This window comes from Staurois parvus, unplaced genomic scaffold (genome assembly GCF_062004578.1).
Source record: "Staurois parvus isolate SC_StPar_1 unplaced genomic scaffold, SC_StPar_1.0 ptg000017l, whole genome shotgun sequence".
Lineage (NCBI taxonomy): Eukaryota > Metazoa > Chordata > Amphibia > Anura > Ranidae > Staurois > Staurois parvus.
This window is the reverse complement of record NW_028317813.1, coordinates 185769-257857: the sequence shown is the minus strand read 5'-3', so window position 1 is coordinate 257857 and position 72089 is coordinate 185769. Positions and strand designations below refer to the sequence as shown.

The window sequence follows — 72089 nt, the reverse complement described above, 5'->3', positions numbered from 1 at the left end:
GTTGCCCTTTACTGAAATAGAGTACAGGACAGAGCGCTAAGTCAATACTCTTGCATATTTTTTTCCATTCCTGATAGTATCGCCACCTTGTCGTGGTGGAATGGCTTGCGTGCCCAAATGATCCTTGGAGCTCTGCCAGCTGGAACCTTTGTTTCTGGTGGGGGCACCCCAGCTTGACTGGTCTTGTGGTGATGGGCCAGACCAATAGCGATACTGCCGTCCTCCAAGAGGGGTTGAACATCACAACCTCTGAGGGATTTTAATAGCTGAGTTGTGTTGGAGGACACTCAGTTTAGTTTTTGCATGATGATTATGACTTCATTGTATATGTGTATTTATCCAGAACAAGTTTGTTTCTGATTTTATAAAGGGTAAAATGTGTGACGGGCTAAAAGAGAATCCATCTGCATGGCACAGACATGTCGCTAATTAGTGACAATGCAATCTTGCAATGTCACAAGGGCGACTCTGCTGGTGGTGAGTTGTCATCATCATCAACTATTACCTTGTGACATGAGCTTTAGGGTTGTTGTAATATGTCAGATGTGAGACTCTTCACTGCTGCCTGTGCAGATTGCTCAAGCATTACGACTGCAAAAGAAAAAAGAGGGTATACCCATTTACTGCATGCAGTAAACAGTACCTGTTTGCCTTAATCATCAATGTGTGTAATGATGTAGGTAGGTGCAGGTTTGATTTTAGAGCATCAGGAAAAAACTACCAGTGATGGTATCAATCTTTCCAAGCATAACTTCTTTCCAGTTGCCCTTTACTGAAATAGAGTACAGTACAGAGAGTTAAGTCAATACTCTTGCATATTTTTTTCCATTCCTGATAGTATCGCCACCTTGTCGTGGTGGAATGGCTTGCGTGCCCAAATGCTCCTTGGAGCTCTGCCAGCTGGAACCTTTGTTTCTGGTGGGGGCACCCCAGCTTGACTGGTTTTGTGGTGATGGGCCAGACCAAGAGCGATACCGCCGTCCTCCAAGAGAGGTTGAACATCACAACCTCTGGGGGATTTTAATAGCTGAGTTGTGTTGGAGGACACTCAGATTGGTTTTTGCATGATGATCATGACTTCAATGTATATGTGTATTTGTCCAGAACAAGTTTTTTTCTGATTTTTTAAAGGGTAAAATGTGTGACGGGCTAAAAGAGAATCCATCTGCATGGCACAGACATGTCGCTAATTAGTGACGATGCAATCTTGCAATGTCACAAGGGCGACTCTGCTGGTGGTGAGTTGTCATCATCATCAACTATTACCTTGTGACATGAGCTTTAGGGTTGTTGTAATATGTCAGATGTGAGACTCTTGACTGCTGCCTGTGCAGATTGCTCAAGCATTACGACTGCAAAAGGAAAAAGAGGGTATACCCATGTACTGCATGCAGAAAACAGTACCTGTTTGCCTTAATCATTAATGTGTATAATGATGTAGGTAGGTGCAGGTTTGATTTTAGAGCATCAGGAAAAAAACTACCAGTAATGGTATCAATCTTTCCAAGCATAACTTCTTTACAGTTGCCCTTTACTGAAATAGAGTACAGGATAGAGAGTTAAGTCAATACTCTTTCATATTTTTTTCCATTCCTGATAGTATCGCCACCTTGTCGTGGTGGAATGGCTTGCGTGCCCAAATGACCCTTGGAGTTCTGCCAGCTGGAACCTTTGTTTCTGGTGGGGGACCCCAGCTTTACTGGTCTTGTGGTGATGGGCCAGACCAAGAGCGATACCGCCGTCCTCCAAGAGAGGTTGAACATCACAACCTCTGGGGGATTTTAATAGCTGAGTTGTGTTGGAGGACACTCAGATTGGTTTTTGCATGATGATCATGACTTCAATGTATATGTGTATTTGTCCAGAACAAGTTTGTTTCTGCTTTTATAAAGGGTAAAATGTGTGACGGGCTAAAAGAGAATCCATCTGCATGGCACAGACATGTCTCTAATTAGTGACAATGCAATCTTGCAATGTCACAAGGGCGACTCTGCTGGTGGTGAGTTGTCATCATCATCAACTATTACCTTGTGACATGAGCTTTAGGGTTGTTGTAATATGTCAGATGTGAGACTCTTCACTGCTGCCTGTGCAGATTACTCAAGCATTACGACTGCAAAAGGAAAAAGAGGGTATACCCATTTACTGCATGCAGAAAACAGTACCTGTTTGCCTTAATCATCAATGTGTGTAATGATGAAGGTAGGTGCAGGTTTGATTTTAGAGCATCAGGAAAAAAACTACCAGTGATGGTATCAATCTTTCCAAGCATAACTTCTTTACAGTTGCCCTTTACTGAAATAGAGTACAGTACAGAGAGTTAAGTCAATACTCTTGCATATTTTTTTCCATTCCTGATAGTATCGCCACCTTGTCGTGGTGGAATGGCTTGCGTGTCCAAATGACCCTTGGAGCTCTGCCAGCTGGAACCTTTGTTTCTGGTGGGGGACCCCAGCTTTACTGGTCTTGTGGTGATGGGCCAGACCAAAAGCGATACCGCCGTCCTCCAAGAGGGGTTGAACATCACAACCTCTGGGGGATTTTAATAGCTGAGTTGTGTTGGAGGACACTCAGATTGGTTTTTGCATGATGATCATGACTTCGATGTATATGTGTATTTGTCCAGAACAAGTTTTTCTGATTTTATAAAGGGTAAAATGTGTGACGGGCTAAAAGAGAATCCATCTGCATGGCACAGACATGTCGCTAATTAGTGACAATGCAATCTTGCAATGTCACAAGGGCGACTCTGCTGGTGGTGAGTTGTCATCATCATCAACTATTACCTTGTGACATGAGCTTTAGGGTTGTTGTAATATGTCAGATGTGAGACTCTTCACTGCTGCCTGTGCAGATTGCTCAAGCATTATGACTGCAAAAGGAAAAAGAGGGTATACCCATTTACTGCATGCAGAAAACAGTTCCTGTTTGCCTTAATCATCAATGTGTGTAATGATGAAGGTAGGTGCAGGTTTGATTTTAGAGCATCAGGAAAAAAACTACCAGTGATGGTATCAATCTTTCCAAGCATAACTTCTTTACAGTTGCCCTTTACTGAAATAGAGTACAGTACAGAGAGTTAAGGCAATACTCTTGCATATTTTTTTCCATTCCTGATAGTATCGCCACCTTGTCGTGGTGGAATGGCTTGCGTGCCCAAATGACCCTTGGAGCTCTGCCAGCTGGAACCTTTGTTTCTGGTGGGGGACCCCAGCTTTACTGGTCTTGTGGTGATGGGCCAGACCAAGAGCGATACCGCCGTCCTCCAAGAGGGGTTGAACATCACAACCTCTGGGGGATTTTAATAGCTGAGTTGTGTTGGAGGACACTCAGATTGGTTTTTGCATGATGATCATGACTTCAATGCATATGTGTATTTGTCCAGAACAAGTTTGTTTCTGATTTTATAAAGGGTAAAATGTGTGACGGGCTAAAAGAGAATCCATCTGCATGGCACAGACATGTCGCTAATTAGTGACAATGCAATCTTGCAATGTCACAAGGGCGACTCTGCTGGTGGTGAGTTGTCATCATCATCAACTATTACCTTGTGACATGAGCTTTAGGGTTGTTGTAATATGTCAGATGTGAGACTCTTCACTGCTGCCTGTGCAGATTGCTCAAGCATTACGACTGCAAAAGGAAAAAGAGGGTATACCCATTTACTGCATGCAGAAAACAGTACCTGTTTGCCTTAATCATTAATGTGTGTAATGATGTAGGTAGGTGCAGGTTTGATTTTAGAGCATCAGGAAAAAAACTACCAGTGATGGTATCAATCTTTCCAAGCATAACTTCTTTACAGTTGCCCTTTACTGAAATAGAGTACAGTACAAACAGTTAAGTCAATACTCTTGCATATTTTTTTCCATTCCTGATAGTATCGCCACCTTGTCGTGGTGGAATGGCTTGCGTGCCCAAATGACCCTTGGAGCTCTGCCAGCTGGAACCTTTGTTTCTGGTGGGGGACCCCAGCTTAACTGGTCTTGTGGTGATGGGCCAGACCAAGAGCGATACTGCCGTCCTCCAAGAGGGGTTGAACATCACAACCTCTGGGGGATTTTAATAGCTGAGTTGTGTTGGAGGACACTCAGTTTGGTTTTTGCATGATGATTATGACTTCAATGTATATGTGTATTTGTCCAGAACAAGTTTGTTTCTGCTTTTATAAAGGGTAAAATGTGTGACGGGCTAAAAGAGAATCCATCTGCATGGCACAGACATGTCTCTAATTAGTGACAATGCAATCTTGCAATGTCACAAGGGCGACTCTGCTGGTGGTGAGTTGTCATCATCATCAACTATTACCTTGTGACATGAGCTTTAGGGTTGTTGTAATATGTCAGATGTGAGACTCTTCACTGCTGCCTGTGCAGATTGCTCAAGCATTACGACTGCAAAAGGAAAAAGAGGGTATACCCATTTACTGCATGCAGAAAATAGTTCCTGTTTGCCTTAATCATCAATGTATGTAATGATGTAGGTGCAGGTTTGATTTTAGAGCATCAGGAAAAAAAACTACCAGTGATGGTATCAATCTTTCCAAGCATAACTTCTTTACAGTTGCCCTTTACTGAAATAGAGTACAGTACAGAGAGTTAAGTCAATACTCTTGCATATTTTTTTCCATTCCTGATAGTATCGCCACCTTGTCGTGGTGGAATGGCTTGCGTGCCCAAATGACCCTTGGAGCTCTGCCAGCTGGAACCTTTTTTTCTTGTGGGGGCACCCCAGCTTGACTGGTCTTGTGGTGATGGGCCAGACCAAGAGCGATACTGCCGTCCTCCAAGAGGGGTTGAACATCACAACCTCTGGGGGATTTTAATAGCTGAGTTGTGTTGGAGGACACTCAGTTTGGTTTTTGCATAATGATTATGACTTCAATGTATATGTGTATTTGTCCAGAACAAGTTTGTTTCTGCTTTTATAAAGGGTAAAATGTGTGACGGGCTAAAAGAGGATCCATCTGCATGGCACAGACATGTCGCTAATTAGTGACAATGCAATCTTGCAATGTCACAAGGGCGACTCTGCTGGTGGTGAGTTGTCATCATCATCAACTATTACCTTGTGACATGAGATTTAGGGTTGTTGTAATATGTCAGATGTGAGACTCTTCACTGCTGCCTGTGCAGATTGCTCAAGCATTACGACTGCAAAAGGAAAAAGAGGGTATACCCATTTACTGCATGCAGAAAACAGTACCTGTTTGCCTTAATCATCAATGTGTGTAATGATGTAGGTGCAGGTTTGAATTTAGAGCATCAGGAAAAAAACTACCAGTAATGGTATCAATCTTTCCAAGCATAACTTCTTTACAGTTGCCCTTTACTGATATAGAGTACAGGACAGAGAGTTAAGTCAATACTCTTGCATATTTTTTTCCATCCCTAATAGTATCGCCACCTTGTCGTGGTGGAATGGCTTGCGTGCCCAAATGACCCTTGGAGCTCTGCCAGCTGGAACCTTTGTTTCTGGTGGGGGCACCCCAGCTTGACTGGTCTTGTGGTGATGGGCCAGACCAAGAGCGATACCGCCGTCCTCCAAGATGGGTTGAACATCACAACCTCTGGGGGATTTTAATAGCTGAGTTGTGTTGGAGGACACTCAGTTGGGTTTTTGCATGATGATTATGACTTCAATATATACAGTATGTGTATTTGTCCATAACAAGTTTGTTTCTGATTTTCTAAAGGGTAAAATGTGTGACGGGCTAAAAGAGAATCCATCTGCATGGCAGAGACATGTCGCAAATTAGTTGGCAATGCAATCTTGCAATGTCACAAGGGCAACTCTGCTGGTGGTGAGTTGTCATCATCATCAACTATTACCTTGTGACATGAGGTTTAGGGTTGTTGTAATATGTCAGATGTGAGACTCTTCACTGCTGCCTGTGCAGATTGCACAAGCATTTCGACTGCAAAAGGAAAAAGAGGGTATACCCATTTACTGCATGCAGAAAACAGTACCTGTTTGCCTTAATCATCAATGTGTGTAATGATGTAGGTAGGTGCAGGTTTGATTTTAGAGCATTAGGGGAAAAACTACCAGTGATGGTATGTTTCTTTCCAAGCATAACTTCTTTACAGTTGCCCCTTACTGAAATAGAGTACAGTACAGAGAGTTAAGTCAATACTCTTGCATATTTTTTTCCATTGCTAATAGTATCGCCACCTTGTCGTGGTGGAATGGCTTGCGTGCCCAAATGATCCTTGGAGCTCTGCCAGCTGGAACCTTTGTTTCTGGTGGGGCACCCCAGCTTGACTGGTCTTGTGGTGATTGGCCAGACCAAGAGCGATACCGCCGTCCTCCAAGAGGGGTTGAACATCACAACCTCTGGGGGATTTTAATAGCTGAGTTGTATTGGAGGACACTCAGTTGGGTTTTTGCATGATGATTATGACTTCATTGTATATGTGTATTTGTCCAGAACAAGTTTGTTTGAGATTTTATAAAGTTTAGAATGTGTGACGGGCTAAAACAGAATCCATCTGCTTGGCACAGACTGGTACCTCTGCACCCTGTCTGTGGCTCATCTCTGCATCCCTTTTGTGGCTCACCTCTGCACTCTGTCTGTTGCTCACCTCTGCAACCTGTCTGTGGGTCATCTCTGCACCCTTTCTGTGGCTCATCTGTGCACCCTGTCTGTGGCTCACCTCTGCAACCTGTCTGTGGCTCATCTCTGCACCCTTTCTGTTGCTCACCTCTGCACCCTCTCTGTGGCTCATCTCTGCACCCTCTCTGTGGCTCATCTCTGCACCCTGTCTGTGACTCATCTCTGCACCCTGTCTGTGGCTCACCTCTGCACCCTGTCTGTGGCTCACCTCTGCACCCTGTTTGTGGCTCATCTCTGCACCCTGTTTGTGGCTCACCTGTGCACTTTCTCTGTGGCTCATCTCTGCATCATCTGTGGCTCATCTCTGCACCTTGTCTGTTGCTCATCTCTGCACTGTCTGTGGCTCATCTCTGCACTGTCTGTGGCTCACCTCTGCACCCTGTCTGTGGCTCATCTCTGCACTGTCTGTGGCTCACCTCTGCACCATGTCTGTGGCTCACCTGTGCACTCTGTCTGTGGCTCATCTCTGCACCGAGTTTGTGGCTCATGTCTGCACCCTGTCTGTGGCTCACCTCTGCACCATGTCTGTGGCTCATCTCTGCACCCTGTCTGTTGCTCACCTGTCAATTCACCTCTGCAACACCTGACTGCAGCTCACAACTGTCATCAACCAGCCCTCTCTATATTGACCCTCATCCACAACTGCCTGCAGCTCACCTCTGCACCCCCTGTCCATACCTGTACATTAAAAAGTAAGACCTACCCCAAAAATAAGACCTTAGTGTGTGTGTTTGAGCCAAAAAAAATATAAGACAGTGTTTTATTAACCTGTGACCGAAGACTGTCATTGCACTGTATGGGCTCAGAAGTTGCAGCTATCTGGACACAGCTGTCAATCCCAACCATGGGAATCATTAGATTCTTGCCACTGGGGTTCACACCGTGAATAAATGCCTGTATGAATGCAGTAACTTAAAGTGGTTGTAAATACCCAGTAAAGTGACTGACCTCAGCTGATGCATGGTGATAATGCAAATCTTTCTGCATAAGTTGCACCTGTTTATCTATAGTCTTCTCTTTTCTACAGACATTCAAAGTACAGAATTTATACAGCTTGTCTGAGATTCCAGGGGCAGGAAGCTGAAGTTTCACTTTGTAGAAGTGAAAGTTGATTGGAGAGAAGGGGCACATTCCCCTTCACACAGCACATAGGAACGAAGCTGAGACTGTCAGGCTGTATGCTGGACACCCCTCCCCTGTCTCCTTTTTCCTCTTGGTGTGAGGAAGACTTGTTAGAAGTGACTCATGCTGATAGCAGAGCAACAAGGCAGCAAAGAGAAATGACACTTAGTGCTCTGGATTGAGACAAGTACACACTATAAAGGGATATGTTTTGTTCATATTTCATGTCAGAGGATTACAGCCACTTTAAGCTGGCCATAAACTAGCCTACAGATTCCTCCATCAGGTTTAGCTTTGGTGTCCTAGATTTAACTCCATGGCGCCGAGTGCATGTAAATATGCAGGTTCTCAGCGGCTGGACCTTGGCGCCGAGGAGCCGCATATTTGCGTACCCAGTGCAAACAAAAGATGTGCTGAGAGCGCGTGCCCTGCATGCTCATGGCACATTTACTGGCGCCTCACAGAAAGGTTCCAATTGCTACTTGCTGTCGGGAGCTTTCCAATCATGTGACCTCCATGACAACCAATCTCGGTGCTCACATGACCCTAAACCCTGCCCCTCCTCCCAGTGTCACGTACCCCTTAAAGAGCCTGCAGGTGCCAAGGGTTTAAACTGGCCATACACTGTGAGGTCCCTTTCACACGGGTGTTCTGTATGTCCGTTTTTCGGACACCCATGTATTTCTGTGGACTAGCGCATGTAAACGGATGATCATCTGTTTACATCCGTTAATGTCCGGATCCATTAACATCCGTTTCTCTGAACAGAAGAAAACCCTGTTTTTCTTTTGTAAAAAAAAAAATGGAACAGGCGAAAAACGGATTTAAACGGACAAAAACAGATGTAAACTGATGAAAAACTGATGTGAACTGCTGAAAAACTGATCCGTCTTTTCTTGGAAAAAAACGTGACAAAACTGATGAAAAAAACGGCACGCACGTGGGAAGAGGCCTTCGTTATTTTTTGTTCAGCCTACAGATTCCTTCATATTCATGCCTAACATGGAATGGCACCCCCATTCATTGCTCAGTAGAGCACAACACACTGCAGTGCATCACAATGTATGTACTGTGCATTATGGTTCACTACGTTTTGTTTTTTAAAGTGTCATGCATGCTTTTTCATCCATTGTGGTGCATTGACAGCCCATTCATAATGAATGGCTAGGGTTACTACAGTATTTTACAGCTTCCACAGAGGCTTATCAGATGCCACATATGCATTCTCACATTGTGTCTAGCTGCCTCAATATAAGCATGCAAAATACACTCACTGGCCACTTTATTAGGTACACCTGTTCAATTGCTTGGTAACACAAATTGTTAATCAGCCAAGCACATGGCAGCAACTCAATGCATTTAGGCATCTAGATGTGGTGAAGACAACTTGCTGAAGTTCAAACTGAGTATGAGATTGAGGAAGAAATGGGATTTAAGTGACTTTGACCGTGGCATGGTTGTTGGTGCCGAACGGGCTGTTCTGAGTATTTCAAAAACTGCTGATCTGCTGGGATTTTCACATGCAAACATCTCTAGGATATACGAAGAATGGCCCGAACAAGAAAATATCCAGTGAGTGGCAGTTGTGTGGGCAAAAATGCTTTGTTGATGTCAGAGGTCAGAGGAGAATGAGCGGACTGGTTCGAGATGATAGAAAGGCAACAGTAACTCATGTCAATTTGGACCAAAATCAATCAGGAATGTTTCCAACACCTTGTTGAATCTATGCCAGGAAGAATTAAGGCAGTTCTGAAGGCAAATAGGGATCCAAAACGGTACTAGCAAGGTGTACCTAATAAAGTGGCTGGTGAGTGTATATCATCCATTTATCATTCAGCTTTAATGCATGCAATAACTCACAGGTGCAAATATTAAAGTTATATTAACAACATCTTTTAAATCTTTTTGAGTCACTCCTGGTTTCTCTTTGGTAAGAGCTAGACCACAACTCTTAATGCATTTTTACACCTGCTTAGGTTTCCCCCCCAACCGCAAACTAGGCTTTAGGACTTTTGCAAACTACCTATATTGAGATAACACGTGGTAAAAGTGGATGTTATCACAGTGTACCTTTTGGTTACTGATGAGTACAGTCATCTGCTGGTTCATTATATCTTATGTGTCATTGAACTACGAGTTTCTGGTTTATTCCCTTGCAGCCACTATGCAGCTAAGTGAAAATTTTTTACTCCTCTTGCTGTATTCCCCTCAATGAAAAATTAGAACCCTGCAACAAAGCAGCTGGCCATACTCTGAGCAAATTTCAAATGGTTCTTGATTGAAAAAGTGAAGAACTTGGGCTGAACATCAGCTGCATCCAATCACATGCAGGAACCGTTGCGGTATTGTGGCAGTTGCAGGAACCGTTGCGGTATTCCGTCCGTTGCAGGAACCGTTGCGGTATTCCGTCCGTTGCAGGAACTGTTGCGGTATTCCATCTATTGCAGGAACCGTTGCGGTATTCCGTCCGTTGCAGGAACCGTTGCGGTATTCTGGTCATTGCGGGAACCGTTGCGGTATTCCATCTATTGCAGGAACTGTTGCGGTATTTCATCCGTTGCAGGAACCGTTGCGGTATGCCGGCCGTTGCAGGAACAGTTGCGGTATTCCGGCCGTTGCAGGAACCGTTGTGGTATTCCGTCCGTTGCAGAAACCGTTGTGGTATTCCGTCCGTTGCAGGAACCATTGCGGTATTCCGTCCGTTGCAGGATCTGTTGCGGTATCTCGTCCGTTGCAGGAACCGTTGCGGTATTCCATCCGTTGCAGGGACCGTTGCAGTATTCCGTCCGTTACAGGAACCGTTGCGGGAACCATTGTGGTATGCCGGCCATTGCAGCAACCATTGCAGTATTCTGGCCATTGCAGGAACCGTTGCGGTATTCCATCTACTGCCGGAACCGTTGCGGTATTCCGGCCGTTGCAGGAACCCTTGCGGTATTCCGTCCGTTGCAGGAACCCTTGCGGTATTCCGTCCGTTGCAGGAACCCTTGCGGTATTCCATCTATTGCAGGAACCGTTGCGATATTCCGTCCGTTGCAGCAACCGTTGCAGGAACTGTTGCGGTATTCCGTCCCTTGCAGGAATCGTTGCGGTATTCCGGCCGTTGCAGGAACCGTTGCGGTATTCCGTCCGTTGCAGGAACCCTTGCGGTATTCCATCTATTGCAGGAACCGTTGTGATATTCTGTCCGTTGCAGGAACCGTTGCGGTATTCTGGCCATTGCAGGAACCGTTGCGGTATTCCATCTATTGCAGGAACCGTTGCGGTATTTCGTCCGTTGCAGGAACCGTTGCAGTATGCCGGCCATTGCAGGAACTGTTGCGGTATTCCGGCCGTTGCAGAAACCATTGTGGTATTCCGTCCGTGGCAGGAACCGTTGTGGTATACCGTTCGTTGCAGGACCCGTTGCGGTATTCCGGCCGTTGCAGGAACCGTTGTGGTATTCCGTCCGTTGCAGGAACCGTTGTGGTATTCCGTCCGTTGCAGGAACCATTGCGGTATTCCGTCCGTTGCAGGATCTGTTGCGGTATCTCGTCCGTTGCAGGAACCGTTGCGGTATTCCATCCGTTGCAGGGACCGTTGCAGTATTCCGTCCGTTACAGGAACCGTTGCGGGAACCATTGTGGTATGCCGGCCATTGCAGCAACCGTTGCGGTATTCTGGCCATTGCAGGAACCGTTGCGGTATTCCATGTACTGCAGGAACCGTTGCAGTATTCCGGCCGTTGCAGGAACCGTTGCGGTATTCCGTCTGTTGCAGGAACCCTTGCGGTATTCCGTCCGTTGCAGGAACCCTTGCGGTATTCCATCTATTGCAGGAACCGTTGCTATATTCCGTCCGTTGCAGCAACCGTTGCGGTATGCCGGCCGTTGCAGGAACTGTTGCAGTACTCCGTCCCTTGCAGGAATCGTTGCGGTATTCCGGCCGTTGCAGGAACCGTTGCGGTATTCCGTCCGTTGCAGGAACCGTTGCGGTATTTCGTCCGTTGCAGGAACCGTTGCGGTATGCCGGCCATTGCAGGAACCGTTGCGGTATTCCGGCCGTTGCAGAAACCATTGTGGTATTCCATCCGTGGCAGGAACCGTTGCGGTGTACCGTCCGTTGCAGGACCCGTTGCGGTATTCCGGCTATTGCAGGAACCGTTGTGGTATTCCATCTATTGCAGGAACTGTTGCGGTATGCCGGCCATTGCAGGAACCGTTGCGGTATTCCGGCCGTTGCAGGAACCGTTGTGGTATTCCGTCCGTTGTAGAAACCGTTGTGGTATTCCGTCCGTGGCAGGAACCGTTGCGGTATCCCGTCCATTGCAGGACTCGTTGCGGTATTCTGGCCATTGCAGGAACCGTTGCGGTATTCCATCTATTGCAGGAACCGTTGCGGTATTCCGTCCGTTGCAGGAACCATTGCGGTATTCTGGCCATTGCAGGAACCGTTGCGGTATTCCATCTATTGCAGGAACCGTTGCGGTATTCCGTCCGTTGCAGGAACCATTGCGGTATTCTGGCCATTGCAGGAACCATTGCGGTATTCTGGCCATTGCAGGAACCGTTGCGGTATTCCGGCTGATGCAGGAACCGTTGTGGTATTCCGTCCGTTGCAAAAACCGTTGCGGTATTCCGTCCGTTGCAGGAACTGTTGAGGTATCCTGTCCGTTGCAGGAACCGTTGCGGTATTCCGTCCGTTGCAGGAACCGTTGCGGTATTCCGTCCGTTGCAGGAACCGTTGCGGTATTCCGTCCGTTGCAGGAACCGTTGCGGTATTCCATCTATTGCAGGAACCGTTGCGGTATTCCGTCCGTTGCAGGAACCATTGCGGTATTCCGTCCGTTGCAGGATCTGTTGCGGTATCTCGTCCGTTGCAGGAACCGTTGCGGTATTCCATCCGTTGCAGGGACCGTTGCAGTATTCCGTCTGTTACAGGAACCGTTGCGGGAACCATTGTGGTATGCCGGCCATTGCAGCAACCGTTGCGGTATTCTGGCCATTGCAGGAACCGTTGCGGTATTCCATCTACTGCAGGAACCGTTGCAGTATTCCGGCCGTTGCAGGAACCGTTGCGGTATTCCGTTTGTTGCAGGAACCCTTGCGGTATTCCGTCCGTTGCAGGAACCCTTGCGGTATTCCGTCCGTTGCAGGAACCCTTGCGGTATTCCATCTATTGCAGGAACTGTTGCGGTATTCCGTCCCTTGCAGGAATCGTTGCCTTATTCCGGCCGTTGCAGGAACCGTTGTGGTATTCCGGCCGTTGCAGGAACCGTTGCGGTATTCCGGCCGTTGCAGGAACCGTTGCGGTATTCCGGCCGTTGCAGGAACCGTTGCGGTATTCCGGCCGTTGCAGGAACCGTTGCGGTATTCCGGCCGTTGCAGGAACCGTTGCGGTATGCCGGCTGTTGCAGAAACCATTGCGGTATCCCGACCGTTGCAGGAACCTTTGCTGTATTCCATCCGTTGCAGGAACCGTTGCGGTATTTGAGCCGTTGCAGGAACCGTTGCAGTATTCCATCCATTGCACGAACCGTTGCGGTATTCCGGCCGTTGCAGGAACCGTTGCGGTATTTCGGCCATTGCAGGAATTGTTGCGGTATTTCGATCGTTGCAGGAACCGTTGCAGTATTCCGGCCGTTGCAGGAACCGTTGGGGTATTCTGGCCGTTGCCAAGAGTCAGAATCCAAGACTCAGCCCTGCAGATCCTACAATGTTAAATGAAAAAAACCAAACTATTGTATGAACTGCTGAAAACCCTCTAAGGAAGGCTGCAAGGTGAAGTCATGACCTCCAGAGACAGAGAAGACCAGCATTTTAACATAATTAACCCTAATTAGCATAAAACCCCCTTTTCATAATCACCTTTCCTGCTGAAATGGGAAGTTTCAAATAATCCCCTTTGAGCCACCCTCTTCTCTATCACAGGCTTGTAAACTATTCAGGACCCTGTAATCAGTTGGTAAAGCAGTTAGTGTCACCGTGGAAATATGCTGTTGAGAATTGCTGCTGGTCTCACCAATCCTTCAAACCAACTCTGGCCTACTATTATAGCTGTAAATGGATGAAATTGATAGGCAAGGGGTAAACAACACTTTGCTATGGCTACTGGTGCTTTGCTGGCAGTAAAAGAGATGTTATCCTTGGGACAGCACAATAACTCAAAGCAACAGCAAGCTGTAATGGTGACAACTTTCATTCAGAAAGTTAGAACTCAGTATGCCTGCAGGGAGCATTGCAACAGTGAAGGTCACCTAACTGTAAACTTCTGCAGGTCAATGGCTCTACCAACTGTCCCACCATCGTTACAAAACATTTCACCCAATTAAAATGAATGAGAGCTGGAATCTATAGTGGGTCAAAGCACTTACATAAAACCGGTCTTGGAATAGACCAAGATATTTTTACAGTTTATTGCCTCGGTAAACCCGTACTTCCTACTCAGACTAGAGGACAGCACATTACATGTAGGACATTCTTCCAGAGATCAGTAAGAGTAATTTCACCTTCAGGAGGATTTTCCAAAAATTCCCTCTGTAACGAATAGCACATTCCAGTTGTAAATGGAGGGGCCTCTGCAGAAAAAAAAATGCTTTTCCCCCTTTGTCCTGCTATTTGCAGGACAGACAGATGATCACAATAAAGCACACAGGCAGCTTGAACGTCCTAGAGTGGCCGTTAGGGGATCATTATTGTAATGTTCAGCCCGACCTACAATTGGCAGGATGGGGGGGGGGGTAAGGGGCCACCGTTTTATCTGGAGGTGGCCTCCCCTATTACAGCTGCATCTGTAATGGGAGGACCGTCACCGTTTAAAACAGGAGGAGCTCTGGTATGTACTCTTAATTAAGTGTTCTTGCATGGCAAGACCACTTACTGTTATCTCACATATATATTCTTATTATTATAGCCAAATCTACCACCCTAACTCCTCCCACAGTTGTTACACTACATAGACCATAATATACCAAAACGTGCGAATTGTTCCCGATTGGTGTGCTATTACTTTGTGGAACGTTTCGCTGAATGGTTCACGAAATATCAGCGTTTTTATAGTGAAATTGGTCCCATAGGAATGAATGGCGGAATGTTCAAAACTAGAGTGGGAGCTGACAAAAGCTAGAGTGTGAGCTGAAAAATCAGGACGTGATTTCTAAACTGCCATCACTCCCTCATTTTCAAGCCCACCTACACAAATCTTATATCAAAATGTTCAGCTATCCCTGCTGCCACTAAAAATGTCCACGGCTAAGCCATAGTCCTGATAGTTTTCACAATATGACCATTAGCAACTCACGCTGCCCATTGACATTCATTGAAACTGCACTCTAGCCACCTCAAACTAAAAGGGCAATTTCTAAACTGCGACTGTGCCTTCATTTTTAATATTTCATAGACATACTATGCATCAAAATGTAGGTCTGGTTCTTGTGATTCTCACAATATAAAGCTGTTCGCTGATTTATAGTTTCTAAAACTATGACCATTCTGGTTAAAGGTTTGGAAATAAGTTTTTCACAGTAGAGAGTATTTGAGGTGATAATGCTGCTAATGTTTTTATAAATGTATGTTTTAATGTAACTGAGAAGCACTTTGGGCAACAACATTGCAATTAAATGTGCTATATAAATAATTAAAAGTTGAAATGCATTTCTCACTCTATCAAGCTTGCCATGTGCACTTTTTAAATTTGATCAATCAATTGGTTAGTGTAATGTTTTACTATCTTTACTCCAAACACTCCACACAGTTACTCTGCCCACTCCATAAAGTTATTCTGCCCAGTCCAACCTTTTCACAGTTACTCCAGACACTCCAACCACACAACAGTTACTGAAGCCACTCCACCCCGTTACTCTGCCCACTCCAGTTGTAGACTACTGGTGGAGGTAAGAACACTTCACACAATTTCCCCAGAATTTGTAGCTTTTCTAGTTAAATATAGAATTGCATAGGGGAATCTTTGGAAAATCTTCCTGAAGGTCATCTTGCACTTTAAATATACAGTCACTGGCCCTTTATTAGGTACACCTGTTCAATTGCTTGATAACACAAATTGCTAATCAGCCAATCACATGACAGCAACTCAATGCATGTAGGCAGCTAGACATGGTGAAGATGACTTGCTGAAGTTCAATCCAAGCATCAGTATGGGGAAGAAATGGGATTCAAGTGACTTTGAATGTGGCATGATTGTTGGTGCCAGACGGGCAGGTCTGAGTATTTTAAAAACTGCTGATCTACTGGGATATCTTATGTACTCTCTAGCACTTCAGGAAATGGACAGCAAAAGGGAAGCCAAGAGGATCAGGACAGAGATAACCAAAAGAAGATGCTTCAGGGGTTCAGCCCTCCTCAGACAGGGAGATCAGCCACTAGATAAAGAATAAACAGATAGCGCGCACACACCTAGTGCATTATCCAAGGTTTATTCAAAGGTATAAAAGACAAAACATACTCACAGACGAAGCATGAATATAAAAAGCTTTTGCATTAAGAAGATGGCCACAACGGCAAGCAAGGTGTTCCAACTGTCAGTGCAGTCAAATGGCTGATGCTTTTCAGGGACGAGTCCCTTTCCTCAGAGCTGCTGACCAGCCTCTTAGACTAGTACAGATGTGTAGTGGCTGAGGAGGACCAAATCTTTAAACAACATTGCTGCTGTACTGGGATGTTCAGACACAACCATTTCTAGGGTTTACAGGGAATAGTCAGAAAAAAGAGAAAATAGCCAGAGAGTGTCAGTTGTGTGGGTAAAAATGTCTTGTTGATGTCAGAGGAGAATGGGCAGACTTGTTCCATAGAAAGGTGACAGTAACTCAAATAACCACTCACTTCAACTGAACAGTGACAGGAGAAGCAGGACAGTAATGTGCTCATCTCTCTGCTCTCTTCTATTATCAGAAAGCCCCCTGCACTGCAGCACACCTGATTGACTACTTGTGCTGTTTCTCGCTTCCCTTCAATGAGCTTTACAGTACAGACTGTACAGTCGGATGCAAGAGACTGATACCAAGTCAAATTCACTGCTCGCATTTAAAAATACATTTAACCACTTACCTACAGGGCACTAATACCCCCTTCCTGCCCAGGCCAATTTTCAGCTCCGTTGCACCTTGAATGACAACTGTGCGGTCATGCAACACTGTACCCATATGACATTTTTAGCATTTTTTCCCATAAATAGAGCTTTCTTTTGGTGGTATTTAATCACCGCTGGGTGTTTTATTTTTTGCACTATAAAGGAAAAAAAAGCAAAAAATTTGGAGAAAAAGTTTTTCTTTGTATCTATTATAAAATTTTACAAACAGGTAATTTTTCTCCTTCACTGATGTGCGTTAATGAGGCTGCACTGATAGGCAGCACTGATGGGTACTGATGATGCAACACTGATAGGCTGCATTGATGAGGAGGCACTGATGATGTTGCACTGATATACGGTACTGATGTGCGGCACTGCTGGGCGCCATTGCAGGGCACTTTTGGGGCTGCATTATCAGTGCAGATGTCCTATGTCACACTTGATGGTTATCAGCAGTACTTTCCTCACGCTGTCACAGCGTGAGGAAAGTGTTGCCAATAACCGGCAACTGTATTTTCTTTGTGGTCTGCTGTGTCATTGGACACAGCTGATCACGTGGTAAAAGGCTGCTGTGATTGGTCTTTAACCTTGTCATGTGATCAGCTAGGACCCAGCGATCACAGACAGCGCCAGGTGGGCACCACTGGGAACTCATTCTGGGAGGACGTCATGACGCCCTCCCAGAACTGAACAACCATGCTGTAACCGTCATTTGGCTATAGCGTAGTTGTAAAATGGTTAAAGTAGATCGGGGTATTGAATTAAAATTCAAGGAGGTCCAGTCACTAAATTTTCTTCTGGCCGAGGTCAGAATCTCATGTCTGTGTTATGACTCAGAGTGTAGTCACTGTATATATATAAAAAAATGAGAAATGTACAATTTCCATAGCAAGGCAGGAAGGGGTGGATGGAAGGAAGGAAGGGAGGGGTGGGTGGAAGGAAGGGAGGGCTGGAAGGAAGAAAGAGAGGGACTCATTCACGTGACTCATTCAGATGCATCAGAGCTGTGAATGTCGGCTGCTGTTGTTTCCTGCCCACACCTCCTCTGAAGCTGCATGGACTGGAGTGTGGACGGGCATAGGGGGAGGCAGAGCAGATCCAGCCTCTCTTCCTTCTTCTCCTATTGGTGCAGAGGATGGAGGGAAGGGCTGGGCATTGAAAAGAACACAGCAGTGGTGGGAGGGAGAGGGGGCAGAGGGTAGAAAGAAAACTGAGCTGTCAGGTATGTTCTTTGCAGCAGTGGTACGGTGACAAACAGCGATCTCCTGTATGGCTTTCCATAAAGCAGCTGGAAGCTACCTCTCCTCCTTTTCCTCCCCATGGCTTCCAGCTGCTTTATTGAAAGCCATACAGATCGCTGCTGGTCACTGCCTCCACCGCCACCCCTCCCACACACCCCGATTCCCGGAACTGTTTGCCACCCCCACCTTATTTCCACTCACTGGCGAGTAAAAATTTCGAGGGCCACAGGGATGGTTGGCAACTCTTCTCGGGGGGGGGGGGCGTTCAGACCCCCCTGACCTCCCCTTATCTATGCCCCTGCTGCAAGGGGCGGGGCACAAACATTGATGTCATGTTGCCGTGGCAACCACCCTGCTCAGCGGCAGAGCTGTCATTGCGGGCTGGCCGTCCAGAAGGGAGCACTGCTGTGGCCGTTATCGGACTGTCGTCTGACATTTAGTGACCTGATATAGATGATGATTACAAAGCTGCATTAAACCCAAAAACCAAAATGTAATGTATTGCAGCTTACCAATCCTTGAATGTGGTGGCTGTGCACATTTTTTTTTTAGGCTTTTATCCTTTATTTTCACCTGGCAGTCTGGCCACTAAGTCTGTTATTTTTCAGCTTCCTTTAACCACTTGCCTACAGGGAACTTTTACTCCCTCCTGCCCAGGCCAATTTTCAGCTTTCAGCTCTGTTGCACTTTGAATGACAATTGCGCGGTCATGCAACATTGTACCCATAGGAAATTTTTCATCATTTTTTGACACAAATAGAGCTTTCTTTTGCTGGTATTTAATCGCCACCAGGTTTTTTACTTTTCGCACTATAAATGACAATTAAAAAAAAAAGAGTTTTTCTTTGTTTCTATTATAAAATTTTGCAAACAGGTAATTTTCCCCTTCACTGATAGGCACTAACAGGCAGCACTGAGGGGCACTGGCGGGCACAGATTGACAGCACTGTTGGGCACTCATAATCAGTGTAGGTGTCTCCTTTGACAGTTGCCAATTATCAGTAGTACTTTCTTCATGCTGTGACAGCATGAGGAAAGTACTGCCGATAACCAGCAAGTGTATTTACATGGTGATCAGCTGTGATTGGACACAGCTGAACATGTAGTAAAAGGCCTCTGTGATTGGACCTTTACCGTGTCATGTGATCAGCTGTGTCCAAAGAACCGTATGCGCCACTGGGGTGCGTTCTGGGAGGATTCATGTAACCGCCTCCCAGAACTGGATGACTACGCTGTAGCTGTCATTCGGCTATAGCATGGTCAAAAAGTCATTAAGGTGAAACTAAAGTTTAAAAAAAAAAAAATTGTGAATGACTCCCACGCACATTCACAAGAGTCACATCATTCCCACTGGCCAATCAAGAGGCCTAAAACCCAGCCCCTAGAAGAAGCCTGGGGAGAACATGTCCTCTGTCAGGAAGGGATCCAACAATTGCATCACTGAAAAGGTGGTGAGTATTCTACATACTTCAGTTCTACTTTACCAGACCAAACTGTCCAGAAAAAATGGCAGTTTTAAGAGTGTTGAGACAAACCACTTACCACTGACAGGGATGCTTACAATGCTCAACTTTATGTGAAACCTTTATCCCAAAAGGGAAAATGTTTGCTGCAACAGATTATAAAGTGTTAGCTGGAGAGCAGCTTTAATTCGTTAGTCAAGTCCATCTAAATTTGCTAGTCCATTAAACACTACCCTCTACCAAGACTGACAATGCTGCTGTCTAAGGGAGGCTCCATCTTTCCTTCACCAAGTAAAGCCACCCTAAGGCTGGCCATACATTATACTATTTTCTGTCCAATTTCCACCTTTAGATTTACCTTCAACTATGTAGTGCAAGGGCCTGCCTAATTGGATACAATTGAAAGTGTTGCTCAGGTTTGACCTCCTATTATATGGTTTTTGCCAAATCTAAAGTCTCAAGAAAATTGTATAATCTATGGCCAGTCAAAGACAGAAGTGTGTTTCTGGCTGGATCACCAGATATCATAAAGGAAAAAAAAGTCTGGAAAAACAAACAAAAAAAACTAATGCAGCCCCCAGTTTAAGGCTAGCTTTTTTCTAAGCACAAAAAATGCTGGGAAAAACTACTAGTTTTCCAGTAGCGTTCAGAAGCATTTAGGAGTGTTAGGAGCATTTTGTGTTTTTTTTTCTGCTGGAAAAACACTCCAAAAAAACTCTACAAAAACACATTTTTTTTCTGCTTCTAGACACTGAAGCTCAAAAAATGCTAATAGTCTAATGCAGACCATAGACAATTCGTTTATCAGCCGATTTTTCGTCTGAAAGTATAATTGGCCGATTTTCGCACTGTTAGTGGGGCAATGGCATTGGCCGATTTTCGTGGTTCCTCCTCATTTTGTTTATCGGTCATGCTGGAAAATTCGTGTTAAAACAAATGATTTTCGAAATGGTGGTAACATCGGTTTACAGAATGAACGATGTTTCGTTTTTCGGACAAAAAAATCAGCTGATAAATGACCTGTCTATGGCCTGCATAAGTCTAGGTTCACATCTATGCAGGTTGCATTTCTGCATTGCATTTTGCACGCTTGCGTTTTTGATGCATTTTGGGTTTTTTTTTCATTTTATTTTCTTTTAAATTTTAAAGGCAAGACGCATCAAAAACACGGCAAAGATGCAATACATGCTTTTCTGCATCATTTCCATTGAAGTCTATAGAAGCAAAAATGCAACGTTTTGCGTTCAAAATAGTCCCTGACCCTTTCCAAAAAAACGCACTGAGGTGAAAACGCAGAGATGTGAACCTGTCCCATAGGAAATCATGTTAAATGGACTGTACTGTGTTTCTGCAGAATGCAAAACATTGCATTTTTGGTTCTATAGACTTGAACTGTATTGTTGCTGTATTGTCTCCCGTTATATTGTAAAGCGCTGAGCAAACTGTTGGCGCTACATAAATCCTGTATAATAATAATAATTTAGCTTCTAGGAGAAAAAAAAATATGCTGATAATAGCTGCTAGCTTAAAAAAAAACGGTAGAGTATATCGAGCCTAAGGATTGGTAAGCTCATATACATTACATTTTTGTTTTGGGTTTAATATCCCTTTAATATGTGCCTTTTATATCTGCTTGGAGTTTCGCTTTAATGGACTGCGGGAGGCAGGCTGGAACACATGACAAAGCAGCTGTCGGAAATGGGGAGCTAGATGGTATCATTGTCTTTTAGGAAGTCATTTTTCATATTTCTAGTATGATATAGCACCATATAAAGTTGGATATTATTTTTACTTCCATCAGAAGCAGAATCAGGAAAAGGAAACAGACATGAATACATTTTCTTTATTTAAAAGAAAATACCTAGGACAACACTAATGTTTTCCATGTAACATCCAGACCAAACAATTTTTCTTTCACACAACAGCATCCATGTCTTGTAAACAGATTTAAAAAAAAAAAGAAAAAAAGATAAATAATAAAACAGAGTCAACCAATGTGGTTCAGCTGATGTATATATAGAAAAGAAACAAGTCCCTCCTTGGAGCAGAACTTGAAGTGTTAATGCACCAAGGTTAAAATCATGAGCTTCCATCTTTTCTTCAAGGTAAACTCTGTAGGCACAAAATAATTAATGGGTTCTCAAGGTTTCCACCGATTCACAGCTGTGGCTTTCTCCATTATGACTGCTGACGTAAGGCAAGTGTCCAGACTCTTCTCATTCTCACATGCCCATCCTGATGCTCTGGATAATTTGAAAAATTGCTGAAACAAAAAGGATACATTCCAGTCAGCGTTCTCACAAGTCACCGAATTGCTCACCAGGCCAAATCCAAAAAGCATGTTCCCAAAATACAAAAAGCTAAGCAGCTTTAAATGTTTCTGATCTACTTGAGCTCCGGAGGATTTTTTCCCCCTCCATAACCAGGTCATTTTTGCTATTTAGCACTGCGCTACTATAACTGGTAATTGCACAGTCATGCAACACTGTACCCAAATTACATTTATATAATTTTTTTCACACAAATAGAGCTTTCTTTTGATGGTATTTGAGCATCACTAGATTTTTTATTTTTTGAAAAATATTTTGACTTTCTGCTATAAAACATTCAATAAAAATAAAAAAAAAAAATCTTTATAAATTTAGGCCAAAATGTATTCTGCTACATTTTTGGTAAAAAAAAAAAATCTCAATAAGTGTATATTGATTGGTTTACATGAAAGTTATAGCATCTACAAATTATGTTATATATACTGGAAAAAATTTTTTATACTAGTAATAACAGTGATCAGACACTTATAGTGGGACTGTGAATCTGACACTAATGCGTCCCGTACACACAATAAGAAGATCATCCAAAAAATTTTGCGGAACAACTGATCGAACTATTTTCTCTTCGTTGATTAGAAGATGTTTTAACCAATAAAGATATTGTGAACGAAAAAAATCAGGTTGAACAACAGTGAAAAATGTCCTTTTGCATACAAACGACCGATTTTCTATGCGGTGGTATGACGGTCGTACGAAAAAAATCTATCAAGGGCTATCACGCATGAGTGGAAACAGAAGATGACCCAGATGCTTATGTCCAAGGAATCTTCATAAACACGAAGGAAAAATCCAAATGTTAAAAGTAGATTGGCCTGATGAGATAATGAAACCAGAATTCTGCATATTATATTTTATGTATCACTATTTATTTATATAGGTAATGTAATAAACTATATTATACTCATTGCTGTTAATTGTCATGTATATCGCTCTTACTGGCCGGAAGGGCGTGGCTACAAGGTCACACACACACTGCATCACTTCCACTTGTACGGAAGACGTCAACACTACGTATTGCCTGACTAACGATTTTTTTAGATTGGTTAATGTGGGCCATGATTTTGACCAACGAACGAACGTCTCTCACTCGTAGGATGACCAATCTGTCGATTTTCTAACCAGTGTTCTGAAGTTACTAAGCAATGTGCCAGTTTTTACTCCCTGCTTAGCAGGGAGAAGAAAAAAAAGTGGCACATCGCTGCTGTCTGTAGAGAGCGCTGTTATTTACCAACACAGAGGACCTCTTCTGTCATTCAATCAGCCGATCATTTATGCATGGACCCGCTGATCATCTTGTGCAGCAGCAAATGGCAGCTCAAGTTTCCAGATGCAATCTCGGACCCGGAAGAAAGCTGCGATGTACTGTACAAGTACATTGGATATAAAATGTTGGGTTTCTGTGATGAAAAATGAGACAAAGATAAATCATTTCAGAAGTTTTTCCACCTTTAATGTGACCTATAAACTGTATGACTCAATTGAAAAACAAACTGAAATCTTTTAGGTGGGGGAAGTAAACATAAAAAACTAAAATAATGTGGCTGCATTAGTGTGCACACCCTGTTATAACTGGGGATGCAGCTGTGTTCAGAATTAAGAAATCACATTCAAAATCATGTTAAATAGGAGTCTATACACACCTGCCATCATTCAAAGTGCCTCTGATTAACCCCAAATAAAGTTCAGCTGTTCTAGTAGGTCTTTCCTGATATTTGCTTAGTCGCATCCTACATCAAAAGCCATGGTCCGCAGAGAGCTTCCAAAGCATCAGAGGGATCTCATTGTTAAAGGGTATTGGTCAGGAGAAGGGAGGCATTATATATACCATGTAACACAGTGAAGACAGTCATCATCAAGTGGAGAAAATATGGCATAACAGTGACATTACCAAGAACTGGACGTCCCTCCAAAATTGGTAAAAAGAAGAGAAAGAAAACTGGTCTGGGAGGCTGCCAAGAGGCCTACAGCAACACTAAAGGAGCTGCAGAAATATCTGGCAAGTACTGGCTATGTGGTACACGTGACAGCAATCTCCTGTATTCTTCATATGTCTGGGCTATGGGGAAGAGTGGCAAGACGGAAGCCTTTTCTTACAAAGAAAAACATCCAAGCCCGGCTAAATTTAGCAAAAACACATCGGAAGTCTCCCAAAAGCATGCGGGAAAATGTGTTATGGTCTGATGAAAGCAAGGTTGAACATTTTGTCCATAATTCCAAAAGATATGTTTGGCGCAAAAACAACACTGCACATCACCAAAAGAACACCATACCCACAGTGAAGCGTGGTGGCAGCATCATGCTTTGGGGCTGTTTTTCTTCAGCTGGAACTGGGGCCTTAGTCAAGGTAGAGGGAATTATGAACAGTTCCAAATACCAGTCAATATTGGCCAAAACCTTCAGGCTTCTGCTAGAAAGCTGAACATGAAGAGGAACTTCATCTTTCAGCATGACAACGACCCAAAGCATACATCCAAATCAACAAAGAATGGCCTCACCAGAAGAAGATGAAAGTTTTGGAATGGCCCATCCAGAGCCCAGACCTGAATCTGATCGAAAATCTGTGGGGTGATCTGAAGAGGGCTGTGCACAGGAGATGCCCTCGCAATCTGACAGATTCGAAACGTTCTGAAATGATTTATCTTTGTCTCATTATTTTACATCACAGAAACCATTTTAACAGGGGTGTGTAGACTTTTTATTCCCACTGTACATTACAGTGCCTGTACAAACTGACCTGCTGCAGTATGTGTACTGCGGCAGGTTGGTACGTGGGTATACACTGCAAATAAGGGCTCTTTGTGGTATGTTAAGCATCATTAAAGGGTGATCCCAATTCTACACCAAAAAATTAAAGATGAATCCCAGCTCCTGCTGCACTTATCTGCTGTGACAGGAATCATCTGCCAGTGGATCAATCCTTACACCTTTAAAAACTCCATCATACTCTGCACTCCGTTAGCTTCAGGGGAGATATTAGGGGTCTAAAAGACCCCTGCTGTCTCCATAAAGAGAACCTGTCACAATAAATATGTTATCACACACGGGGTTATTGGTCCCCTATGTGATAGCAATAAAGTTAAAGCAATATTTAACCCAAAATCAAAAATGTGACATATTGCAGATTATTAATCATTTGTAGTGGCCGCATTCATTTTCTTAGAACTAATCTTCACACCTAAAAAGGTTATTTTAACATTTGCAAAAAAAAAAGAAGAAAAAAAAAACAGTTCTGACAGCAAACAGGTTAAGGGCCGGTTCACACTATATAGAAAAACACAGTCCAGATGCGTTTCCGTATGTGCGTTTTTCACACATTCCAGGCATTTTTTGATGCATTCCAGTTCATTTTTTCCCCCTCACTTTTTCTTCAATTTAAATAGGGACATGTGCATTCCAGTGTGTTTTTCCATGTTCCAGCACAGTTCTGTGCAGAAAAAATTGCAGCCCATTTTACTTTTTTTTTTCTGCAAGCACTGATGTGAACTATGACATGGACGACCATATAACCTACTTTCTGTGCATTATGGATGGAGAAAAAAGCAACTGAAAGGCATGTAGTGTAAAAGCCCTAAGAGAAGCTGAATGGGCATTTTTTAAAGTAAATTTTAAGAGAGATGGCTAAATACACACATATGTGATCTTTTATATATGCAAAACAATTTGTCATTTCCATCATCCTGCATAGCCAGGTAAGTGACACATGGATTTCCTGGTTCAGCAGTTGTGTGTATCATCAGGCTGGTGGTGGAGAGGAACCAAGGAGCAGTGACTGAATCTCACTGTGTTATTTTAAAAAGGTGCAAAAATCGCCAGAGGTACACCAGTTTACATATATGTAGTCCAACTGTGTATTTAAAGGGCCTAAAATTTGAATTAAAAAGTGAAGGCTTTAAAACTTGAGGAGTAAAAACGAGGGAAATTTTAGATTCTGAGGCATATAACCAAAACAAGGGAAATTTTAGATTCAGAGGCAAAACGAGGGGAATTTAAAGTTCTGAGGCATATAAACAAAACAAGGGAAATTTCAAAATCTGAGGCAAAAACGAGGGAAATTTAAAGTTCTGAGGCATATAACCAAAACTAGGGAAATTTAAAGTTCTAAGGCAAAACAAGGGAAATGTAAAGTTCTGGTGCAAAACGAGGGAAATTTAAAGTTCTGAGGCAAAACAAGGGACATTTTAAATTCTGAGGCAAAACAAGGGAAATTTTAGATTCTGAGGCAAAACAATGGAAATTTTAAATTCTGAGGCAAAATGAGGGAAATTTTACATTTTGAGGCAAAACAATGGAATTTTAAAGTTCTGAGGCATATTACCAAAGCAAAGGAAATTTTAAATTCTATGCAGAACTGCACCTGATTTTGCACTCTCCAGCTTTGGTAAATAAACCCCTGTGTTTTTCCTTCTGTCGTTTTATTAGGGGCTTGTTTTTTTTTTTAAAGGGCGATGACAATGCACCCCACCCCCCCAGGATCTTTGATTTCCTCCATGTTGTCCAGGTAGATCTCAACCTCTGAAGGATTGCCTACCCCTGATGTATACCATAAAACATTCTAGCAGCAGGGTTGGAGGAAATGGCACTGAGCCTTAAAATGTACAATTGTGACAACTCTTCTGTTCTTCTGGCCTTCTCTGGACCAACGTGGACCTTTTCTGAAAGCACCAGAGGATAGGGTAAAGCAAAGTATCTGAGCAGTTTTTCTTCCACAGTCGGAGGAGCAGCCTGGTGAACTCATTATTTCCTATACATCAGTGAGAAAATGAAGGTGTTTTGGTGTGTGGGATTCAAATCAATGAAGTGGCCCACAATCCCATACTCAAGTACTATAGTGATTTCCACTGGCTTGATTCATTATGCACAAAAACACAAAGCAGCTTTGCTCCCGCAGAGGGGGTTATGCTTTGCTCCCGCAGAGGGGGTTATGAAATTGTATATCTGGGTGCAAAAAGAAAAAAACAATTCAGCACATCTGTGCAACACACAAATATTTTCCCTTGTTAGTCTATTCAAAAATGCTGCAAGTAAAAGATCATATAAAATATAAACATCTTTTAAAATATCTGGTCAGAAATCCAGTGAGCTTTTAACTTCCTATATTTAGCTGACAACACTGCCTCTGCTTCATTGAAATCCCAAGCAGCGTTGTCAACCAGTGAGGTGAGACAGTACTCCTTGGGATTTCAGTGTAGCATAGGCATTACAAGAAGTTAAGGCCTGAATTTCTGGCAGCATTAACAGGCATTCTTCTAACATTATTTACAGCATTTTAAAAGAAAAAAAAAGTCATGGGGGAAAATTTCATGTACTACAGAGATAAAGTGCATATTTTTGGTTTTCCCAGAAACACAATGTAAAGGGAAATCCTGTGTGCCCTGAACTCATTTTGGGTTATTTTAACATTGGGGAAGGGGGTGGGTACTTGCCCATGCAGGCAAAGTAAAGAGGTCACCTAACACCACTCCTCCCCAGAAGGCACATGCTCTTTCCTCATGCCTGTGCCATATTTGTCCACCTCCAAGCATGTCGTACCTCACACAGCACTATGGACTCCTTCCCTTTCCCCATTTGACAGTGTCAGGTATTTTACTGCTCTCCCAGCAGCAAACTAAAGTATAATGGGGGTTAGGAAATGCAAATAGAGAACAGCTGCTGTAAAACCCCCCCAAAAACCACCTTTTGACACAGTGTTTATAAACATTGTTCAGACACAGGACAGAGTGATACAAAGTGCTATTTTTGTATTTACTCTATTTCATTTATCTGCTGATCAAAGGGATGTGCTTTGATCTGCATGCTGCACACTGCTACAGCTGTGTAGTGTGACTTGGTTGCATATTCTATGGGCCAAAATCATGCTGGATTTGCACCAAAGTAGTACAGGAATGTTTTCCAAAATTGCGCCCTGCTGACTTGCATTGATGTGAACGGGCACCACCATTGTCATGCAATTCTGTGCTGTGTTTATTTCTAACAAATTAATATTTATTATTTGTTTTGTTAGTTACATTATTTAAAAAAAAAAAAAACTACAAAATTCAAAAAAGTCTTTATTTCATTACTAAAACAATTTGCAATACTTTGTACCAGAATCAGAATTTTAGTGTAATTTTGAACAGGACTAATTATAAAATAACATTTTACTATCACCCACAGTAGCTTTAATATTCTCTAACCCTGAACAAAGTAGGAAAAAGTACATTTTTTTTATTTTGATACATTTTCAGTCTACGGACTGAATAAAAAAGAAAATCACGTTTGCAAGACAATATCACTAAAGGAAAGCTTTATTAGTCCTAAAAAAAGATATACAGCAAGTATGACTTTTGTATCTCAAGTAATGACAACGTTCTTGCTGAATAAATAGGTGTATAACAGAAATGTAAAGTTTGCTCTGGTCTATAGGAGGTGTGTAGCTGTGGGGCTTGAAGTTGTTGAAAAAAGAAAATTAGTATTTTTTAATTAACTATATGGGCCCTGCATGGAGGAACACAGCGTCCATCTGTGCTTTTTCCACATCTCTTTTAAATCCAGGCTGGTATCAGCATAACACCATTTTTAGGCAAAAAAAAAAACAAAAAACTTTTCTTTGAAATTTTCTTCTGACCATACGATGGATGTATAAACTGATTTAAAAGGACAAGTTCACCTTTTGACCAAATATAATAAATGCACATTTTTTGCACGTAAAAGAATGTGTATTTATTATTTTTGGATGCAGGAGCATGTAAAGCATTGCACCATCGATCAAGAAATCACTGGTCCCATGCAGGTCTCCTGCAGACCTGTCAGTAGATCTGCTTACCTGTAGAGGCTTCGGCTACAGCATTGTGAACATTTTACATGTTCCACCCTAAAAATGGGTGGAACATGTTCCCAAAAGGTAAACTTGTTCTTTAGAAGGTTTCAGTTTTATTTTTTTAATCAGTTTTCGTGATGGATCTAAGCCAAGGTAAAACGGAAATACGTTTGTTTACATTCATCTGCCCATAAATATACATTATGGTTCAGTCTGGATCTGTTTGAAAAACTGACAAACTGATCCAGTCTGAACACTCATCTCTAAGGCCCCTTTCACATAAGCGGACCGTTTGTCCATTTTTCATCCATCCATTGACGGGGTGAAAAATGGACATCAATGCACCTCTATCAAAAAACAGATGATCACCCATTTACATCCACATCCATTAACATCTGCTTTTTGAAATGGATCAAAGCCCTATTTTTGTTCTGTTAAACAACAGAATGGATGGAAAACAGATGTAAAAAGGACAAACGATTCATTTTTGATTGGTAGTGGATGGTAAAAACAACTGATGTAAAAACTGATGAAAAATTGGGACATCATCTTTTGTTTTTTCAAAGAAAAAAATGGATGCAGTTTACATCAGTTTGCACACCCATCTTCATTTCAGTTTATATCATTCTACATCCGCTCTACTGGATCTCGACGTTGGCTGTTCGGTTTTAAAAAAAAAAAAAAAAGCATTCTTGAATGGACATGGATGTAGGTGGATGTAAGTTCTGTTATTAAACCTGCATTTAAAAAATGCATGACTCCTTTTACATCAGTTTAATACATAAGTCTTTGGTTCAGTTTATACCAGTATACATCCATTTTTTTAGTTGCTGAAGAAAAAAAAAAACCTCATAGCTGGAAAAAAAAAAAATATAAACAAAAAATATATTTCTTTCCTAAAAATGGCCGTAAAGGACACAAATCTTTTTTTTTTCTCCCGACAGACATCTGTTGTTTACATTTGTGTGAGCATAGACATACATTGTGGTTCAGTTTGGATCTGTCTGAAAAACTAATGGATGCAGACTGAACGCCCATGTGAAAGGGTCGTAACACTTAGCCCAGGGGGATCTGTGGGATGCGAGTTTTGGGAAAGGCTGCCTTCTTACTAAATGCAGTAGTTGCAAAGACATTTTTCTGGCAGTTACATGAAATAAACGACAGGCTGCATAGTTAAATATAAAGGCAATTTTTAATAACATTTTTTTTTCACAAAAATGGCTTGTAAAACAAGTACTGTATATTTACATGTTCAAGAAAACAGCAGCGCTCCTTTTAGGCAGAAGTATTCTGTTTGGGAGAAGTAAAGAAAGGGTTATGAATAACAAAGTCTGCACTAATTGCAGTTGCAGAAAGTTTCCAATTGCCCTGTGGCACAGCCATGTAGACTGTTACTGTGTCCTTACATAAGTGTACTATGAGGAGTATGAGAACAGCAGACTGGGAAGGTGCCAGGAAGGTCAGCTGCCTTAGACGTCTGGTAAAAAAAGCCCAAACTGGATATCCTGTTTGAAGACTGATATTCTCTTATGTCTATAATCACGCAATAAAATCTGACTGTTGTTCACTGGAAGACTATGGGGCAAAGGCAAACATTACAGTCTACATTTAAAAATGTACTCCAAGAAAGTGGCTAACAGAGTAGGTAAAAAAAAGGATAAATATTTTATCATTATGAAATATAATAATAATAGTTACATATTTATCTGCCAAGGGATTAGAAATGATGAGCAGTCAATTGTTTGGTCCATGTAGCCCTACCTGGAACCACAGCCAGATCCACAAATTTACCTGCAGCAGCAAAGATTGGTCAAGAACAGCCCAGCCTACTGATTGCATACTGAAGAAATAACAGAATACAGAGGAGGTTATCCCCCTCTTCACTTTGATTTCTCCTCCTCTCAGCATGCTCACTGTCAGTACATGTATACAAGAACCCAATTAGATTCTAATGCAGGCTTCCATTTTGCCAAGTGCCTTCTACCCTGGTTATGAGTACTGACCTGCCCCCCTCCCTTCCTGGCACAGCCAACCTGACAACAGCTTTGAAAGAGACAGTTGATTTAGCTCCCGGTCACATCAGATGCGATTTGCATGCCAGGTAACTTGCAAATTGAAGACCAAGTTGCACCTCATCGTCCGCTATTAAAGCGGTCATATCGGTGCGGTCGGAGTCGCACCGATTTCTAAAGTAGTGCATGCACTACTTTTTGTGCGATTTGCATAGATATTTGTGTCAGATTTCTTGCAAATTGCATGGAAATCGGCAAGTTACCCAATTTTGAAATCGTGCGATTTCACTGTAAGTCACACGATTTAAAAATCGGCTTTGATGTGACCGGGGGCTTACAGCTGCAGCTTGTCTTTGCTGCGAACACTTTTTAAAGACAAGGAACGGCCACAGGAATGCAGAGGAAGGGGTGACGTGTCAGCCCCTCTTTCTTTCTTGCCTTTGCTTGTATAGGGAAAGTGTTCAGTCAAGATAAAGTTGCATTTGTGAATCAACTGTCTTCTGTAAAACTGCTGTTGTCAGATCGGCCAAGGCAGCAGGATTGGGCTGGGGTAAGTCAGTGCTCATAAACAGGGTTAGACAGCACTTAGAAACATGGGGCAAAGTATTACATTTACCTGTCCCTTAGGGTACAGAACTGTAATATAAAAATTATAATGATAGAACCTCTTTGTGTTTAATAATTGTCCGGAATGAAACCTTATAAAAGAGTAAAACACTAGAGACCAATCCATGAAAGTCATCCCACACACTGTAATTTTAAGTCACGTTGATAGACTATAGAAGCCTTTCTCAACAAGGGTTCTGTGAAACCATAGGGTTCCTTTAAAGATTGCTAAGGGTTCCTTGAACAATAAACAGTGGTGGATAGATTTCTCATCTGACAGTGTCTGCATAGTTCCACAACTGATTCTTTTTACTGAACACAATGTAAAAGAGCATTCTTTCCCAATGACCACTAATGTACAAGGGCACTTCTCATACTGGTCCTCCAATGTAAAGGGAAACTTTTCTTCTCGGATCACTTTTCTTCAAAAGGAGCACTATTGTACCAAATTCCTTTGTAAGATGAACACTATTCCACTAATTACCAATGAAAAGAGAGGTTTTCCACTGACCACCAATATAAATGCCCACTACATTTTTTATCGTCTGCATTTTTCTGCCTAATATGTCATAGAATTATTACTGAAATAAGGTTTTAATTTTAAGTTAAAATATGATCCACTCTGAGTGTCAAATTCTTTCATTATTATGTTATTATCATCATATATACAACTAATAAAGCATAAACTGTACATATAATACATTTAGGTAGGTGTTCCCTGAGACCTGTAGAATATTTCACAGGTCCAACCATGGTAAAAAGATTTTGAAAAGCTAGACTATACTATAAACCAAAGCTCCACGGGTTCATCCATGGTAAAGATTTTGAAAAGCTAGACTATACTATAAACCAAAGCTCCACAGGTCCAACCATGGTAAAATGATTGTGAAATGCTAGACTATACTATAAACCAAAGCTCCACAGGTCCAACCATGGTAAAATGATTGTGAAATGCTAGACTATACTATAAACCAAAGCTCCACAGGTCCAACCATGGTAAAATGATTGTGAAATGCTAGACTATACTATAAACCAAAGCTCCACAGGTCCATCCATGGTAAAAAGATTGTGAAATGATAGACTATACTATAAACCAAAGTGCCACAGGTCCAACCATGGTAAAAAGATTGTGAAATGCTAGACTATACTATAAACCAAAGCTCCACAGGTCCAACCATGGTAAAAAGATTGTGAAATGATAGACTATACTATAAACCAAAGTGCCACAGGTCCATCCATGGTAAAAAGATTGTGAAATGCTAGACTATACTATAAACCAAAGCTCCACAGGTTCAACCATGGTAAAATGATTTTGAAAAGCTAGACTATACTATAAACCAAAGCTCCACAGGTTCAACCATGGTAAAATGATTTTGAAAAGCTAGACTATACTATAAACCAAAGCTCCACAGGTTCAACCACGGTAAAATGATTGTGAAATGCTAGACTATACTATAAACCAAATGCCACAGGTCCAACCATGGTAAAATGATGGTGAAATGATAGACTATACTATAAACCAAAGTGCCACAGGTCCAACCATGGTAAAAAGATTGTGAAATGCTAGACTATACTATAAACCAAAGCTCCACAGGTTCAACCATGGTAAAATGATTTTGAAAAGCTAGACTATACTATAAACCAAAGCTCCACGGGTTCATCCATGGTAAAGATTTTGAAAAGCTAGACTATACTATAAACCAAAGCTCCACAGGTCCAACCATGGTAAAATGATTGTGAAATGCTAGACTATACTATAAACCAAAGCTCCACAGGTCCAACCATGGTAAAATGATTGTGAAATGCTAGACTATACTATAAACCAAAGCTCCACAGGTCCAACCATGGTAAAAAGATTGTGAAATGCTAGACTATACTATAAACCAAAGCTCCACAGGTCCAACCATGGTAAAAAGATTGTGAAATGATAGACTATACTATAAACCAAAGTGCCACAGGTCCAACCATGGTAAAAAGATTGTGAAATGCTAGACTATACTATAAACCAAAGCTCCACAGGTTCAACCATGGTAAAATGATTTTGAAAAGCTAGACTATACTATAAACCAAAGCTCCACAGGTTCAACCATGGTAAAATGATTGTGAAATGCTAGACTATACTATAAACCAAAGCTCCACAGGTTCAACCATGGTAAAATGATTTTGAAAAGCTAGACTATACTATAAACCAAAGCTCCACAGGTTCAACCACGGTAAAATGATTGTGAAATGCTAGACTATACTATAAACCAAACGCCACAGGTCCAACCATGGTAAAATGATGGTGAAATGCTAGACTATACTATAAACCAAAGCTCCACAGGTCCATCCATGGTAAAAAGATTGTGAAATGATAGACTATACTATAAACCAAAGTGCCACAGGTCCAACCATGGTAAAAAGATTGTGAAATGCTAGACTATACTATAAACCAAAGCTCCACAGGTTCAACCATGGTAAAATGATTGTGAAATGCTAGACTATACTATAAACCAAAGCTCCACAGGTTCAACCATGGTAAAATGATTTTGAAAAGCTAGACTATACTATAAACCAAAGCTCCACAGGTTCAACCATGGTAAAATGATTGTGAAATGCTAGACTATACTATAAACCAAAGCTCCACAGGTTCAACCATGGTAAAATGATTTTGAAAAGCTAGACTATACTATAAACCAAAGCTCCACAGGTTCAACCACGGTAAAATGATTGTGAAATGCTAGACTATACTATAAACCAAACGCCACAGGTCCAACCATGGTAAAATGATGGTGAAATGCTAGACTATACTATAAACCAAAGTGCCACAGGTCCAACCATGGTAAAAAGATTGTGAAATGCTAGACTATACTATAAACCAAAGCTCCACAGGTTCAACCACGGTAAAATGATTGTGAAATGCTAGACTATACTATAAACCAAAGCTCCACAGGTTCAACCATGGTAAAATGATTTTGAAAAGCTAGACTATACTATAAACCAAAGCTCCACACACCAATTGCTGTGTATGGATATATTATTGCTTGCTATTGCTGTAGATCACCAGATCCGAACCATAGTGGAATTCCAACTTATTCCATGTTGTTTTTCAACAATGTAAATGTAGCAAAACTACCACAACATCATTATACATAACATATTTTTAAACTACATGAAATGCCAATGCTGCATTTGTTATGTTGTCTGCAGCCTTGGATTAGCAACCGTCTTTACCTTCACTCCCCACAGCAGGATTACAGATTCTAAACCCATATAATATATATTACATGCTTTGAGGGAGATCTCAGGTCTTACAAAAAATAATGGCAGAATGTCAGTTTCATCAATGCCATTCTGTGCAGAACCTACTAATCTATCAATACAGAAGAAATGTAAGCAAAAGGAGGTTGGTTGTCTCAGAACAAATAAAGTTGGTTATAGATTAGCAAATTCCATAAATTTGTCTGCATACATAGAGGGGTAGATGTCTCCCTGGATTGACAATTGGAAAATATTTGCAAGCAAAAAAGTCCTTCCATTGGTGTTCATTATGGTCTCTGATGGCAAGCCTAAATCACCCTAATCCTCAGCCAAACCTTGCATTAAGCCATTAAATAAAATGCAGACACAAAGAAAAATCATGAATATGTGACTAAAGGCACACTAATTAAATGCGTATTGAGTTTTTAGTGCATTTTCAATGTGTTACCAATGATTATAATGTAACGTGTGTTTCCCAAATACTAAACAAAAGGCGCAGCAAGCTGGATTTTTAAAAAATGGGGGGGGGGGGGAGCGTTTTCCCTGCAGTATTGGGGTGCCTTGAACACTTGTGTTTTAGCAAAGTTACAACATGATGATGTAACTGAGCCCTTTTACTTTGCAAGCAATAGGCTCCTTTTCACATTTACCAGCTAACCTTTGCCAGTTTTGCGTTTTGTGCACACGTTTAATAATTTTAGGTCTGTAGAATGCACAAACCTCCCAAACATCATATATTTTCTTATAAAAAAAAATAGATAGAAATTGGAACTACCACTACTTTGTTTTCTATCACATATTACTGTGGTTTCGGAAACTCAAAATTTCAGTAAAAAATGCACTGAAGTTAATTTTGGGGAACACAAAACGCAATAAATTATCCATTTTGTGATAAAATATAAAAGATGAGGTTGCACCAAGTAAATAGATACCCAACATGTCAAACCCTGAATTTGCGTGTGCCCCTGAAAATAGTGACAAACGTCAGTACCCTATATCTATAAAAAAAAACCTGTAAGTCATCAGTTTAGCGTTACGGAGGGGTCTGGTGCTAGAAATATTACTTTCACTCTGGAGTGTGCGGCAATATGTAACATGTGTATCATTTGCATATGTAGACGCACCCGACACATGTGTTTCCATTAAGTGTGGGGGTGGGCCTCAATTTTTTTGGGAGGGGATTTTATGTGCTTGGGTGTAACTTTAATTATTTACAATTTTAAAAAAATGCTTTTTTACTTAACTTTTGTTTCCCCCATCACAGTCTCCTATGTGATGATTTTTTGGTGACAGGTTTTCTTTAATGAGACATTTGGGGTGTAAAAGACAAGAGGCGAGGTGCAAGTAATCTAGCGCCTACTGAGGTGCCAGACTGCTTGCTTCTGACAGCCAGAGGTTGGCTGAGTGTGTGTAGACCCCTTGCTGTCAGGTCCATACAACATACGGACCTGGCAATGATAGGGTTAAAGCAGACCTTCCCCCTTTCGAAAAAAAAAAAAAAAATCACATCAGCATACAACTCTGTACTGTTGTGAAACCATCTTCAACTCATTGATCATTTTTTGCTTTTACTTACAATGACTGTTTTTCCACTTCCTGGCTAAGTGAGGCACTGGTGATATAACTAGGGCCTCACTGAAGCATTCTGGGAAGTTCTTGTGACATGATCCAAGTGGAAGACCCAGATTTCTAGGCAGAGATCCAGGAAGTAAAAGGGAGATGGATTCATCTAACCCTTAATAAAAATGGCCATCATGAGAAGAATGAAGGCATGCAAAGAATAAAGAAGCCTGCAATTATCTGTAAGCATTTCTTAGTAGATTGCCATTACTAAACATTTCTAAAAGTGCCTTTGTTGTAATTATTAGGATTAAGGTGAAGTTCCTCTTTAAGAGGTTAATACCTGCAGATTAGCAGTTAAATAAATGAAGACTTCATCTGTAATATGTACATGAGATTCATTCTCTGTCTCCCCTTCCCTCAGAACCTACTATAATATGCATTCATTAATTCTTAGTAAGCTAAGCATTCAATTTCCACTGACAGCTATTGATGGTATGGCAATATTCCTTGCTTTGTATTCATACCTGATCCACAAACAACAAACACAAACAGTGCCAGAAGCCAAGGTCCTACAGGGTATTTTTCTTCTTGCGGCCTCTAAAATGCAGAAAAAAACAGTTTAGGTAGTACCCCTTTGATGTTTGCTTTGTGTGTTAAAAGTACATAAATACGAATATGTTTATATGTCTAGAATGCCGAGAACATCAAACACGTGTCAGTTCTAAACAAAAAGAGACAGTACAAAGATTACAAGATAAATGCACGAGCCCGTGTTTCCACCGCATGAGTTGTCGTGTATTTGTCTGCACATTCGGTACAGGAAAATGGCTTGGACAGGAGAAAAAATATTGTTTTTAGTCTACCCAACCCGCTGGAAAAAAAAATGCAGCATTTTTGTTAATCTGACCTGTATTTTGCCAAATGAATAAGTCTTTCAAAATCAGAATGGAACACGTCTGAAAAGGCATGTCAACATATTGTACATTAACATCTTCTATATTAGTGGTCTCCAAACTGAGGGCCAAATGTGGCCCTTTGCTTGCACTTAGGAGCACTATTCCATCAAAGGACATCAATGATGGGGCACTCCTACTCTCACTGATATCAGCAATGGGGCACTCTTCCTCTCACTGATATCAGCAATGGGGCACTCTTCCTCTCACTGATATCAGCAATGGGGCACTCTTCCTCTCACTGATATCAGCAATGGGGCACTCTTCCTCTCACTGATATCAGCAATGGGGCACTCTTCCTCTCACTGATATCAGCAATGGGGCACTCTTCCTCTCACTGATATCAGCAATGGGGCACTCTTCCTCTCACTGATATCAGCAATGGGGCACTCTTCCTCTCACTGATATCAGCAATGGGGCACTCTTCCTCTCACTGATATCAGCAATGGGACACTATTCCTCTCACTGATATCAGCAATGGGGCACTCTTCCTCTCACTGATATCAGCAATGGGGCACTCTTCCTCTCACTGATATCAGCAATGGGGCACTCTTCCTCTCACTGATATCAGCAATGGGGCACTCTTCCTCTCACTGATATCAGCAATGGGGCACTATTCCTCTCACTGATATCAGCAATGGGGCACTATTCCTCTCACTGATATCAGCAATGGGACACTATTCCTCTCACTGATATCAGCAATGGGGCACTATTCCTCTCACTGATATCAGCAATGGGACACTATTCCTCTCACTGATATCAGCAATGGGGCACTATTCCTCTCATTGATTTCAGCAATGGGGCACTCTTCCTCCCATTAAAACCAATGATGGGACACTGATCGGGGCATTTTCTACTCTCCCCAGCCACAGCCCAGCCCCCCTAAAGCCTAAAGAACACTAAACTGGCCCTTTTCTTTGAAAGTTTGGAGCCCCCTGTTCTATATGAACAAACTCTGCCAAAAAGCAGTCAAAGCCTTTCTAGTTAGATGAATTCTTCTTTTACATAGCACACTGTTAAATCTTTTAAAGGATAATGCTGCCCAAAGTAGAGAAGGGTCAAAACACGGTCAGGCTTTCGCTGCTGTCTCTCACCCCATAGTGAGATTTACCTTTACTTTTTGTCCAAAGCTGGCTACTATAAGGACCTTCCAGGTCCACCTGTCCATTATTTCTGGTGGCCCCAACTGGACCATCCATTGCTCTCTATGGAGCGGTGGATGTAAACAGCATGTGTCTGTTTACACCCGCCTGCATCCGATTCAATCCGCTAAAAACAGACAGATGGGGGATCTACTCCCCATCCTTCTAGCAGATCAGATCAGATGACAGTCAGAAGTAAAATGCGTTTCCATCTGACCACCCATAGAGGACAGCGGGCTGTGTCTGTGTCCACTGTACATATGAGGAACGGACGTGCACCTGTCATCCACCTGCTTAGTGGGGATCCCCCTTTGAAACATGTCAGCTGAACTTTGAGAGTCTCCCCTCTTGATGTGACTCGCACTGGTCTTGCACTTCTATGTTCCTTTGAGGATCTTATACGCTTGTTTTACTGCTTTGTTTGTGAGTATATATCTAATTTTAATAAAATCACAGTTTACGGAGGAAATGCCCAATTTGGCGCACTTTTTGTTCTACTTTGCAGCACTGGTTATTATTATTATACGGGATTTATATAGTGCCAACAGTTTCCGCAGCACTTTACAAAATATCACAAATAGGAGGACAAATTAAGTATTGTTCTTCTAAGTAATAATCATTTCAGTAATCTTCCATGACAGCCTCAGTATTGCAAGGTTGTCCCTGCCTACCTATTGGGGGGAAAGTTCAAAGGGCTCTTCTCTACCACACCTACTTAGTATTTCTAGGTGTAGAAACAACAAATATCTTACAATTATTAAAAGGTACTGAATGACCTTGGTGCTGTTGTGGGGGATTACCGGATCAACAGTAGGCATTAAAGGTAATTCCTCATTAAACCTCCATTATAGCTAGTCAGCCAAGAGAATTCTTACAAAATAACCAGAGTGCAACATAGTGTATTTATGAAAGGGAGCCAATTAGACAAGAAAACAGGTGATAGAAATAAAGTGGGGGCTCCTAGAGGCAGCCATCTTCAGTGCCCAGCACTGCCATATGTCAAACCGCTCTGATGGGTCCTACTAATGGTGGAGCGGCTGGTCCTGCACCTTCCTCCAGAAGGTCAACCAGGCTGATGTTCTTCAGTCATAGCATACAACCTAACAGAGCCAACATCCTAGGGGTATCATAGTGAGCTTATGGGGTCTCAGCTAGCAATTAAATACATCAAATTCTAGTGGAAAATAACCGTAGTACGATGCTGATGAAAGCTGGAGTGACTTAAGAGTCGGAGTAAGTGAAGAGTTAATGTTTGTATTTTAGTCAGCATTTATTCCAGAAAATGTATTCAGATGTGGGATTACACCCACCTATACTAAGTAGAAAACATCTGAAATGTACATTATGAATTATTGTGGGAAAATACAGTGGATGACTGAGTTTGGTAATTTGATAGGAAAGCTAAAAATACATAAAGAGCTGCTTATTATTGCCTATTCAAGGCACATCTTATAACTACCCAGGTGTAGACACCAAATAATGTGCGAAGTTAATAAGTACCTTCCATTCTGATCCCACTGGAGGAGTTACTGATTGCTTGTGCGTCATGTATTCCAGCTAACACACAGAATTGTTCTAAACATACGAGACATCAATGTGCAGTCAGTAGTGATGGATTTCAAAGCTGGATCTCCTCATATTTAGAAGGATCTACATGACTAAACTATGTATCTACAGCAACGTCGTAAAAATTAATGTTTTACATACAAATTGGGTATGGTTTGAGTAGATTTCAAATTGGTGGAAAACTGGACAAATTCCATGGAATGTTTTGTAGGGAAACTTTGTTTTAGCGGAGCCATCTCAATAAAATGTAGGCCTTAAATACAATTATTCTTACATATTGAAATCCAGTATTAAAAAATGTAAACCTAACATTTCATATTCCTGATATGTGCCTGCTGTACCATGTACTTGTATGAAAAAGTTCTCTTTGTACTGTTTCCATTGTTTGAAATCCCTGGTGTTCCTGTCAGTCCCTCTGCTTTCCCATTAAAAACTGACCACACTAGGCATGAAAGCAAAACCTGGTCAGTTCTCTAGCTGTGCTGGGAAGCCTGTTCTCCTTCCTTGATCAGACTTGTCCTGACACCCCCCCTGCACAGCCATTCATGGGAAAGATCAGTGTGATGCTGTTTCTCCTTCTCTAACTCTTATACAGCTGAGAACACAGGGAGTGTGATCACTTATAAAGCAGAGAAAAGTGCATATATTGTTTTATAGCTATACACAAATGATTTGCCTTTTATTTCTATTTTAACCCCTTGGCGCCAGTGCCTCCCAGCACTTTAAGGGCTTTGTGAGGCTGGGAGGTGTGGCAGGGTTTAGGGTTATGTGACCGCCGTCAATGGCTGTCACAGCGGTCACATGATAAGAAAGCTTTTCCGTGAGGCACCAGTAAATGTGCTGGGAGTGCGCTCGCTCTTGGCAGATATTTGTTTGCACTGGGTACGCAAATCTGGACTCTCGGCGTCAAGGCCCAGCTGCTGAGAGGCCACATGTTTGGGTACCATCGGCATCAAGGAGTTAAACTAAATGGGTAGTTTAACAAGGTGAGGGTTTACAATCACTTTAATGGTGGAAAATGTAGTGCCAGTCTTTGGGATCTGCAAATATTTACTACCTTGCCCTGATCCATAGCTTAGAAGCATAGCTTATGCCCTTTGATGCTTGAGTACGCAGTACCAGTCTTGAGACACATGCTTCTCAAGATGGCTACTAATACAGTCTGTATCACAGGTAATCTACAGCCTCTAATAACCAGAACAGATTCCTCTGTGGTTAAGTTCATATTGCAGTTACTGACATCTTACTGACACATAGGGACAGATTAACTAAAACTGGAGCACTCAGAATCTGGTGCAACTGTGCATGGTAGCCAATCAGCTTCTAACTTCAGCTTGTTCAATTAAAGCGGAGTTCCATCCAAAAGTGGAAGCTTCGCTTTTCTGCCTCCTCCCCCCTTCCGATGCCACCTTTAGCATCCTTTTTTGGGGGGGTACCTGGTTTTGACAGGTACCCTCTCCCACTTCCGACTCAGTTTTCCGTGGCAAATTGAGACAGAAGTCGGCCCCCATCACAGTCCTTTGGGACACTTCCAAGGTCCCAGAGGACTGCGGCCCATTCACAAAGTGCAGCACGCTTTGCGCATGCACAGTAGGCAGGCGGTGGTGCCGGTTTCCCTTAGACAAGATGATGTCGCCAGCACCCAACGGCCAATTGAAGAACACCACTGGTTTTCGGGGGGGGGGGGGGGCTTTGATAATAAAGTCTGGAAGCTGATTGGTGTATGCAGAGCTGCACCTGATTTTGCACTCTCCTGGGGGTTTATGGCTAAAGTCCCTTTTGTTCCTATAGCTACTATGATTTGTGCTTGGATGATGCCCTCAGGACGCCATGGGGGAGATTTACTAAAACTGGAGCACGCAGAATCTGGTGCAGCTCTGCATAGTAGCCAATCAGCTTTTAACTTCAGCTTGTTCAATTAAGCTTTGGAAATACAACCTGGAAGCTGATTGGTTTCTATGCAGAGCTGCACCAGATTTTGCACCATGCAGTTTTAGTAAATAAAAAAAAACCATAATGTAAACAGAGGTTATATGATAAGTCAGATGCACTCATTGGCCGCTGTAGCTTGGATCATAAGGAAAGGAACATGTTTCCAATGCTGCCCATACATGGGTTGACCAATCAACAAGGGCAACAGAACACTGCAATTACCCCCCCTCTAAAGCTGCCCATACATTATGTAATTTTCTGATTCGATTTCCTTTAGGATTTACCTTAGAGACTGTAGGTTCTGCTTAACAAAGCAGTATTACTTTAGGAGAAGCTGCTCATGCCAAAAAGCCACTGGGTGACAGCTCAGGTGGGATACATTGGGTATGGAAAGAAGAGGCAGCACAGTGGCTAAATGGTTAGCAGTTCCGCCTGGCAGTACTAGGGTTGTTGGTTCAAATCCCAACCACAGCATCACCTGCCTGGAGTTTGCATGTTCTCCCTGTGCCTGCATGGGTTTCCTCCAGGTACTCTGGTTTCATCCCACACTCCAAAGATAAGCTGGTAGGTTCATTGGTTCCTGTCTAAATCGGCCCTATTATGTATGAATGTGGCGAGTTAGGGACCATAGATTGTATACTCCTTGAGGGTTAGGGACTGATGTGAAAGTACTATATATATATATATATATATATACAGTTTCAAGAAAAAGTATGTGAACCCCTTGGGATTACGTGGAGTTGTGCATGAATTGGGCATAAAATGTGCTCTGAACGTCATCTAAGTCACAACAATAGAAGAACACAGTCTGCTGAACATAATACTACACAAACATAAGATGTTGCCATGGTTTAATTGCACATAACATGTAAACATTCACAGTGCAGGGAGGAAAAAGTATGTGAAGCCCTAGCTTAATGACTTCTCCCAGAGCTAATTGGAGCCAGGAGTGAGCCAACCTTGACTCCAATCAGTGTGATGATATTGGATGTGTTGCTGACAGCTGTCCTGCCCTTAAAAAACACACACCTGTTTTGGGTTTATTGGTTTCAAGAAGCACTGTCTGATGTGAACCATGCCTCGCAGAAAAGAGCTCTCAGAAGACCTACGATCAAGAATAGTTGACTTGCATGAAGCTGGAAAGGGTTACAAAAGTATCTCCAAAAGCCTTGATGTTCATGTGTCCACGGTAAGACAGACTGTCTACAAATGGAGAAAGTTTAGCACTGTTGCTACTCTCCCTAGGCGTGGTTGTCCTGTAAAAATGACTGCAAGAGCACAGCGCAGAATGCTGCATGAGGTAAAGAAGAATCCCAGAGTGTCAGCTAAAGACCTACAGAAATCTCTGGCACATGCTAACATTTTTGTTGACACATCTACAATAAGGAAAACATTAAACAAGAATGGAGTACATGAGAGGACACCACGGAGGAAGCCATTGCTGTCCAAAAAGAATATTGCAGCATGTTTGAAGTTTGCAAAAGAGCACCTGGATGTTCCACAGCACTACTGGCAAAATATACTGTGGACAGATGAAACGAAGATTGAGTTGTTTGAGAAGAACACACAACACTATGTGTGGAGAAAAAAAGGCACAGCACACCAACATCAAAACCTCATCCCCACTGTAAAACATGGCGGAGGGAGCATCATGGTTTGGGGCTGCTTTGCTGCCTCATGGCCTGGACGGATTGTTGTCATTGAGGGAAAATGAATTCCAGAGTTTAGCAAGACATTCTGCAGGAAAACGTACGACCATCTGTCCGCCAACTGAAGCTCCGCAGAGGATGGGTGATGCAACAGGACAATGACCCAAAGCATACAAGTCATTCAACAAAACAATGGCTGCAACAGCACAGAATACGCCTTCTGGATTGGCCCAGTCAGAGTCCTGACCTCAACCCGATTGAAATGCTGTGGCATGACCTTAAGAGAGCGATTCACACCAGACATCCCAAGAATATTGCTACACTGAAACAGTTTTGTGAAAAAGAGTGGTCCAAAATTACTCCAGATCGTTGTGCAGGTCTGATCTGCAACTACAGGAAACGTTTGGTTGAGGTTATTGCTGCCAAAGGAGGGTCAACCAGTTATTAAGTCCAAAGGTTCACATACTTTTTCCTCCCTGCACTGTGAATGTTTACATGTTATGTGCAGTTAAACCATGGCAACATCTAATGTTTGTGTAGTATTATGTTCAGCAGACTGTGTTCTTCTATTGTTGTGACTTAGATGACGTTCAGAGCACATTTTATGCCCAATTCATGCAAAACTCCACGTAATCCCAAGGGGTTCACATACTTTTTCTTGCAACTGTACACACATACACACACACATATACACATAGCGCTGCGTAAATTGATGGAGCTACATAAGTACCTGAAATAAATAAGAGTGCCAGAACTATAGTAAATTTTCAGCTTCTAAAATCCTTTAAGCTGGCCATACATTATACAATTTTCTCATTCAATTTCCTTTAGATTCACCTTCAACTATGTAGTACAAGGGCCTGCCTAATTGCATATAAATTGAAAGTGTTTAGGTTTGACCTCATATTATATGGTTTTGGTAAATCTAAAAGAGAATTGTATAATGTATGGCCAGCCTAAGTGATTACTGACAACTTGTAGCCTCTGCAATCTCTCTGGTTTTGAGTCACTCTACCTGTGAAAGTGTTGTATGATAAGGATAGTAGAGTTGTTCCATGTTCAGCCTGAGATTGATCAGGACAGTTTTCCACTTAAACAGATTCTTTATAACTCGCGCTCCATTTTTTTTTCTTGCTTAAAAATGCACAGGATCTGCCATAATATTCACCGGTGTAACCCTAGGCTCACACCTAAGCATTTTCCACAGCGTTTTGCAGAAACGCATTACAGTCCATATAACACAGGGGTCCTCAAACTTCTTAAACATGGGGCCAAATCATGGACCTTCACACTGTTGGGGGGTCAGACTATAGTTTGAAAAAAAAATATGAATTCCTATGCACACCGCACATATCGTATTTTATAGTGCAAAAAAATAGGAAAAAACAATACAGTATTTAAAATACACTGTATACTAACGCACTGGACACCCCAATACACTGTAACACACTGGACACCCCAATGTACTGTACACCGTAACACACTGGAAACCCAAATGCACTGTACACTAACGCACTGGACACCCCAATGCACTGTACACCAAAATGCACTGTACACTAACGCACTGGACACTGTAACACACTGGACACCCCAATGCACTGGACACTAACGCACTGGACACCCCAATGCACTGGACACCCCAATGCACTGGACACCAAAATGCACTGTACACTAACGCACTGGACACTGTAACACACTGGACACCCCAATGCACTGGACACTAACGCACTGGACACCCCAATGCACTGGACACTGTAACACACTGGACACCCCAATGCACTGGACACTGTAACACACTGGACACCCCAATGCACTGTACACTGTAACGCACTGGACACCCCAATGCACTGTACACTGTAACGCACTGGACACCCCAATGCACTGTACACTGTAACGCACTGGACACCGCAATGCACTGTACTCTGCAACGCACTGGACACCGCAATGTACTGTACTCCGCAACGCACTTGATACCAAAATGCACTGTACTGTATAACGGACTGGACACCAAAATGCACTGTACACCAATGCAATGGACACCGCAATGCGCTGAACTCTCTAATACACTGAACACCAAATGCACTGTACCTGGTGCACTCTCCTCCTCTCCTGTTGCTCCTCTGGCTGCAGCAGGTGAAATCAGGGACTTCCAGGCTGCTGTTCGCTGGGTCCTTGCAGCCGAGGACCCAGTGAGAGGCCTAGCTATTTGCCGGTCCACTTTTGTTTCCTTTTTTTTTTTTTCTTTTTCTGGCTGGCCCGATGGGCCAGATAAATGGCTTTGGCAGGCCGTACCCGTAGTTTGAAGACCCCTGATTTAACATTATTTCCTATGAGACACGTTCACATCTCAGCATTTTCACCCGGAGCATTTTTTAGAAAGAGCCAGGGAATTTTTTTTATGCAAAAAGTTGTGTTTTTGGTTCTACAGACTTCAATGGAAACACTGCAGAAAAGTATGTAGTGTGCTTTTGCTGCGTTTTTGCCACATTTTTTGATGCGTTTGGAATCTGCCTAGCAACAAGAAAAAAAAAAAAAAACCATATAGAATGCATAAAGAACGTAGGTGCAAAAATGCAAAAAACGCAATGCAGAAACAGGTCAAACGCAAACTGCATAGGTGTGAACCTAGCCTAAAGCAGCACTTGAATCTGCTCTTTGGGAGCAGGTTAAACCATTAAGGTATTCACATGTCTCATTGCATCACATGTTCCAAACTTCAAGGATTAATTCTCAGTGTAAGACAGTGGCAAAGCAAACCATTCCTTTACGACCCATTGACCAGAACCACTGGTATAATGCAAATAAAATGTAATATTAGTCATATAGCACGAATGTCGGCAATTTATTCCAAACTGCATACAGCTGTTTCAGGCTTTTTGGCCTTCATAAGTGCAGTGTGTGAAAACTACGGCTTGTTCAAAAGTAGGGCTTGGGACCTAACTAGCAATAGGCACTAAAGGAAAAAAGCACGACAACCAAATCAATAGTAGTATGGTAGATCATTCTTAGAAGAGAATGTATTTACATTCCTCACTCCATCGCATAACCCAAAAATAAAAAGATTGTTTCTCATTTTCAGACAGTGGGCCCAGCCATGGAAATCCTACCTATACACCCCAAGGGCCAAATGCATGACCAAAACCTTAATGGTTATGACTTACCAACCTTCTATGATCCCCCTTAAGCTGGATATACACACTTCAATTTTCAGGCAATCTCCACTTTCAACTGGCTTTGGATTGAGAAACTACCAAATCAACCTCCTCCCAATAGTCTTCATCAACATCGTGCCAAAGTAAGAATCAAAGAATGGCTCTACTGCTTTAGGTGTTTTTGCCATCAAAAGCCTGAAAACTGCCATGTAAGTGGCCAGTATTAGGCTGCATTCACAGCTAAGCGTTTTGTATATTGCGCAGAATCGCCGCCATTCTGCCCACGTTTTCAAAATGCTCTACCAAAATGGCAAAACACATAACGTTAATTTTAGATGCCATTCATTTGAATGGCACCTAAAAACGCAGTGCGGTTCTGGCGTGATAAATCACACTGCAATCGCGGCAAAAAATAATGCATAAAACTTTACCCAAGTCACCCAAAAAGGATAAGGGGCCTCTTTTGGGCGTCAAGCTTCGTGCGTTGTGGTTTGCCACGATTTATCATGCATCATCGTGGCAGAAACGCACCACGTTTTTAGGTGCCATTCAAACGAATGACATCTAAAATCCGCATTGTGCGTTTTTCCATTTTTGGTAAAGCATTTTGAAATTGTAAGCAAAATCATGGCAATTCTGGATTCAAAATGCCTTGGTATGAATGCAGGCATACATTTGGTTGCGTAGATTTATGGGCGCCTTCAGATCAAGATTGACAAAAACATTTGATAACTTTTTGTGCATTCTGCTGACTGTTATCGTATTATTATCATCATCAGCATTGTCCTCCATCTTTCTCTGTGCAGTACAGTACAACTCCCCATAATATGGAGGAGAGAATGGGGAGGTGTACTCTGGTCATTAAAAGTTAGCTATTTTAACCAAAAACAGTGTTATTTTATCACCACCTCAAGGGCCTCATTTCCTGCTCTCCTCAATAAACACCTATCAGAACCCATTTATCCACAGCCTGTAGCTAGTGTTGTTGTTATATGAAGTGATAATCTTTGCAAATTGACTTTTACATTGATTTTATCTGTAAAATAACCTTCATCTTAGTAAAAGACAACTACTTGCACAGCAGGCTAAATAAAGCATGTTATAAGCCTCGGTGAATTGAGCCCTTGGAGATAGGAGCTATGAAAAGGTGCAGGATCCACAAAACAACAAACAAAATAAAAAGAGAAAAACAATTTCCCCATACAGTGCCTTGACAAAGTATTCATCCCCATACCAAAAACGTAAATGTATTTTATTGGGATTTTATGTGATAGACAAACACAAAGTGGCACATAATTGTAAAGTGGAAAGAAAATGATAAATGGGTTTCAAAATTGTTTACAATGAAATATCTGAAAAGTGTGACGTGCATTTGTATTCTGCCCCCGAGACTTTCTTTCAACAATGATTTTCTTCTTGCTACTCTTCCAAAGACCAGATTTGTGGAGTGCACGACTAATAGTTGTCCTGTGGATAGGTTCTCCCACCTGAGCTGTGGTTCTCTGCAGCTCCTCCAGAGTTATCATGGGCCGCTTGGCTGCTTCTCTGATCAATGCTCTCCTTACCCGGCCTGTCAGTTTAGGTGGTCGGCCATGTCTTGGTAGGTTGCAGGTGTGCCATACTCTTTCCATTTTTGGATGATGGATTGAACAGTGCTCCGTGAGATGTCCAAAGCTTGGGATATTTTTTATAACCTAACCCTGCTTTAAATTTCTCCACAATTTTATCCCTGACCTGTCTGGGGTGTTCCTTGGCCTTCATGATGCTGTTTGTTCACTAATGTTCTCTAAAAAAAAACCTCTGAGGGCTTCACAGAACAGCTGTATTTATACTGAGATTAAATTACACACAGGTGGACTCTATTTACTAATTAGGTGACTGCTGAAGGCAATTGGTTCCACTAGATTTTAGTTAGGGGTATCAGAGTAAAGGGAGCTGAATACAAATGCACGCCACACTTTTCAGACATTTATTTGTAAAAAAAATGTAAAACTATCATTTTCACATAAAATACATTTACGTTTTTGGTTGTAACATGACAAAATGTGGAAAATTTCAGGGGGTATGAATACTTTTTCAAGGCGTTGTACCTCTTGTTCAGGGGACCCCCTGTCAAGGTACCCTTGTGTGTGCTGGTATGGTTTAGGAAGAGAGGGAAAAGGTGCACTCTGCCGTCATTCCCTTTCCTAGCCATACAGGCTGATTGCCAGGATAAGGGTATGGTATGGATTTTGGAGGTATCTCCACGCTTTTTTTTTTTTTTGTTCCATGCTCTTTTTTTTTTGTCTACCAGTTCCTTATCCAGGATGGGGGGGGGGGGGGGTCTGGGGGACTCCGCTTAGTTTTTTTTTTTTATTTTAGGGGCCTATGACCTGGTATAGTTCAGAATGCCATGGGGATTGTAAGGGTCCCCCTTACAATTTCTATCATACCCTTGCTCTTTGGGGGGGGTCAGGGGGACTTTACCCATAACAACTTGATAAGACAATCATTTTCTTTAGCAAGGAACATACATTCCACATTAATAATTCTGCTTCCAAAATTAGTGTGTGCTGTAAACTGCCTCCAGGACCCCTGAGCAGCAGTAAATATTTAGGCTGTCATCAGATTGGCCTCTACATTTTCGACGCAGTGGCAAAAAAAAGATCAACAGAGTATGTGCAGAGCAGGATGACAGTGTATTACTGGATTTTAAACATTATAGACACATATTTTCAGGCCTCTTGCACAGTGGGCGATTTAAAATCACCAGTAGCGTTAGCTGTATAAAGTTGGGTTAAAAAATGCTAGTTTTTCTGCGTTTTTGCATTTGTTTAGCCACGTTAGCATTTTTTTTACTGTTTTTTAGCAAAAAAAACCTTTAATTTTGGCTCAGAAACGCTGGTTTGCTGCTTTTTACCACGTTTACCAGCATTAAAGCTAAACCTCTTGAAATCCACTAGTTCTGAGTTTCTTTTTCTAGAAAACGCCCCTGGCAAAAAAAGCTGCTTAAAGCCTATGTGTGCATGGACACATAGGATAACATGCTGGGGAGTTTACTGACTGTAGAAAAAAAATGCCAGAAGTCAAACACAGCCGCTGTCAAAACACCCAGTGTGCATTACATAGCTACACCTGCAAAAAGGCCCAGCTTGGAGTGATCTAGCAAGATTGAATTTTCTGACTCAAAGTTCCACTTTAAGAGGGCTCCCAAATATTAAGCCCCTCACACAGGTGAATGTGTATGGGGTTATTCATTCACAAACAAAAAAGTAAATAAAACACACCACTGAAAATCTTTTCATTTAAAAAAAAAAAAAAAAAGGAAGGAGTAAAGTCCAACAATGTAGAACCATTGTCAATCACAATGAGCAGCGCCCCAATGACACAAACGATGGTCCACACCAAGATGCTCCTCTCCTGACAGCCTCCTGTAGCAAATGACAGTTCCATGGCATGCAGCTAAAGGTCTACAAACTGGCCGGGAATACTGGCTGACATCATTGACTACATGGTCATGATCATATGTGGTATTGGTGTCACCTAGGATTCCCTGGCTGCTTCATTTACAGTGTTACTAAACCCAGGACCCTGCATCCACTATATCTGGTATAGTACACAGAACATGGAAATACAATTATTTTAGTAACTATAAACTGCTAAATACCTTTTCTCATCACCAGTATATAGCAGTCTTGTAACTTCTATCAGTGTCCTGCTGAGCACTAGTTAAAGTTGGTAAGAGGAGTTTTCATTCTGCTCTAGGAGGATGCAAGACCCCTGACCTCTGTCTGATTGGCCCTGTGCTGATCACATGCACTCGCCCAAGAAAAAAAAAAAAAAAAAAAAAGAACCTACATGGTTGGCCTTAGGTAATACACAGATGAAATAAATCCTACTACATAAATTGTATCTGTCCTTCTGCAGTCTTCTCTTTTCTACATCCAAAAGTACTGAATTTATAAAGCTTGATTGAGAGTAAAAAAAAAACAAAAAACAAAAAAAAATAGAAGAGGGTTGGGAGCTGAAATTACACTCTGCAGAGCTCAATGAGAGTTTTGAGCGCTGATTGGTGGGAAGAGACACCCTCCCCTCCCACCCCTTCCACACAACACACAGGAACAGAACTGAGGCTGGTAATCTGCTGGAGGTTTCTACCGTCCCCAATTGTCTTTTGGTGTCAGGAAAACTTGTCAGAAGCGATTCATGCTGATAGCAGAGGAACAAGGCAGCAGACAGAAATGACACTCCTAATTGAGACAAGCGCACATGTCTGATGTTTACAACCATGGATGTCCTCCCAGAGACATCGCACCCAGCGCTGTCAGTGATTGCTGTGTCCTACGGACACAACTGATTACATGACAAGGTAAAAGACCAATCACAGGTGGCCTTTTACCATGTGATCAGCTGTGTCCAATGACACAGCAGATCACAAAGTAAGTACAGTTACAGCATGAGGAAAGTACTGCCAATAACTGGCGTATGTGACAGAGGAGATCTGCACTGATAATCAGGGCACCGATTATCAGTGCTGCCCTGCAGCGCTGCCAGTCAGTGCCCATCATTGCTGCATATTAATGCAGCACCATCAGTGCCTCCTCATCAATGCCCACCAGTGCCGCTTAATCAGTGCAGCCTATCAGTGCCACCTCATCTTTGCCCATCAATGCAGCCTCATCAACGCACATCAGTGAAGGAGGAAAATTACATGTGAAAAATTTTATAATAAAAATAAAAGAAAACTTTTATAGTGCAAACAAATAAAAACCCCAGTTGCCATTAAATACCACCAAACAAAGCTCTATTTGTGTGAAAAAAATAATTTCATATGGGTACAATGTTGCATGACTGCGCAATTGTCATTCAAATTGCAACAGCACTGAAAACTGAAAATTGTCCTGGGCAGGAAGGGGATGAAAGTGCCCAGTAGGCTAGTGGTTAAAGTGTTACTAAACCCAGGACCTTGAATCCACTATATCTGGTCTCCCACAGTACACACAACATGGAAGTGCAATTATTTTAGTAAATATAAACTGCTTTTCTCATCAGTATTTACAGCAGTCTTGTAACTTCTATCAGTGTTCAGCAGAGCACTGGTTAAAGCTTGTAGGAGGAGTTTTCTTTCTGCTCTAGAAGGACGCAAAACCCCTGACCTCTGTCTGGGCACTGCTGATTGGCCCTGTGCTGATCACATGCACTATCCCAAGAAAAAGGAAAAAAAAACTGCTCTAACAATACACACTACACTGAGCATGTGCAGAATGGCTATGGTTCAGTCTGTCTTATCAGGAGATAAGACATGAACATTTGAACAAGAGGAGGAGCAGAGAAGTCAGGATCAGACAGCCTTTTTACACAATGCAGAGGATTAACCCTTAGGCTCCACAGTGAGTATAACAAGCATGCTTTACTGCATATACAGACTGATTTTACTGTTGTGGGTTTAATAACACTTTAAGCCATTTGATCACCAAGCAGCTGGCATTTTCAGTAAAATGTCAGCAATTGCGGGTTTAAAATGAACCTTCATTCTCTCTGTCCACTTAACACCCTTGCACTCCTCTCACTGCTCCCACAATTGGATACAATCTTTTTTCCTCCCTCCAACACTTTTTGTGGGGGACATCTCCTGGCACTTCTGGGAGTCTTGCCTAGGCAAGAATGAGGTCCTCCTCACCCGCAGCCCCCTGGGAACCCTATGTAACAGCACTGGGTTGCTGTCCTACACAGGCACCTCGTCAGAGGGGCCAGAGGAGCTTTTCTGATTCTTGCAGCCACCACATATCTCATCAGCAAGAACCCAGAAGAGACAGTGGCCCCTGATGACGTAGCTACAGGCAATGGCAGTGTGGGCTTGATGGGCAGATTGCAACAAGACAATGCTGGATCTGCTGCCCTTGCCATTACATTTTTCAAGGCTAAAGTGATACTAAAGCTAAAAAGTTGTTTTTTACCTTAATGCATTCCTTGCATTAAAATGGAGCTCCAATCAAACCTAAAAAAAAGTCAGCAGCTTCAAAAACTGCACGACAACTTCAGCTTCCGATCACCTAGGGACAACTTCAGCTTCCGATCGCAGCGGAAGTGGGAGTGGGTACCTGTGAAAATTGGGTACCTGCTCCCAAAGGTGCCAATTCCTCATGGAAAGTAGGGGGGACCAGTACTTAAAGCAGAACCTCACACTTTATTTCCCTGCTCCCTCCCCTTCCCTGTATGAAGGGGAAGAGATCCAGGACTGTGCATGGCTGAATCTCTTCTCCTCTCTCTTCCTCTTCACACAGCACTCAAGCAGCAGCATTTGGCTCCCGCTGCTGTCAATCAAATGCAGTGAGGAGGAAGTGGGGAGAGGGGCACACATAGCTTGGGAGCGAGCAGACACTGTGTGCCCCCATATCAAATGGCTTGCTATGGGGACACACTAAGAAGAAGAACAGTCAAGATGGCCACCAAGGGACCCGAGAAGAGGAGGATCGGGCCGCTCTGTACAATACCACCAAAACATGTTTGTTTGTTTTTTAATTAAAAACACTTTTTTTTTTACTTTACAAACACTTTAACATCCAGCCGCCACATATATGCATCACTGTCTTGTTTTCAGGCATGCTCCATCAGTGTTCTCAGAACTATGGCCAAGCTGTCAATGTAAGACAGGCTCCTGATGACATCAGCATGGTGTAGCCCATCACAGTACTGCAGCCTCGGGCATCACAGACCATTTAAAGCATCAGCACAGGCTGGTGGAAAGGGGGGGTGATATTTCCTTCAGTATGGATTGCCTTTAAATGATAATGAGAGGTCTGCTTGAAAAATGTCATGCTTTGCTGTTGGTCACAGACACACAAATAAGTAAGAATTTCATATATATATATATATATATATATATATATTTTACAATGCCCAGGTTCCAAATACAGCCTAAATATATCAATTCTATACCAGAATGAGGCACATTTGAGTGCAGAATTGTGGTACTACAAGTCCCAGCATGCCTGATGTGCTGCGGCTTGTCTCATTACACCTGGGGATGGACATGCTGTGTGATCACACACTACCTATGTAATAAGATGTAAAGTGCAGTGTAGTACATGGATCCTGGTTGCTATGGGTGACTGCACACGCTCCTGGCACTGACAGGGTGCAGCCAGGGACAGGATCTCATGCACACTGCAGCCAGCAGACAAAGATGCCCCATGCATACACATGCAGCCAGCACCTCCCAGCCTGGTGATGATGACAGGCGCCCCCTTCTCCTCCTCACCAGGGTCTTGGCCACGTTGCCTCTCTGCGTGATGTTCTTGCTGTGCTTCTCATTAGCCATCCGGATCCTCTGCTTGGCCACCATGGTCGGTCGGAGAGGCTCTCCAGTGCTGGCACACAGTGGATCCCCTGTACACTAGCCAACCACCATGAACCGATCACACAGCCGGCTGTCAAGAGGCGTCATGACGTCATCAGCACCTGTGTCTGCTGTCCCTCCATCCCTCCTTACTACATGCTGGGGGGCTGTACAGGGGGAAGTGACGTGTCCTGGAGGGAGGACTCAGCACTGTCTGCTTGTACAGGGGGCTTCTCATTACACAGCTCCACACCTGTCATGGGAGACCAGGCATCCCCTGCACCCCTCTATATGTGGGGGCTTGTTCTCTGCATTCTACATACACATTTGCAGAACACCCAGGTGGGTGAAGGCAGGCTGCACCATTATTATTATTATATAGTGCCAATATATTGTTAAAAAAGACATTCACCAACAATGAGTTCATAAAACATGTGCATCTCACGTTTTTGAATTGAAGTCTGCAGAGCATTGCAGCCGAAATCAGCGCGTTCCGGTCAGTCAGTGCGTTATACCCAGCCCCAGGTCCGTACAGAGGTACGGCGCTTCTGTTACAGGGCTGGAAGACCTAATGAATGGACCGCAAGTGTGGAGTCACCTCCCTGCGGGTGTGGTCATTTTTTGATTTGGCAATCCCTATCAGGGTTGCCAACTCTCCATAAATTTACAGACAGTTTGTAAATTTCCTCCAATTTACTAAATGTTCGCTATGGACAGTGGCCGCACAGAAAATAATATGGCTGCAGCCCGGCTTGGGCTCGGCCGCACTCGGACGGAGGGGAGCAAGCATACACTGACGTCATGGCGCCACTTGGTGCCTTTTATGAATGAGAAAGGGGGACTTAGAGCCAGGGGACTGAGTGGAAGGGGAGCCAAGCAAAAGCAGGAGGAGAAGATGGAGATGATGGTGAAAGAGTGAACAGGAAGGGGATTGATTGAACCACAGCAGTCTAAAAGGGGGTGCACTGTTAGGGCTCTTTCACACGGGCGTTCTGTATGTCCATTTTTCATCCGTCTGTTTACAAATGAAACACACATGTATTTCTATGGACTAGCGGATGTAAACGGATGGTCATCTATCCATATCCGTTGACATCGTTTTTTTTTGAACGGAACAAAACCCTATTTTTCTTCCATAACAAAAAACAGATGTAAACGGATGGAAAACGGTTGTAAATGGACAAAAAACAGATGTAAACAGACATAAGGTCCGTTTTTGCATTGATAAAGGATGTAAAAAAATGGATGTAAACTGATGAAAAAGGAATGTAAATGGCTGAAAAATGGATGTAAACTGATTACAAACTGATGTGAACTGATGAAAACAGATGTAAACTGATGAAAAACTGATGTGAACTGATGAAAAACTGATGTAAACTGATGAATAACTGATGTGAACTGATTACAAACTGATGTGAACTGATGAAAACTCATGTAAACTGATGAATAACTGATGTGAACTGATGAAAAACTCATGTAAACTGATAAATAACTGATGTGAACTGATATGTTTTTCCATAACAAAAACTGATGCATAACTGACGTAAACTGATGAAAAACTGATGTGAACTGATATGTTTTTCCATAACAAAAAACAGATGTAAACTGATGGAAAATGGATGTAAATGGACAAACTGATATGTTTTTTCTTGGAAAAAAACGTGACTGAAGTAATTGAACTGATGAAAAAAATGGAATGCTGTAGTGGATCTTCTTACTCAGCGGGGGTTCTTTCCGCTGAGCAAGCGGATGATAGCTACATGTCCACTCCGCTGCTGCAGAACAGACACAGAGCTGCTCGCTCTCCTCAATGGGTGGTTGGATGATAACGGACTGCCTGTCTGACGGACAGAAATAGAATTGGATCCCTATCTGTCCCCTTTTGGCAGATCGGGTCGGATCAGATGTCAGTGGGTGTAAATGGACACATGTCCATTTATGCTCCCTCCGCTCCATAGAGAAGAATGGAGATTCCAATCGGGTCCGTCTGAAAAATGGGCAGGTGAACCCGATCGGAATGTCCGTATGAAAGAGCCCTAAGAGAAAGGAATGATGTGGATGAGCCAGTTACAGGGGAAGGAGAGCAGGCACTCGGGCAGGCTGAGTGATCAGATCTGTTATGTTGTATTGGTTGAGAGAGTAGTGGCCAGGGGGTTGCGTAGTACTTTACCATTTTAATTTTTTTATTAAGATTTCAGATAGCATTAGGACAGTACAGAGTAAGGGGTATGTGTAGTACTTTTCTGTTGTAATTAGGACAGTACAGAGTAAGGGGTATGTGTAGTACTTTTCTGTTGTAATTAGGACAGTGCAGAGTAAGGGGTATGTGTAGTACTTTTCTGTTGTAATTAGGACAGTGCAGAGTAAGGGGTATGTGTAGTACTTTTCTGTTGTAATTAGGACAGTACAGAGTAAGGGGTATGTGTAGTACTTTTCTGTTTTAATTAGGACACTGCAGAGTAAGGGGTATGTTTAGTACTTTTCTGTTTTAATTAGGACAGTGCAGAGTAAGGGGTATGTGTAGTACTTTTCTGTTTTAATTAGGACAGTGCAGAGTAAGGGGTATGTGTAGTACTTTTCTGTTTTAATTAGGACAGTGCAGAGTAAGGGGTATGTGTAGTACTTTTCTGTTTTAATTAGGACAGTGCAGAGTAAGGGGTATGTGTAGTACTTTTCTGTTGTAATTAGGACAGTACAGAGTAAGGGGTATGTGTAGTACTTTTCTGTTTTAATTAGGACACTGCAGAGTAAGGGGTATGTTTAGTACTTTTCTGTTTTAATTAGGACAGTGCAGAGTAAGGGGTATGTGTAGTACTTTTCTGTTTTAATTAGGACAGTGCAGAGTAAGGGGTATGTGTAGTACTTTTCTGTTTTAATTAGGACAGTGCAGAGTAAGGGGTATGTGTAGTACTTTTCTGTTTTAATTAGGACAGTGCAGAGTAAGGGGTATGTGTAGTACTTTTCTGTTTTAATTAGGACAGCACAGAGTAAGGGGTATGTGTAGTACTTTTCTGTTTTAATCAGGACAGTACAGAGTAAGGGGTATGTGTAGTACTTTTCTGTTTTAATTAGGACAGTGCAGAGTAAGGGGTATGTGTAGTACTTTTCTGTTTTACTTAGGACAGTGCAGAGTAAGGGGTATGCGTAGTACTTTTCTGTTTTAATTAGGACAGTACAGAGTAAGGGGTATGTGTAGTACTTTTCTGTTTTAATTAGGACAGTGCAGAGTAAGGGGTATGTTTAGTACTTTTCTGTTTTAATTAGGACAGTACAGAGTAAGGGGTATGTGTAGTACTTTTCTGTTTTAATTAGGACAGTACAGAGTAAGGGGTATGTGTAGTACTTTTCTGTTTTAATTAGGACAGTGCAGAGTAAGGGGTATGTGTAGTACTTTTCTGTTTTAATTAGGACAGTGCAGAGTAAGGGGTATGTGTAGTACTTTTATGTTTTACTTAGGACAGTGCAGAGTAAGGGGTATGTGTAGTACTTTTCTGTTGTAATTAGGACAGTACAGAGTAAGGGGTATGTGTAGTACTTTTCTGTTGTAATTAGGACAGTGCAGAGTAAGGGGTATGTGTTTTACTTTTCTGTTTTAATTAGGACAGTGCAGAGTAAGGTTTATGTGTAGTACTTTTCTGTTTTAATTAGGACAGTACAGAGTAAGGGGTATGTGTAGTACTTTTCTGTTTTAATTAGGACAGTGCAGAGTAAGGGGTATGTGTAGTACTTTTCTGTTTTACTTAGGACAGTGCAGAGTAAGGGGTATGCGTAGTACTTTTCTGTTTTAATTAGGACAGTACAGAGTAAGGGGTATGTGTAGTACTTTTCTGTTTTAATTAGGACAGTGCAGAGTAAGGGGTATGTTTAGTACTTTTCTGTTTTAATTAGGACAGTACAGAGTAAGGGGTATGTGTAGTACTTTTCTGTTTTAATTAGGACAGTACAGAGTAAGGGGTATGTGTAGTACTTTTCTGTTTTAATTAGGACAGTGCAGAGTAAGGGGTATGTGTAGTACTTTTCTGTTTTAATTAGGACAGTGCAGAGTAAGGGGTATGTGTAGTACTTTTATGTTTTACTTAGGACAGTGCAGAGTAAGGGGTATGTGTAGTACTTTTCTGTTGTAATTAGGACAGTACAGAGTAAGGGGTATGTGTAGTACTTTTCTGTTGTAATTAGGACAGTGCAGAGTAAGGGGTATGTGTTTTACTTTTCTGTTTTAATTAGGACAGTGCAGAGTAAGGTTTATGTGTAGTACTTTTCTGTTTTAATTAGGACAGTACAGAGTAAGGGGTATGTGTAGTACTTTTGCCAATGTAACTGGTTAATAGTGTGAAAGAGGTAGGGAGAGGATAATGAAGGAGGAGAAATCAGGCAGAATCTCCCACTGGCAAAATGAAACTGATTTTGGCATGATCCTCAATGGAAAAGTAAAGTTTGCCAAGGAGAAAACAAAATCCTCAAACTGGGCTTTTATATAATTAAAGGATTGGACAGTGTGACGTCATTCACCATATTTTCAAGATATCATTGCACTAAAGGTTCAGATACTTAATCAATATGTTTTTTTAAGATATTGAAACGTCATAATACAGCCTAGTTGTCATTTGGTGACATTTAAAACCATTCATGCAGCAATTAATACAATTTTAAGGCTTCACCAAGTTATTTTGAGAACCATAAAATGAATCCAATCTTATGTTCATATTCCTAAGTACTAGTATCTAACAGAAGCATCCATTAACAATCAATTAGAATTCTTCCTTCATAGGTTAGGAGTTGAAGCTAGTCAACTCCTTCCATCTTTCCAGTCCATGGTAACACACTGTAATCAAGCCTGTAGTGTAGGGGTCTCCAAACTTTTTAAACAAAGGGCCAGTTTACTGTCCATAAGTGGTTTGGGGGGCCGGATCATGGTCACTTGGAGTAGAAAATGTCCTGGCATCAGTGAGAGTAAATGATGAACCATCTTTAGTATCAAGTGGAGGAGTATTTGGTGTTAGTAAGAATAGTGCTGCATTATTGGTGTAAGTGGAGGGAATAGTGCCCCATTTTTGGTGTTCGTGGCAAAAATTATCCCCCACTGTAGGTGTCAGAGGGAGAGGGATATTGCTCCAAGGGCTGGATAAAGGCAAGCAAAGGGCCGCATTCGGCCCCAGGGCCACAGTTTGGAGACCACTGCTGTAGTGTTTATAGCGCATTTTTGGCACGTTTACAGCATGTTTGGCAAGAGTAAATCAAATATCAGTGGAGTGGAAGGTGGAAGATCAGTGAGATGGGAAAACAATCACTTGGATGTAATCTGGGTTGCATTTTTAACATGTCAAAATGCTATAGGTGTGTTGGATCACCTTACTGTCAGCTTTAGAAATTGTAGTACTGTGCATTAGCCATACACAGTTTGTGACCAGTGGTATGCCTTGATTCTGTGCAGGAGGGCAATTAAAGAGGAGCTCAATTCCACAATACTTACCTCTCCTTCAATGATCCACATCCTTCATCAGTGCCAGTATCTTTTGCTTAGCTTCCTTCTGGGTACTGGATTGCAATCATCTTCATCGGCAGATGTGGGATGATGTCACTACGCAGGAATACTGTCATCCCGGCACACATGCGTTGTGCCAAAATGTAAACTGAATTGTGCTTGTGCAGCTCAGTGTACATTCCAATATTGTGAACAGGCAAGTAGATTTCTTTTATTGCAATGAGAAAATGCAAGTCTCTGTGCTGCAATGAAGAGCCTGTTTGCTCCTAGTTTAGTTCTGCTTTAAAGCAGTATTAAACCCCAAACCAAAAATATAATATGTTGCAGCTTACCATTCATTAGATGTTTTGTCTGCATTAGTTTTCTTTTTTAGACTATTTCTCCTCTGTTTTTCACCTGGCTAGTAACACACTTCCTGTATTGGAGTGCTCCCACACTGGGAAAAGGAGCATAGGGGGCACCTTTGGACAGCGGCATTGTTAGTTTCGGAGGAGGGGAGTGTTAGATGGGATAGCAGATTAAATACACTAACAAACTGAAGCCAAACTCCAGCTAACACTTTATAATGAGATGCAGCAAACAGTTTTTTTCCTTTTGGGGTTAAGGTGATTTTACATAAATAAAATCTGGTCATTTTAGGCACCCCTGTCAGTGTTAATTGGTCTGTCTCATCCCTGTAACTTGCAAGAGAGCCTTCTGTTGAAAGACGTACTGGCTGGATCACCTGATGAAAATAGAAGAAAGAAAGCTTAAAGCAGACATAAACCCATCAATTTATCAGTTTCAGAAAACAGTTACATTCCCACCATGGGTGTTTTTACCACAAGGCAAACAAGGCATTTGCCTAGGGTGGCATTTTTTAGGGGGGCAGCAGTGCCCCCTGGAAGAAGGGACATATCCAGCATGGGGACCAGATGGGATCTGAGAGGCTGCGGGCTGTTTGATGATGTATGCAGAGAGCCCAACTGTCCTTCCTGGGGATGTCCCGAGCTGTGAAGGTGGTGAGTGTCTTTCTCTCTGACACCGTAGGGGGGGGGGTTGTTAGTGGAAGGCTCTCTTGGGTGGGCAGGATGGAGCAATGGAGCAGGAGTGTTGTTGCTCACTGTCAGGCTGTCTCCGCACGGGGGGGGGGGGGGGGGGGGTGTTGGTTGGTGTCAGGCTCTCTCAGGAGAGGGGGGGGGCCTCCTATTTTTTTGTTGTCTAGGGAAGCACAAAACCTAAATACACCACTGTTTCCCACCATGCTGTGAATACTGACTGTCACATTTGCTTGTGCTCTAAACCAAACTGTCAAACCATCAAATGGCTGGTGTCATACCTGTTCACATACAGTGGAGCAAAAAAGTATTTAGTCAGCCACCAATTGTGCAAGTTCTCCCACTTAAAAAGATGAGAGAGGCCTGTAATTGGCATCATAGGTAGACCTCAACTATGAGAGACAAAATGAGAAAAAAAATCCAGACAATCACATTGGCTGATTTGGAAAGAATTTATTTGCAAATTATAGTGGAAAATAAGTATTTGGTCACCTACAAACAAGCAAGATTTCTGGCTCTCACAGACCTGTACCTTCTTTAAGAGGATCCTCTGTCCTGCACTCATTACCTGTATCAATGGCACCTGTTTAAACTTCTAAAAGACACCTGTCCACAACCTCAAAAAGTCACACTTCAAACTCCACTATGGTGAAGACCAAAGAGCTGTCGAAGGACACCAGAAACAAAATTGTAGACCTGCACCAGGCTGGGAAGACTGAATCTGCAATAGGTAAGCAGCTTGGTGTGAACAAATCAACTGTGGGAGCAATAATTAGAAAATGGAAGACATACAAGACCACTGATAATCTCCCTCGATCTGGGGCTCCATGCAAGATCTCACCCTGTGGGGTCAAAATGATCACAAGAACGATGAGCAAAAATCCCAGGGCCACACGGGGGGACCTAGAGAATGACCTGCAGAGAGCTGGGACCAACGTAACAAAGGCTTCCATCAGTAACACACTACGCCGCCAGGGACTCAGATCCTGCAGTGCCAGACGTGTCCCCCTGCTTAAGCCAGTACATGTCCGGGCCCGTCTGAAGTTTGCTAGAGAGCATTTGGATGATCCAGAAGAGGATTGGGAGAATGTCATATGGTCAAATGAAACCAAAATAGAACTGTTTGGTAGAAACACAACTCGTCATGTTTGGAGGAGAGAGATTGCTGAGTTGCATCCAAAGAACACCATACCTACTGTGAAGCATGGGGGTGGCAACATCATGCTTTGGGGCTGTTTTTCCGTAAAGGGACCAGGACGACTGATCCATGTACAGGACAGGATGAATGGGGCCATGTATCGTGAGATTTTGAGTGCAAACCTCCTTCCATCAGCAAGGGCATTGAAGATGAAACGTGGCTGGGTCTTCCAACATGACAATGATCCCAAACATACCGCCCGGGCAACGAAGGAGTGGCTTCGTAAGAAGCATTTCAAGGTCCTGGAGTGGCCTAGCCAGTCTCCAGATCTCAACCCCATAGAAAACCTTTGGAGGAGTTGAAAGTCCGTGTTGCCCAGTTTCAGCCCCAAAACATCACTGCTCTAGAGGAGATCTGCATGGAGGAATGAGCCAACATACCAGCAACAGTGTGTGCCAACCTTGTGAAGACTTACAGGAAACGTTTGACCTCTGTCATTGCCAACAAAGGATATATAACAAAGTATTGAGATGAACTTTTGATATTGACCAAATACTTATTTTCCATCATAATTTGCAAATAAATTCTTTCCAAATCAGCCAATGTGATTGTCTGGATTTTTTTTCTCATTTTGTCTCTCATAGTTGAGGTCTACCTATGATGCCAATTACAGGCCTCTCTCATCTTTTTAAGTGGGAGAACTTGCACAATTGGTGGCTGACTAAATACTTTTTTGCCCCACTGTATGTAGCACCATGTCGGTTGCAGATCCAGCTTCCTTGGCTGAAAAGGATAGGAGGGTTTAGTTCAGCTTTAAAAAAGAAAACTAATGCAGTTGTCACATCTAAGAATTGATAATCTGCAATATAATAAATGTATGCTTTGGTTATAATACCACTTTAAGCTCATTTGTGGAGTTTGGCTTTAAATGCTCTCAGACTCCTATAATACAAGTCAATACCAGTGAACGTGGTGTCTTATGACTATAAAGCCTCATCCAGACGGGCGCTGACACCTGTAGCCTGTGAATGAATGCCTTGATCATGCATCTCTAAGCTTCAGGACAAGGTGCAGCATGCAGGTAGCCTTTAATTCAGCTGTGCAGACACCGTCACTAATCCCACTTTGACAGACGTGAGGGTGAGCAGTCCAGAAGCACACTGTAATCCTGCTTTAATCAGTTAGTGCACAACATGGATTGCTCATTAGGGACCAGTTATCAGTATGCTCATCTAAAGGGATGCTGGGAAGCACGTTCTCCTGTAGCACCATCTTTCTATGCCATCTCCCTTTCTCTTACAACCCAGTAGTACATTTCTTATCCCCGGGTCTTTCGGGGTGGGGGCTGGATGTGGTAGGAGATTTGATGACAGAGAAGCCATTTTGGGGCAATGATATCCAAGTATAAGTCAATACTTGCAAATGGGAAGCAAACTGTTGGTTTCCATAGCAATGGTACTCACTGGAAAGCACTCAATAAATGATAGATATGTGGGCTGCTGTGATTGGAGGGTGCATGTCATCAGGGATGCTGTAATAGGTGGATTGGATTTGTGCTGGTCCTCACTTTGAAACTTGAGGGATTTTTTTTTTAAGTGTCTAGTAACGTGCTGCTGCACATTCATCTGGTATTAGTGCCTGTTAGCAAAACAGAAAGTGTTCGTAAGCTGCTTGCAATGTCAAGGCTAACATTAAACATACTTATCTGCTCTGGGAAAGTTTTGAAAAATGTCATAATACTAGGGTTGAGGTTTCCTATGGGTTCGAGGGGAAATCCTTCAGGTTCGAAAATTGCAGTCTGTGCAGATTCACCTAGGAAAATTCCTTTTCAACTATAATACATTGCATAGCCTTTGCACTATGGCCATTGGGCTTAGAAGGGCCAATAAGGGGGCTTTTGATTAGGCCAGCTCCTTCACTATAAAATGGGGGCACTGGGGAGCAAGATACTGTATTGGAAGCACCTTCCCGGGGAGAGAGCCTGACACAATACTTTCCCACCTTGGAGAGAGCCTGACATTGACCAACAAGACCCTTTCCCACCCCCACCCAAGAAAGCCTCCCACTGACATAAAACCCCCCTTTCCCAGCGAGAGAGAGAAAGACACTCACCTCCACAGCTCTGGACATCTCTGGAAACAAGTGTCAGGCTCTGCATACACCATTAAGCAGCCTGCAGCCTCTCTCACATTCCACTTGCTGCACCCCTGAAAAATGCCACCCTAGGCAAATGCCTTGTTTGCCTTGTGGTAAATACGCCCCGGTTTGGAATCTCTGTTGCAGGGAAATAACAAGCTGCATAGAGAGAGATTAGGGTCAGTTAGCAAACTGTACTTTATCTCTAATTGCCATTTTAGGTTAAAGACATAGTCCACTATGGGGCCATGTTTCATATTTAACCCATATTTAGGATGTGGTACAAAACATATTTGCATTCCCCAACCCACACCTTCAAACCACCCCACTTTCCCCACTTAGCTGAATCAAGGGGTGCTTCTCACTGCAGCTTCATGTATTTTTTTTACCTATAGCGCAGCTGGAATCTGTAAATGGGAAGACTCCAAGTCCCATCTGCCACACACAGAGCCAACACAAGTGACATTACTGCACTTGTAGTCCAATGTTTTCTTCTTCAAGCCCCATAACACAAGGTCCATGGGGTGAGGTTGGGGGCAAACAATGCAGGAAACTGTGTATTGCACCCACAATGCATGGATAAAAGTTGCAAAGCTCTGCAGGTTTCAATTTTATTAAATGTATATATTTTTTGCTATTGTGGGTGCAGTTTTGCAAAGGTAGATTATGCCCTTACATTGTGTTTTCCTTTTTCTTTTTGCCTGCAAGGCTTCACTTTAAGAAATGGGGGGGGGGGGGGGGATTTTGAGCTTTACATCCCTCCCCCATAGATAAAAGTAAAAATTAGGCAGAAACCAGGTCACTATAAAAAAAACTGTCCTGCTGCTGGTCAATTTTACTCTGCTGTATTCTCTGTAGCATCTTCATTCTCGTAGTAAAACCCCAACCTGTGCTCTATGAATTGTGCTGCTGCTGGGAAGTATTACAGTGCCATCTAACACCTGCCTGTTCTCTTTTTCTCTATGATATTTTGGTTAATACTCTCTTATTAAAAATGTCCTGCTGCTGGCCAATTTTACACTGCTGTATCATCTGTGGTCTATTAATTCTTAAAGAGAGCTTGATAGCAGTTGACCAGTAGCCAGGCAATTTTGCATAAGTGAAAAAAGGGACAGCCACAGCAAACTACTGGCCAATTGATGTAATCAGGTCAGTTACAATTTGATGAAAAATCATGTACTGCTGCTAAAGCTACCTTAAAACAGCCTTAGTTACAAAAGGAAATGAATGTGATTGGGATGCTGCCACGATATGTAAGCCAAGCTAACGGTAAAAGAAACAAATCAATTCCGCAGCCAAATATGCTTTCCCAGGGTATGCTGTTGCTGAGGCTTTTCTGTAATACCATGTACAGGCATCTCCTAATACTGTATGTTATGTAAAGGTATGTATTTTCAATCTTGCCCCCAAACCCACATAAAGCTCCCTCTCTCCATTGTACAGTATTTTGTTTTTACTTTTTCTTTTATTGTACAAATGCCTCTTTGCCCAGAAATGGCTATAGTTTCAGCCCTCTTAGGCGTCAAAGGGATTCGCCTCTAGGTTTGGGTTTGCTGAATTTTGAACCCATATGAAATTTTTATCATTTTTTTCACACAAAGCTTTCTTTTGTTGGTATTTACTCGCCGCTGGGTGTTGTATTTTTTTGCACTATAAACAATAAAAGTTAAAAAAAAAAAAAGTTTTTCTTTGTTTCTATTGTAAAATTATGCAAACAATTTTTCTCCTTCACTGATGTGCATTGATGAGGCTGCACTGATAGGCAACACTGATGGGCAATGATAGGCAGCATTGATGGACACTGATGAGGTGGCACGGATAGGCAGCACTAATAGGCTGCACTGATAGGAATTGATGAGGAGGCACTGATGCTGCTGCACTGATATTCAGCAATGATGAGCACTGATAGGCGGCACTGATAAGCACTGATGGGCAGCGCTGACTGGTGGCACTAACTGATAGCACTGACTGATGGGTGCAGCTGCTGGGTGGCACTGCTGGGCAGCACTGATGGGTGGCACTGCTGGGCACTGATGGGTGGCACTTCTAGGCACTGATCCCCAGTGCAGATGCCCTCTGTGACATATGTGGGTTATCGGCAGTACTTTCCTCACGCTGTGACATAAACATCATTTATGTTTTACATAGCTACTGTATACCTGCAAAAGGGGCCAGCATCTAGGATCTTCTAGGACTTAATTTTCTAAGTCCTAGAAGATAAGTTCTAAGTTCCAGTTTAAATAGCTTCAGGAGGTTATAGAAGTTCCTTTTTAGTAGCCTGGATCTGTTCTTGTGCTAAAAACAAATTGTTTGTGAGCCTCATTATTTGATGTTTTTTTTACACAGAAAAAAATAACAAACAGTGAAAAAAAGTCAAAAATAAAAAAAAATTAAAAGTGACAGTTCACAAATAATAAGAAAATACACAAAAACATACGAAACTACGCTACATATAGGAAAACAAACCTCTAAATAAAGAAAAAACTGTTTTTTTTTCAGGCAAGTAAAAATAGGTTTTCCCAACAGAAATTCCTGCTTAGCATATTTAAATTGTTTATATATATATATAAATTTAAATTGAAAATCTCCTAAAGATGTGGTGTTGGATAGTCACAGCACTGGTAGGAATTAGGCTGGCGCTTACAGGTCATTCTAGAGGAACTCCAGCTGTTTGCAGAAAAAATAAAAGTCAGCAGATACAAATACTGCACAGCTTGGTACAGCGGCATCTTAGATGATCTGTGCAGAAGTGGGAGTAGGTGCCAGTCAAAACTAGGTACCCATTCCCTAAAAAATAAAAAAATAATTTTCAATAATGGGGGGGGGGGGGGTGAAGTAAAATAATCGGAACTTCCAGTAGCTAATTAGTAAGAATAGTTTGTTACTACACGAATGGAAAAAATGGTTCTTCATGGTATAGGTGACAAAAGTAGCATGTAGGTATTAATGTAACAAACTCCAAATGTATTCAAGTGATCACAATACTTGTATAACTTACTCTGTAAGTAAGTGATATGTGGTAATGTTCTGTACTGTAGCATCAGTAATATGGTACTAATGATATATCAAAGTTGCAAATTAGAAAATATTGTCCTTATATGTAATTTATAAAGATGTTACAATATATCCAAAACATTTTTTTAGCTTTCCATAAATTCCATTACTTAAATTTTCATAATGTAATTTAAAAAATATTGGTTTTGCAATCATGCTCTGTCAGCCCTCTTCTCAGTTGACTTTGGCCATTCTTGCTGGCCCCATGTGATAGAGCTGACCAATAGGCAAGTACTGAATCTGAGATTTGGGACAAAGTAGAGTGAGTTAAATGCTCCTCTGTACTTAGTAGTACAAGGTCTTTTCTTTCCTTTCCCGGAAATCAAACAGAGCAACAAGCATGTGAAGCAAAGGTGTATGTAAGCAGCTGCAGGGGCCAGCATTAAAGTGAAACTGTTGTTTTGTGCTGCATAATCGAGTGACAGGTTCACTTGAGGGCCCATTCGCAGCTCATTGTACAAGGGTGGAGCGGTAGGTAGGTAACTTTCATGCAGAAGAGACAAAGCACGTCTCTTCTGCATTAAAACTTATGCCTGTTTACCCATTTCATTTTGTATGAGCACTGTGGTACACTGATGTGCATTGCACTCTACTGTACAGTGTGTTACACTGTTAATTTTGATGTCAAATTTTGATTTAGTTTTAGTCATAGTCTTTTGACTGAAATGCCATTTTAGTTTTAGTTGAATTTTAGTCGACTAAAATCTTCAATACATTTTGTGGATGAATGTGTGGAACTGCATAGCATATGATTCAGTATATTAGAGAACAGAGCACTGACTGATCAGGGAAGGGATGTATGATGAGGGGAGAGTGAGTAGATTTAGAAAAATTAGATGGGAGTGTACGGTATACCTTTCGGGGATGGGGAGGTGACCTGAAAGTGGGGATGGAGCATTAAAAAGAGGGTGAGGGAGTGCACAAGGCAGAGTGCATTGTACTTTGGGGATGGAGAGGTGACCTGAAGGTGGGGATGGGGAAGTAAATGGGAGTGAAGGAGTGCACAGGTCAGGGTGCATTATACTTTGGGGATGGGGAGGTGACTTGCAGCTGGGGATGGGGAAGTAAATGGGAGTGATGGTGTGCACAGAGCAGAAAACTGGATGGTATGGGGAGGCTAAGCACTGCTACCTTGCTGGGAGTGGAAACACTTACCATGTCACATCCAGACAGACACAATTCTGACGGAGTTCCTCTTCTGTGGTTTGCATAGCATTGTTCTAGAACTCCCAGACAGAGGGAGCCTGTGTCTTTCAGCCAATACAGCTTGCCGATAGAGTCAGGGGGCTGGGGCTTTTAAAGACAGGTGGAGCTCTGAGGAAATCAGAAGTTTAGGTGGGTACATGTCCTTCCCTCACATTTTCATTATGTTTTCATTTGTTGGTGAAAATTGGAATTGATTTTCGTCACAGTTTTCGTCACTTGACCTAATTCTAATTTTATTTTTGTTTGATGAAAATATTTTAGTCAACGAAATTAACACTGGTGCGTTAAGATGCACCGCACAAAGAGAAGATGTCCTTCATGGCCTTCATTTTGTAGTGCGTTGCCACAAAGCACAAGTGTGAATGGACCCTAAAGAGGAGCCTGTATAGGGGAGTAGTAATGTGGTGGAATGTATGGCTGCATCCAGCTCTAATTATTGCACTGGCAATGGGGTTCCTTAGCATATAACCACTGGGCAGGGGTCATGTTGAGTGAGGTTATAGTTGTTTCTGTAGTGAGCAACAAGTTAAAAGGATAGTCAAAGTATAAAAAAGAGAGAAAAAGTAAGATGTAGGTAGGGAAGGCATTCATAGGGGTATGAAGTGGCGAGGTGGGTCCAGGGAGTGAATCCTTTCCTGCAGGCATTACTGTAGGGGTCATTCATGGGGATGATCCACTTCTAAGGGCTAATAGAGGCTGAACAAATTCTGTAGGGAGGTAGCGTTCTACCCATGGGGTTAAGATCTGCCTAAATTTATGTACAGTGTCCTTAAGAATTACTGCCATTTTCTCATGGATTAAGACCCATGTTACCTTATGCATCACCTGGGTGATTGTAGGGATGGAAGATCACTATGTCTTTGCCATGATTTGCTTTGCCACAGTAGACAAAAAGGTAAGAATGTGGATTTGGGAGTTTGTGCATTCTAATGGTATCAGGTTCAAGAGTGCTTCTTTAGGTAATTTCATATACCCTTGCCCTGTATTGTTTACACTAATTGTTACACACTGGTCCAGAACCTCTTGATCTTCAAACATTTCCATCCTGTATGCTAGAGAGTGTTTAGCGACTGGCATCCACAGAGATAGAAGATGATGGGACCATCTTAAGCGGGGTGGGATCATGTGCCATCACATAAACAGTTCATAGTTGGATTCTATGGCCAATGCGTTAATGTAGCAGTGGGCTATGGTCTGCTTTATTTGTTTCCCATCCTCCTCTTTCATACCATTCCCCAAATTTATCTCCCATTTAGCATAAGCGGGTTGGATGGGTGTTAGGCGGTAACCAAGGCTATGACCAAATCCCTTACAATTTCATACTAAGGTCAATTCCTTCAATAGGTACAGGTAGCATCCTAGCAACTGGCAGATTAATATTTAGAATTATATTCTAAACGGACAGATACAAACTTTAGCATATCTTTGCCAGTCCGGATAAAAGAGACTGCTTAGTTTCTTTTGTAGGTGCTAACCTAGGGATGTAAGGTGTCATGTGACTCATATTAAAATGACCTATCCGAATATGAACTTCATATTAAGGCGCCCAGTTCCTGCTGAAGTTTATGAATTTGTATGAAAAATGACTCATGTTGAATGTACATTTTATGGCACACTCTAGCTCTAATGGCCTAACAGGTCATGATTGACTGAGTTATTGTTTTACAATCGGGCAGAGGAAAGTGGTTTTTCAAAGAAGATCCCCTGGGACCATACCAATTAGTGGTTTACAGCCATGGAGCTCATCCAGCTGTGCTCATCTAGGATAAGTGGCCTTTTGACCTCCGTTCACCCACAGCCTCACATTCCATTCAAAAGGGAGGAGGGAGGACAGGAGAGACAACATGGCCGTGACCTAACAAGATGGCTGTCAGTGTCCATGTCTCTATGTGCACAATTGTCACAGTGTAAGCATATACACTCAAACTATGTCAATATCTGGAGGGAAGAAAATTATTCGGCTGTCTGAGCGACAACATTTTTGACCTGGAGGTAGCTGAAAATTTCTTGTGCTTGTGCTTTACGTAGGTTTTGTATGGATGGGAAGCTAAGAACTCCTGTGAGGGAGACTTTTTAACATTACTGATATTACAAAACCTCGCACTGGCAAGAAAGACTTTAATCTACCCAAATTTCTAAGGTAAGATTTATATTTCCCATAGAAAACAATTTCCAAGTGTAGTATATAGGAGAATAAAAACTGTGACTGGTTGCCATAGGTAACACAGACTGTCTGAGCCCGGTCATTTTAACATATTGGGGTTGATTTTCTAAAATTGGAGAGTGCAAAATCTGGTGCGAATCTGCATAGAAACCAATCAGCTTCCAGGTTTTAGTATGAAAGCTTAATTGGACAAGCTGGATTAATAACACTAAACCAGTCAAAAATATGGTGTGCCCGTTCCTAACCACGTTTTCAGTTCAACAAAGAGCTATTCACCACATCATACAAAAAAACTGGAGTATTCTAAAAGCAGATCTGGTTTTAACAGAAATATTACCGAACAAACCGGAGGTCATCTTCCATAAATCCACAATACTCCAATGCTCCACCCACCAAATCTCCAATGCTCTTTAACCTTAGTGTTTTTTCCCATGTAACAAATGTATTGCCTGTACATGTAATGATGTAAGTAAAAAGAAGGTCACTACATACGTTTCATATTACACAGGGATATCCTACAACATTGAAAAATGTATCTGTTGCAATAGCAGATATGTAGTGTATCTCCTTGAATGCCCCTGCTCCAAGCAATACATGGGCCGTACCACTAGGGGGCTCAGAGACCACCTACAAGAACATATTTATAATATAAAAAGAGGGTATAAGGAACATTCCTTATCCCTACATTATAGGCGGTATCACAATAGGGATCCTTCTTCCTTGAGATTTGCTGGTATTGACATAATAACCCCACATTGGAGGGGCACCAATAAAACTAGAGCAGTCTCCCAATTGGAGACTAGAATCATTTACGAATTAGGCACACTACACCCTGGAGGATTGAATGTGGAAATAGATGTGAATTGTTTTATTGACAACAGCTAGTAGTGACTCTTATGCCTTTTATTTCAACATACCTTTTCCTTTTATTTATTTTATATATTGTATTATCTTTTGTATATTTATACCTATATTAGTTTTTACATATATGATTTTGTGCAATAGTATTTTTAAGATTTAATTTTACATTCGAACTATACTGGTTTGTTACCTTTTACATTCGTTGTTTATGCGCTGATTTTTGCCATGGTTTTTTGTTTTTGTTTTTATCTATTCATTTTTACTCTTATTCTGTTTAATTTTTGTCTTGCCATTGTCAAGATACCCGATTTCATAGGTGTTTAATAAACACTATCGTACATATATATGTCTTTAAACTATCTACACTATTTATTAATTAATTTTAGTTTATTTTAGTATTATTGAATTTTATTATCCCATGTTCCTCTAAATATCGCTTTCTGGAGCTGAGGGGTCTGTTTTGGATCATCACTTGTTTATATAAGCACTGACCCCGCTTTACAGTTGCAAGAAAAAGTATGTGAACCCCTTGGGATTACGTGGAGTTTTGCATGAATTGGGCATAAAATGTGCCCTGAACGTCATCTAAGTCACAACAATAGAAGAACACAGTCTGCTGAACATAATACTATACAAACATTAGATGTTGCCATGGTTTAATTGCACATAACATGTAAACATTCACAGTGCAGGGAGGAAAAAGTATGTGAGGCCCTAGCTTAATGACTTCTTCCAGAGCTAATTGGAGCCAGGAGTGAGCCAACCTTGACTCCAATCAGTGTGATGATATTGGATGTGTTGCTGACAGCTGTCCTGCCCTTAAAAAACACACACCTGTTTTGGGTTTACTGGTTTCAAGAAGCACTGTCTGATGTGAACCATGCCTCGCAGAAAAGAGCTCTCAGAAGACCTACGATCAAGAATTGTTGACTTGCATGAAGCTGGAAAGGGTTACAAAAGTATCTCCAAAAGCCTTGATGTTCATGTGTCCACAGTAAGACAGACTGTCTACAAATGGAGAAAGTTTAGCACTGTTGCTACTCTCCCTAGGTGTGGTTGTCCTGTAAAAATGACTGCAAGAGCACAGCGCAGAATGCTGCATGAGGTAAAGAAGAATCCCAGAGTGTCAACTAAAGACCTACAGAAATCTCTGGCACATGCTAACATTTTTGTTGACACATCTACAATAAGGAAAACATTAAACAAGAATGGAGTACATGGGAGGACACCACGGAGGAAGCCATTGC

The 72089-nt window shown here is 42.1% G+C and overlaps 1 protein-coding gene across 1 annotated transcript; it reads right to left on the bottom strand.

Moving 5' to 3' along the window:
• Positions 1-21334: 21334 nt before the first annotated feature.
• On the bottom strand, positions 21335-54015 carry SERP2 (stress associated endoplasmic reticulum protein family member 2). The gene is made up of 3 exons (XM_089678672.1): positions 53687-54015; positions 36577-36649; positions 21335-21768 (listed from the first exon to the last, which is right to left on the bottom strand). Exons 1-3 carry the CDS (start codon positions 53768-53770, stop codon positions 21728-21730), a joined length of 198 nt encoding a protein of 65 aa, XP_089534798.1. The 5' UTR covers positions 53771-54015; the 3' UTR covers positions 21335-21727.
• Between the last annotated feature and the right edge of the window lie 18074 nt (positions 54016-72089).

Excerpts from the sequence above, each read along its gene's own strand:
- SERP2 (XM_089678672.1), bottom strand. The coding sequence starts at position 53,770 with ATGGTGGCCAAGCAGAGGATCCGGATGGCTAATGAGAAGCACAGCAAG. Across the intron at positions 36,650-53,686 it reads GCAACGTGGCCAAGACCCTG|AGGCCGCAAGAAGAAAAATA; the intron begins GTGAGGAGGAGA and ends TCTGCATTTTAG. Across the intron at positions 21,769-36,576 it reads GTTTGTTGTTTGTGGATCAG|CAATTTTTCAAATTATCCAG; the intron begins GTATGAATACAA and ends TTTTTGTTTCAG.